Here is a 72,089-nt window from a genome sequence, read left to right as displayed (position 1 = left end):
TTTGGGGAATTGTGAACAAGTTCAAATCTCCAGTTCATACTAAGTTTTTGCGTAGGAAAAAGAGATTTTCTTGGGATGCGCATCAGTGGGTGTCGTACCCGCGAAGTGCCATAGCATATTGGGAGCACAACTGCCAAGGTAAGTCACCATGTGTGATAGCAAAACCTATAGAAAATAATATATTGCATGGGCAGGCCTGTGACGGCAGCGAAACAACAATTTCTACATGTAAAACTGCGTTGCGGGAAGATGGCGAGTTGGATTCGCTGAGGAGTTGAAGACTCTCATTTTCCTGGCACATTATCCACAAGACGGGCTACTGCATTCTCTCTTTGCGCATGCCAAAATCTGTGGATGCAGCGCCGATGAGCAACCACACAACACCAAACCAAGTTTTGCCGACTTGTTGTGAAGGCAAAAGCAAAACCAACACGCACTCTGAGGTTTCTGAACCCATGACGGAATGGTTGCTATGAAGTTGCCATGCGTTGCACAACCATTTCGTAGATCGGGCGTTCAACTGCAGAGTTCACGCTCGCAGTTACTCGTAAGTGAGATATTGATGTTTAATATTCAAAAAATATAAACTATTTCTTTGATTACTAGGAGACAATTCCCATACTATTGATGTGAAGTTCGTCAATGATAAAAGAATTTGCGTATGAAAGTGGTCAATGGAAGATGCTCGAAAAACCTTACGCCCGGGTAAATTTCCGGTGCAAAAACACAATTTCAGGATATTTGAATGCACATATTACATATTTGGAGAGCATTATTGATGTTAAATGACGGCATGGGGAAAAAATCCAAGCCACCTTGTATTTTTTGTGGAGAATGTGACCATAATTGGGAAAAATGTTCTCGAGAACCGTCAATGCAATGTGATCATGAGTCATAAAAAGAAGCATTGCTCATTAGTACTTTTGAAGAAGTACTATACTCTCGAGCATGAAATTGTACAAAATTGTTTGCATAAACCCAAGGCATGGGTGACCGATTTTGTTGGTGCAATAGAGAAAGCATATGTATGGTTTCACAAGCATAGAGGGAGGAGCGGGAGCACACACAATGTGTATCTGCACTTGGATCTCATTAAAGAGTTGCACCAGAATACTCAAAATTTGCATGAGTTGCTTCATCAACAAAAATTTCTTTAAAAGGTGTTGAGAGCATGGCATATTGTAGCAGATGAGGGGGTATTTGATGATGATGATGACCATGATGAACATGGGAATGGTAGGAATGGGATGGAGATTGGAGTGAAGAGAGAGGACCCTATAAGCAAAACAAGCCAAGGAGAGTCCCCGAGTAGCTCTATACTCACATCTTGCACCATCAACCAAAGCATTGTGGGTCAAATTCCATCAATTTTTTATGGAGAATTGCACAATTTTGAGGTTTTAGATGATGATGACAACATGGATTTGTTTGCTGAGTACCATGAGATGGCTCAAGAAATTAATTTTTGCAACTCTAAAAATGAATGCTTTGCTAAACTTTGTGATGAACCATTGAAGAAAAATCAAGATGAAAATGATATCTCATTTCGTGTTGATGACGAAAATGATGTCATCGATGCTTTTGTGAATTCTCTCACATTGGAAGAAGATTTTGGTGGCTTACATGATGTTGAAATGGTGACTAACCAAAATGATGTTTTTGTTGATGAAATTTTCAAACATGAACAACAAAGTTTGGTGTGCATGAACCAACCTATTTCACAAACTGAAGGTATGCTAAATGATTGTTTGCTTGAGGCAATGTTGTGTGATGGGATATGTGTATTGATCCACACAATTAGTACCTATATAAAGCATGATGGGGCATGTATGCTTATCCATGCTAGGAAATGTGATGATGATGTGATTTTAAGCAAACTAATGCTTATTTTTGTGCATGATGATGCAATAATCTTATGGCTTTTTCTCATTGTAAGCCTCGAAGGAGATCATGTTTGGTGTCTTGAAGTCCAAATTTCATCAAGGAATGAAGTTTCTCTTTGCAAAAATAACATGGAGCTAATGTTTTTTGGATTTCAATGTGCTTGTTGAAAGCATAGCTTTACAAATTGCCACCAAAGCTCACAATCTTTTTGAAGAAGTGTTTGTCAAAGCAAAGGATTTTTTGTTGAAGAATTTTGATCCTTGTTTGCAAAACAATGAAGCTTATTTTGAATGATTGGCTCAAAGATGGAATCCACTCAATGGAGTGGAAATTTTCTCATTACTTTATGGTTCTACAAGTTTGTTTTGTATGAGCTCTCATGGATGTTGATTTATAAATGGGTTCCCAGCCCTGGCATGTTGCCAATAAATGGTGCACTTGTATTCACATTTTTGGTAAGAAGACACGCTATACCTGGTCTGGTGATTGTAATGCAATATATAGCTTTAGGAAGTGTATTTGTGCATCTTGGATGAAGTTCCAGGCACTATGCTTTGCATTTTCTAAATGCTTGGGGGGAAAAAGGACGGTGTTTCATGGTTTATTGTGGTGTATATGTGTACCTTGGATTAGACTCCAAGCACTGCACTTTGCATCATGGTATTCTATGAGCACTGAGTTTTTGGAACAAGGGATTTGTGGGTATCGAGTCAAAAGTTTTTGACTTTGAAAAAAACTTTTCACCACCGGCCTGTGCCAGGTGTTAAACCCTAATGTACAGTGCACTATTCCCTAGGCTTTAGACTAAGGTCTATGGAAGGAATGAAGAGGCGCCTTGAGGAAAGTGCCAAGGGGCATGGGAAAGTTATAAAAGAGTGTCCTTATGTTGCAATCAATGAATCATTTGAATGAATGGAATGAGAAAGTTGAGTCTATTCTTATCTCGTGTATCTCTCTCTCTCTCTCTCTCTAACCGCTAACCGCCATCTCTTTCCATCTCCCCCTTTTACACCACTGCTTGCAGATCATCTCTTTGGGCCTTGCTATCCCTTTTTCCAGTAATGATCTTCCATAGGATCTCCCCCACATTCTTAAAAATGTGCATTGGGTCGGATAAGTAAGTCACTCCATTATGGAAGGTCATGAAAAATAAAGAGTCTTTTTATCTTAGGTGGCATAAAATCTCCTGATTCTTGCCACATGTTCTTCCAATCACTCGCCTTCAATGGGTGCATGTCGTGTTTGCATATGTTTGGTCCACGCAACTCATGTCCTTCTGGCAAAAATCGTCCATGCTCCTCGTACATTGTCTTGTCCAAATAATTAGAGCGATGGAAGACAAGTTAAGGACCACATACCGGACATGCATGGTTACCCGAGTAGCTCAAACATTGAAACCAGAAAGAAGAAACGAGAAAGGAGCAAGCATTGAACAAGCATCACCTACATAATGCATATAGGTATGGGTTTCAAAGTACTTACTTGAACACTTGTTAACCCTTATGTACACCCTATCACCTTTAACGAACGCCTTATTACTTATTTGAGTCATGGACCGGGCTTGTCTGTCCAGTAGGTGTGTAGGTGATCGCGATGAGAGGTGCATCACTTATCCCATTTTTACATGATTTTTACTATGACCGACCATTGTGGGCGCCCATGTATGAATGGGTCAAACTCTTATATTGACCGAAAATCCTCATTCTTGGAGGTGCATGCTAACAAGTTCTCTTGCTCTACCTCTATCTCCTTCTCCTTCGTGTGCGCACGGGTGTGTGTGTGTGTGTGTGTGTATGCTTGAGAGAGAGAGAGAGAGAAAGAGAGAGAGAGAGAGAGAGAGTGTGTGTGTGTGTGTGTGTGTGTGTGTGTGTGTGTGTGATTGAGCATTGCGGCGGTGGTGAGGCTATTGAGCACGATGATGGTGGTGGCGGCTCCTTCTTCTTCGCGCCACAGGATCCTTCACGATGGAAGCATTGAGCGGTGAGTGACACACCATTGCCCCTTTGAGCTTGCTAGGCCTGTCTAGTTGTGTGCTTACAACCATTCGTGGCTCGCACATGGTGTTTTGGAAGTTCCTAGCATCTGACACATGCGAAAAAGCGCACATTTTTGGCGCCATTTCCGAGATCTACCTTGTACCAAGCTTGAGGAGCACTCAGTCCTACCTCTAGAAGTCTTTCTTTCATCTGTTTTCAGCTTTTGTTTGAGTTTGTGTAGATTTATTAGTGGCTGTAATGTGCAAGTTTAGCAGGCTTTGTTAGAATCTGTTAAGTATTGCAATGTGAAATTTTTTGTTAGATCTACTAAGTGTTGCAATGTGCAGATGTTAGCAGACATGTTAGTTAGTGTAGATCTGTAATGTGCAGTTGGACAGTGAGCAGTAGGCACTGTGAAGGTTGACTGTTCTGTCAGTGTGTAGTTTATTGTGTTAGGTAGTGTGTAAATGGATATAATTAGTGTTAATTAGCTCTATTAATTGTAGACAAGTTAGGCACAACTGCCAAGGACAGTTGTGTACGTGCGTGAGCTCGACGCCCATGCACAACATTATCCACAAAAAAGTTTTTTTCAAAAAAAAAACGCTCGAAAAATCTGAGACCAAAAATAATATTCAAAAACAAAAGCTTTAGCCTGACCTTGAGTGGAAAGGCTAGGGATTGGTATAGAACCCTAAGGGTGGAAGAAAAAACGATTTACCCTACTCTTAGGAGAGTGTTCTTGAAAGAGTACATACGAGAGGGAGTACTTTGGGGTGTGGCATCTCAGCTCCAGAAAGCCCAACGAGAGGAAGGGGAGTTCTTGAAAGACTTTATTAGTCGCTTGCATTAGAATTCTCGTTGTAATCCAAATGAGCACTTCAATAATAAACAATTGCTTGATAGATTCATTAGGGGACTACGACATGAGGATATCTACAATGGCCTAGTCACTAGAGGTATCACCACTTGGGAAGCAGTCACCACCAATGCGATCCAATTGGAGGATAATTTAATGATTCAAGGAGAAAGAGTGTATATTGAGCCTAAATCTACTAGCTCGCAAGCATCGAGGCATGAGCCAATGACCATAAAGCCTATTGCTAAAGAGCCAAAGATATCTGAGATGACTTTAGCTGATCTCACCAAGGCCATTCAAGAAAGTCTTAGAGACGATTGTGCTCCACAACATAATCATATGTATCCAAGAAGGGAGCAACAATGGTGCTCAATTTGCTATGGTCCACATAGTACCAATGAATGCCCTACGTTTAGAGTAAAATTTAATGGGAATTGCAATGCATGTGGGAGGCATGGTCATCAAGCCAAGGATTGCATAGTATCACCTCTTGGACAACAGTCACAACACATGGTCCCTAGGGACCAACATGTTGTTCAAACAACACCCTTACCACCTCCAGTGCTAGGACCGCAACCACCACATCCGAGAATTGCTTCTTTGAATCAAGTGGGTTGTGAGTCATCTATTGCATGTTTGGAAGGCTGTGAGGAAGATATAGACCCTAATATTGCCTATGGGATTGATGAACTTGAAGAAAGTGCACAATACTACATGGAGGACTATTGGGGACAAGTCAAACCTATCTATCAAGTAGTTGCTCTTGCATCAAGAGGCCAAAATATTACTTTCACTGCCAAGAGACCACCTCTTCAATGCTACGAGTGTGGGGGTCCACATCGTGTAGCCGAGTGTCCTATTAGATTACAAAAGAATGCCACACTAATGCAAACCAATCAAGCGAGCACATCTACAATTTTCATACTCATGTGTAATTGATGTGGCATAGATCATTTGATTGCCCAATGGCCTAATAATCCAAATGCGCCAAAGATCACACCATTAAACTTAATTGAGGTTACCGAGGAGCCATCACAAAATACGCATGTGGTACCAGTAATACTCACACGATCGATGCTCCAAAGCCAAAATTATATTCTTAAAGAAAGAGACACAGCATCAATTGCACAATCTCAGAAGAAGAAAACACGGAGGAAGAGATCACAAAAAGCAGTGAGACCAGCCCAGTTCAAAGACAAACATAGGGACTAGTGATGACCCTGTATATATGAATGACGTTGAAGAGGATTCTAATTTAGGTGAAACCATGGAGACTAAAACGACCATTAGGAAAGAAACAAACAAGGAAGATCTTCATGAGCCACAATGGCAAAGACCCAAGAAAAAGATAGGAGCTTACCTAAACCCTACAAAGGAGATCGAGCGAGCCAAGCAATGAATGAGTTTGGTAGAAGAGACCCAAAGGGATCTAGAGCCAGCACCTAGGCAAATCCAGATTACAGACACAGTATTCCCTACGCAAAAGCAACCTCACAAAGACCATAAACCACTAGCCATACCTAGTGTTATCCAAGAAGAAAGCCCAAGGGATTCACTATTAGTAATGGGGGGATGTCACCTGCATGCATCAAGATTAGAGAAACCCCCCTATGGACGGTATCTTACTTGCTAACCTACCTCCCTACATACGGACAAGATACGGACGTTCTCGCAATGAGCCATCCCCACTCATACGGATTTCGTACGGAATGTAATGACCCATTATTTTATGTATACTAGTAACATAACAATTTTAGAAGCACATGGTTCTGCAAAAATACATGTTGAAGTGCAAATGGACAGAAGTGTACATTGTAGTGTGTTTTCATTTGCAATAGATGTTAAGAGAACAAACCATGAAAAGCAACAAATATAATGAATACTAAATTACAATAAACCAATCATTTCAATGTAATTTGTCAAAAAACAAATAGCATTTGCCTTGTAAACTGATACAAATCTCAATCTCAAAACATATGATACCAGCCACCTACTTAGTAGGCTTCCCACATGGGATTTAAGGCACACATCTGAAATGGATTGTTCTCTAAATAACAAATAATGCATACTCTTAAACAACCATGAAAAACTTCACTCATCAAATCAAAACACATTACAAAACAACCCATTAAAAGATTAATCTTTTTGAACAAAAACAATTATATATGATATGAATGCACGTCTATGCTTAAGCAAAATATAACTTTTAAAAAAGCACCATCTGTATTTAATTTTGAGTTTGTACATAAAATATAAATCTTAAAAATTTTGGCAGAGTCTCCTTTGTACGGAGACCTCTTTTTCAAAAAAAATCAATATACCCTTTTCTTGGGCTCCCACATGGGATTTTCATCACATAATTTCTTTTTCCAAACAAACCGCCCACCTCATCTTGGTGTCCCACTTGGGATTTAAGGATTATTTTACACATTAAAATCAAACACATTTTCAATAGAGTCAAAGTAATCTAACTTCAAAGTGGTGGTATGACACATAGACCCAAGGTATGCTTGACGTGTCTTGGCAAGAAACTATAGCTCAAGATAAAACACTCGGTCAAGCCATATTACCATGTGGGAAATTGAGACTATAGAATTTGTAACTACATGTAAAAGAAACTAACGATCTTAAAATCTTTAACGCTTTTTATCGTAAAAAGAGACAACTACACATTTGGTAAGAATGGATAGCTCAAGAGACCCGGTCAAGCCATATGGATAGCTAGAAGAACTGAAGGTAAAAATCGAAGGTCAAGATGGCATACCGGATCAAGCCATATGACCATGTGACAAATTGAAACTATATTTGTAATTATATACAAAAGAAATACATTGTGTATGTGTGACACATAGACCCAAGATATGCTAGACGTGTCTATATTTGTAATTATATACAAAATAAAAACATTGTGTATGTGTGACACATAGACCCAAGGTATGTTAGACGTGTCTTGACAAGAAACTATAGCTCAAGATAACACACCCGGTCAAGCCATACGACCATGTGGGAAATTGAGACTATAGAATTTGTAACTACATGTAAAAGAAACTAACGATCTTAAAATCTTTAACACTATGATGTCACACATCCAGTTTGAGATTAAGTACATTCTTTATTGATACAACATTACCACCCAAAATTGTGAGTATCACTAACTGGCAAAATCTAGGCTAGATTTCGAGCTTGCCTTGAAAAAATTTGACAAAATGTGACAAGATTTAGTGTAACTACTGATAGATGCTTCAAACTATGATCTAAAAGCCGATTTAGTGCATCAAACAAGCAACGAGAGGCTCAGGGAGTCAACAGCATTGGCGGCTGCAGTGGAAGAAGTCGAGACTCGGACGCCAGCTCCAACAGGTCGAGACGTCAAGACTAAGCGTCATTGATCAACAGGTCAGGACTCGGACGCCATAGCTAAAGCCTAAGGACATTGAGCAGGCGAAAACGATTCACGACTAAAGTGAACTGAGAACTCACCCGGCGTTTGGCAATCGCTTCACTTGCAAGGTGTTGGCCTCCCATCATGAGCGTCAGCACAAACTCCTCCTCGCATCGTCATCATCCTTGCCGAAGAAGTCTGAAAAGAGGAAGCTTAATAAGATGAGGCCCAAGGAAGCCGTTGAGAACGCAAACTTGCTGCGGGAATGTCACGTGACACATCCAACCCTATGTGTTCATGGACAAGCTACAACACGACAAGGGTTCAGTCAGTCCAGTCAGTCTAGATTTAGAAGTGATTTGGCACTTTTTGTGAGTCTATTCGTAGACCGTGCATGCCCAGTCACTTAGTGTAGATGCATATCCTCTGATTGCCCACAGCATGCTCATAAGCATTCATAAGCATTCCCATCAGAATCCATTAGAATCAGTTAGGGAAATTTTCCAATGATTTTAGCCTATTTTCCCTATTTTTGACATTTTTCACTTATTAATTTAAGTGACTTCCCAAAAAAAGTAGGTAGGGCAATTTAGGTAAGAAAATATATAAGCAAACCAAAGCTAGCACTCTTGGGTAGATGAGCAAGGAGCACAACAGGCCTTTGGCAGCAGGTACTCCCTCTCTCTCAGCAAGAACTCCTCAAGCACCCCATCAGCCCTAGCGTTTTTTATCATCGCCAACCCCCCATCTAGCTTGGCGTTTTCAGCCATTGCTTGACCTCGGTAGCCTTTGCATCTAGCATTTCCTATCGCCAACAGAACCACCAAATCAGCAACAGTTCCCTTAGCATTTTCAGCCCTAGCGACAACAGTCAAAACAGCGTTTTTGCAGAAGTGAACACAACGTTTTTGCAACAAGAAAAACAGCGTTTTTCAAGCCCTAACATCCCTGCAGATAGTCAGCGTTTTTCAGCCTGAAAACAGCAGACCAAATCAGCGTTTTCAGCCCTCAAAAACAGCAGGCAAATCAGCGTTTTCAACAGCCCGAATCAGCCCCAGATTTTCAGCAGATTGCGTTTGTGGACCGCAGTTAGAAGGTTGCAAATTTCAGCCTTAGGTCGTCGTCATCGTCATCGACACGGTTCCAAGTTGCATCAGTTTCCATGCATCATCATTGTACCACTTTGTGCAATCAATAGTAGACCACTCTCGTCGACGAGAGGGGGCCTTCGGAGGAGGGTTTTACAATGTCTCTGGTGTCGTATCTCTCTTCTCTCTCTATCTCTCAGTCTCATACACTTGCAAGCACAATGTCTATTCACTTTGTTTGTGATCATAGTTAAGAACGGAAGGCTCTACCTTCCATAAGAACAAAAGGAACCTTGAGCATAGTTCAGAGCACTCATCTTGAGCAAAGCGCAAACATTCATTCCGTTGCACCTAATAGGGAAGCAGAGCACAAAACTACAAAACAACTACAAAACAAAGGCCTCAAAGCAAGTAGTCATAGATTTAACTGATCAGTAGAGAAAAGCTAGCTTTTTTATGAGATGTAGCTATAGCAGAAAGAAAAAGACCGATGTTCTAGGTATACAAGACACCATCAACCAGTTCGGTAGGATTAATGACACAATGTTGAAGACACTGCCACTACAGAAGCTTGCATCATAGTGTATAGACAAACATCTGAAGCATAGAAACAGTATGCAATTTACAGATCAACATTAATTGAAGAAAGAGTTTGTGGCAAAGCCTTGCTAACTTGAAACAAATTTGGAATCCAGCACTGGCTGGGAATGGTGAGCGTAGATCTAAAGCCAATGTCTACCAAGTGAGGGGGGATACTAGGAAGCTAGAGAAGTTAGAATAGCAGCGGTGTAAATTTCACTTTAAGAAATCTGACAACCTTCACTGAGGATAGATCTGAACATTGTTTTCAAACAAGACGATTGCACATGCTAACTACATTGTCAAATATAAGCAAAACTGACAACAAAATCATTATACCAGACATAAATGGAAATGTAACATCGGAGAAATGGCAAAGAAGGCATGACGAAACAGCATTTCATAGAATAAGATAGAATAAAGAACGATAGAATGAGATCTTAAAGGCGCTCACCTTGAAGGCAGTCACAGTTTTCAGCCTCTTTGCGGAAAAGGTCAAGGACAGAATCAATGAGCTCCGCGCCTTCGGTGTAGTGATCCTTGGCCCAGTTGTTGCCAGCTCCGAACTCGCCAAAGACGAAGTTATCAGGGCGGAAGATCTGCCCATAGGGGCCTGTTCGAACATTGTCCATAGTACCTGGCTCCAGATCCATGAGCACGGTGCGAGGCACATAGCACCTGCAACTTGCCTCGTAGTACACATTCACTCTCTCCAGCTGCACGTTAGCATCGCCGCTGTATGACCCCGTGGGATCAATGCCGTGCTCTATGCATACCACCTCCCAAAACTTGGCGTCCATTTGGTTGCCTTTTGCACATGTTTGTGCATTCACAACTTCTATGACGAGGAGGTATCCACCTCATAAACTTAGTCCAAGCAATCAGCCAACTGAAGTCGCTCGGTTGCAATCCCCACATTGTAGAGCGACTCTTCGTCCCACTGCCTTGTTGGTCGCTATACGAATATTGTTCATCTGCTGCCCGATGTCTAGTAATTCCATCTTAGCCAGCACCGGCTAATAATTAGGAACATGTGCATAATCACTCACCAATCAAAGCAACTCGAATGAAACGCAGGCTGGTGCTCACCGGAGCCCGCCCTCTTGCAATGTGCTGCGTGTATCACATTCGCCATCTCTTCCTTCCATGCCTTCTTGAGCGCCACCATAGCTGGTTTGCATCGCCCTGTCGTAGTGATCTGGTCTCTACTACCCTGGCTATTCTCATGTGCACTCATGTTGCGCTCCCACTCGGTGGACATCTCGCTTTGTCGAGGGGGAACCCATCGGCCATCCATAGCCTGTCCCAACATGCTGTTCCACTCATGCCGACATATCTCACCACATGTCGTAGTTGTTCACTGGCCCCCCGGCTCAGCCCGATATACCATGATTGTTGTACATCCCCGACCATTTGATCGTGTTCCTAGCTGCCTGGTATGGTATCGAGTACACTTTACCCGCCTCGCATCCTCTTGTAATCTGCCTCGTCGAGGGGGGATCCAACGGACATCTGAGGCCTACATTCGAACCAACCCCTGTTGATCCATCTCTTCCTTTGCAATTGCTACCTCAGTGGCCCACTTATCCTGCATCATAGCCACCTCCTCAAAAAGCAAGGTTATCCCCTGCTCTTGCCGACGGAGCTCGTCCTCCAACATTGCTTTCTTTCCTTCAAGTTCCTTCCTTGTTCTCTTACTTTCCAACCGCATCGAATCTACATCCCTGTGGTAAATCTCCATAGTCCTCGAGCGAGTTTGAGTCAAAGCATGCATAGAATCTTGCACCGCATCGCAGTCATATTCCGATTCTTCTCTGCTCCATCCATCATAACATTCAACTAAACGGTGCATCGCCCTTTCAAAGCATACGGATGCAACTTCCACATTGAACCAAGCCTTTAATGAGGCCATCTCCACAAGCTCTGATACCAAATGTTAGGATGCAAGTGCATACATAGCATAAGAGGGTGCAATACATTGAACACGGGCTCAACAAGAGCCCAAGAGCAAACTAGGGCCAAGTCTATAGTGGCCGGCAACACCTGTGGATCCAAAAACAATAATCAGGTAGCGAGTGAGGGACTGACTCTCCTCGACTTGATAAGCCGAGAGCCCAAGAGCAAACTAGGGCCAGGTCTATAGTGGTCGGCAACACTCATGGATCCAAAAACAATAATCAAGTAGCAAGTGAGGGACTAACTCTCCTCAACTCGATAAGCCAACACGGCTTTACAATACAAATGATGGGGTGCAATACACTAAACACGGGCTCAACAAGAGCCCAAGAGCAAACTAGGGCCAGGTCTATAGTGGCCGGCAACACCCGTGGATCCAAAAACAATAATCAAGTAGCGAGTGAGGGACTAACTCTCCTCGACTCGATAAGCAGAGAGCCCAAGAGCAAACTAGGGCCAGGTCTATAGTGGCCGGCAACACTCGCGGATCCAAAAACAATAATCAGGTAGCGAGTGAGGGACTGACTCTCCTCAACTCGATAAGCCAACACGGCTTTACAATACGAATGATGGGGGTTCGGAGCACTATGGCTCACCCTTCAACTGGCATACAAAACGTGGGCTCGAGACCCACTCAAGTGACCTACTGAGTTAAGAATGCAGACATGGGACTTAGAATGCAGAGTGTTAAGAATGCATACATGGGACTTAGACCTATGTAAGCTTTACAAAACTGCCTTGGGCAAGTTGATATTCAGAGGACTCCATGATACCCACACCTGGAAAACTTTGTCTTGACAATGCATTTCGTGTTAACTGATGCAACTATGTAGTAGAGGATAGCAAGGGCAATAATGCAAGTGAAAAACCTCCATTTTTGGACTAACTCTAGTGATTATTGGAGCTGAGCATTGGCTGCTGCTACATTGCCGACCAGCGCCCCCTCTTTCACACTCCCACACCCCCAAAATCATCTTCAAAAGTGCAAGGAATCATCAACATATTTATAATTCTTTACCAGTTCACATTGACTGACATAATACAAACTCGTAAATAATACAAACTCGTATCTTATGCAGGTGAGATGTGCTTTACTACTTCTTGCACATCATGAATTCTGGCTTCTAGTAAGCATACCTTAACTCTCTGAGAAAGAACTTCTGCTTCTTTATTCTGAGAAGACAACAGCTAGAACAATCATTATGTAAATAGAATCAAGACAAACATGGTGAAAAGACTTACCTGCAATCTAAAAGCTCCGTTAGCCAGCCATTACCTTTCTTGCTACTGCCATGCCAACATTCTCCTGATCATTTTCTGAATGTATGCTCTGTTTAAAATGTTGCTTGAGCTCATGGATAGCAGTCAAAGCCTGGTTAACTCGTCCAGCCTTCAAAACACACACACAATGCTCATACAAGTTTCTAGTAGAAAGTTTTGTTAGAAAGGAGGTCAAATGCTTGCTACCTTCCGTGCAAATGTGGCAAAATCCAAAAGCGATGTGGATGGTATCAAGCAATGTGTTAGGTGTCAGAAGAGCGCTCTCCAATTCCTCGAGGGAAAATTCAACCTTAATGTTCAGCACTGATCGAAAGACCTACAGTATCGGTATTAATTCAAAGTATGTGTGCATTTTACCATGTAACAGTGTTCCAATCTCTGGGACTTAGCTTCAAGCCTCCCTTGCAAACACAGTGCAAGAGAGCACAAAAAGTGTGTGTGTGTGTGTGTGCGCCTGAAGTGATCACGAGAGAGAAAGAGATTTATGCAAACTGTTTAGGGTTGAGTATGTCATCCTCGATGCGTCTCCCGTTCATGTTTTCTCTCTCTCTCTCTCTCTCTCTCTCTCTCTCTCTCTCTCTCTTTCTTTGACTAGTACTTACATTGAAGAAGTCGATGATGGATGCGAGCTCCCACATGTTGCACAGGAAGGGGGGTGCTCTCCATAGAAGGGGCAGCTAGCAGCCAATCAAGAGGGTGTCCGCCCTGTGCAAGCCCTTGGGGGTCTATGCGAACTCTGTCTCGCTGGTTGATGTTGCGATCGGCCGCTTGCAGAGGATGGCAGGTCCGTCATCACACCTCCGTTCGATGTTCCCATGTAAGGGAGAAAAGAGTTAGCCCAACTAGACGTGCCCACCCCCACGACAGAAAATTGAGAACACCCACCATACGCAGAGAAGAAGAGACAAGAAGACGATAGCAACCCGAGAGAGAGAGAGAGAGAGAGAGAGAGAAGCAGAAGCAGCAGGAAGGGCTGATCTGGGGCGCGAAACGGGGAAAAATCGCTAAAGCTTCCCACTTCACAGGTACAAAATTTAATTGCGAGGGAAAAAGGAGAAACCCTGCCCCGAAAAAGAGAAAAATAGTGTGAAACTCCAAAAAATAAACCTAATTTTTAAAATTTTCCCCTTGCCAAATTCAAGGAAAGAAATTTTATATGTTTGAAAAAATGATTTTTCCCGAGCACTGGTAGGGCTGCATGTCCAAGAAGTTGAACCATCTGTACCTATAGCCCGACCCTCTAAAGCTTCAACTTTTGTTATTGAAACAAAACCTGAGACACACAAGACTCAGTGTGATATAACAAAGAAAACATACAAATGGGTCCCTAAAGCTTCTTTAGCGACCATTTTTGATGCTAAAAAATAGGAGCCTTCTAAGAGACGCCCTACTCGCTCCAAGAAATGTAAGAAAACGTTGTGTTGGATTCCTAAACAAATATTGGAAGCCCAAAGCTACTATGAAGGAAATGATCAAATCTGGGTGCCTAAATGTAGATTGTGTTCTTACATGTCACCTATAGACCCATGTGAGTCAATCCTGTAACGATAAAGCCGATTGAAGATCGTAGGAAGGGAAAGATCACAGAACACTATACACCTCATCCGGAGCTAGTTTGGGTACCCAAGCGAGAAAGGCTTGTTTCATTCATCTCAATCATAGGAAAAACAAATGAAGCTTCTTGCTCTTCATGTAGTTCTTCAACAGAAATACAAGCTTCAACAAAAGTTCCGCCTACCATTGTAAATATCCATAAAAACAAGAAAGAATTTGCACCTCCAGTTGTAAGTTCACCACCTACAACAACGTTGCAAGTAAAATCATGGGAGAGTACCTTATCACCCTTGCAACTAGATGAAACGCCTAGGGCAGTCGAAAGCTATTGGTCAAAGTCTTCACCCATAACAACTTGGAACGATTGGTTTTAGAAGGTGACGACATCGTTCCAAAAGGTATGATCTACCCAAGGAAGGGGGGAGTGTTTACTGACATCCATCATTCACTTTCTCCCCTCTTAACCTTCCTCCCTGACCTCTCAATCTCCCAATCTTAGGGAATGTATATAATAGCCCTATACTCAAGAAATAAAAAATAAAAAAGTAAAAGAGTAAGAGCCACCAAACAAAAATCTAGAAATCTACAAATTCTGGTACAGGACCCAAAAATCATAAAAACACGTTATGCACAAGGACACGACCTTTTGACAAGACCCTTATAATATTTGCACACTAACCAAAATCTATCTGTGTGTACAGATATAGCTAGTACGCTAGTCATCCACTCCTACCTTGGGTGAGAGGTACTCTTATTACTTTTCACAAGTGTTTCACATAGTCTACCCGATGCTTGCCTATGAATGGGATTTGGTAGATATGCTAGCGTGTGAGAAGAATTTCGAGGAATTAGAATGGTTGATACGTCTTTTGACCACAATTGATCCATACTTAGTAGAGAGCGTCTCTCCGATTGCACAAGCCTACCCTTTTGACCAAGATGACTATAGACGCCTAGTGACATTCTTAGTGAATATTTGTGCCTCTAATGATAAGGAACATTTACATGATTACGCGGATGACACGTATGGTCTCACGGATAATGACTTTGTTTTGCTCGACGATGACGAGGATAGGGGCTTAGACCTAGGGCTACCTGTCCATCTATTCAATATCCCATTTCCTTGACTCGCTAGAGGGGTTCAAAACATTAGGTTAGGGTTACTTATGTTGTTTTGATTGTGTTCAATAAACATTGGTGCCTCTTTCCACGGATGTGCCTCCTAGAGGTATTCCTTGTGTTTTTAGTGTGTGCAGGAACGCATTGTAGTTGTTGGGATTTTGAATCTTTCTCTAGTTCACCCTTCGAATCGAGCGCGATCATCAGCCCGAACAGGTGTTTCTTGTCCATTATCATTGCATCCTGCTTTTTTTTAGCATCAATGTTTGTCTGCTTTAACTGTGATTGGTAGCATAATATTTAGCACATTTGGTTAGTATAAAACATTAGATTCAGTATAATTTTCTGTCATAATTGTTGGAATTAGGGTTGCAGAGAAACACACAGCTTGGAGAAGACGAAGGAAGCTCAAGGCACACAATAGAGAGTGTATAACTTGGTGTGCAATGGAAAGATGGATAGCCCTAGAGTGATGGGCGTATATACAATGCACGGGGGAAAAAACCTCCTAAAGAGGGAAAAAATGCCCCGGCGGTCCTAGTGTGTTCACACACATCACTACCACATGTATATGGTAACAAATCCCCCCTGGAGTGATGCGGTGAACGAGAGCTGGCACATGAGTAAAGGGAAGTGCCACGCCCTGAGGACAGGATCAGTCCACAAAGGGGAGTAAGCCCAAAGCTTTGTGGAAAGCTTCAAGCTTCTCACGAGACAATGCCTTTGTGAAAAGATCTACAAGGTTGTCCTGTGTTGGCACATAAGCCAAGCTGATCTCTCCTACTGAGAGCCTCTCCCTGACATAGTGATAATGCACCTCTCATTTTTTCTTGAAACATTTAGCTCATTGGGCATCTGCAGTAGCCAAGGAATGGAGCGCTCAGACTATCAAGCAAAAGCATTGGATTTTAAAAAATACACGGCATGGAGGTGGGAGAAAAAAGAGCAACACCCTACACGAAATGTTCAATTAGTTCTACGGAGTTGTAGCGGGGAGAGAGAGAAAGAAGACCAAAGTTCAAAGAAGCTTGAAATGCAGAATAGAAAAAGTGGTTAGTGTGAAGCAATCACAATCATATCATGCTTCTAGTGCAAAAGATCAATTCCGACAATGGTTGGCGACAAGGCGCCAAAATGGCAGGCGTTGGGTGAAAAACCAATAAATTTTTGACACTAACCACTTCTATATTAAACATACATTGTAATGCCACATGATTTGTTGATGCCCCAATCAGTGGTTCTATGTAACAAGCTTCTCTTTTAGTAATTCTTCAAACACGATCCACTAACTCCTATTATCAAACAGTAACAATTTATCAATGTGCTTTGTGCGAGCATGAAAAACTGGGTTCCTCGCAACTGCCAATGCGCTCTGATTGTCAGTGTAGATAGTGTTGGCAGTGTCCTGTGCAACACCCAAATCAGCCATAAGGCGTCTGAGCCATACACACTCAACCGTAGCTGTGAAGACTGCCCTGTACTCAGCCTCACAACTCGAAGTGGCCACAGTAGGTTGCTTCTTGCTCAACCATGATATACATGAACTGCCAAGCATGAAACAAAAACCACTTGTGGACACTCGCGTGTCAAAACAACCAGCCCAATCTAGTCCGAAAAAGCATGTAAGTCTGGCGGCAATGATCCCCCCTTGGGATAAAACAAGCCAAGATGTAAAGTGCCACTAAGGTAGCGAAAAATCCTCTTGACAGCCTGCCAATGCTTAGACCTTGGGCTATGCATAAATCTGCTGACCTGTGAGACTGCAAACTGAATATCCGGCCTCGTGTTGCATACATAAATGAGGCAGCCAACAGCAGTTTGGTAAAGAGTGACATCAGCAGCATCACCAGCATCATGTAGACTCAACTTCAAACCTGTTTCCATGGGAGTGGCAATAGGTTTGCAATCCTCAAGTCCAAACTTACATAGCAACGTCTCTATGTAACTTTTCTAACACAAGCCAATACCACCATCACACTGCTTAAACTGTATACCCAAATAATGATGCAACAGCCCCAAATCTTTCATCTTGAAAGTAGCATTCAAATCAGCCTTAAATTCATCAATATGTCTCTCATTTGGTCCAGTGATCAGAAAATCATCAACATAAAGAACCACAATGAGAAGTACATCACCCTCACGCTTTGCATACAATGTGCTTTCTGTTGGACTATTACGAAAGCCTTGTTTGACCAAATGAGTGTCAGCTTTCTCATACCAAGCACGAGGAGATTGCTTCAACCCATACAAAGCCTTGTTACATTTGCACACTTTGTCCTCTTGTCCTTTTATGACAAAACCGCGAGGCTGCGTTACATAAACTTCCTCAAATATGTCACCATTCAAGAAAGCAGTAACAATGTCTGATTGATGTACATCCCAACCAAAATGAGCTGCCAATGCACATAGAAAACGCACAGTAGTCATACGACAAGTGGGAGCAAAAGTCTCTTCATAATCTATGCCTTTTTGCTATGCATAACCCTTTGCAACAAGTCGAGCCTTATGGCGATCGATCTCACCATCCGGCTTACGTTTCAACTTGTAAACCCACTTCGTACCAATGGCCTTTTTGCCAGGATGCAAATCACATAAAGTCCATGTGTCATTTTCTATAAGTGCATCATATTCTGATTGCATGGCAGCCATCCAATTTTCTGAATTTTGTGCTTCATCAAAAGTCAGAGGCTCCTCAACATCATGTAAGCTAGACACAGCCAAAGCATAACAATCTGATGCATAAGATGCATGGCGAGAGCCTGAACGAGTACGACTAGACAAGGTGCATCCAATTTACTGTCACGCAAAGTGTGCACCAGCCATTTTGGCATACCTCTAGCCTGCTCATTTTCAGCCCTTTACTCATCAAGTACATCATGTACATCTACATCAGTAATAGGCTGATCTAGAACATTTTCAGAAACCCCCATAGGCTGTACATTTGCCTCATTGGAACTTACATTCGTATTTCCACCACTGAAAAGAGGCAACAAAGTGTCATAAATGTCATGTGAGCTTACATTACTGTCTCTAGTACATGACAGCAAGGGCTGGACAGAATCTTCCACAAACATTACATCCCGAGAAACCAGAATACGTTTTGTTTGCGGATGATACAACCTGTAACCTTTGCTTTCAGCACTATAACCAACAAAAATACATTTGACAGCCTTATCATCCAATTTTCTGTGCTGCACTTGTGGCACAAAGCATATGCCAAACAGCCAAAAACACGCATGTGCTCAATAGAAGGTTTTCTATCATGCCATGCTTCATATGGAGTAATAGACTGCAAAGCTTTCGTAGGACACCTGTTAAGTACATAAGTGGCACACATAATGGCCTCAAGCCAAAAAGAATGCGGCAAAGCTTGACTTTTGACCATACATCGTGTCATTTCCATCAGTGACCTGTTTTTCCTCTCAGCAACACCATTTTGCTAAGGTGTATAAGGCACTGTACATTGGTGTTTTATCCCACGACTAGCCAGAAATGCATTAAATTCATGAGACATATACTCCCCCCCTCGATCGGAACGGAGGGTGCCCATAGTACATTTCGAGACATTTTCAGCCATAGCCAGAAATTGTTTGAAGCACATAAAAACTTCGGACTTCGCTTTAAGCGGAAATACCCATGCATGCGTGGAGTAATCATCTATGAAAGTCACGAAGTACAGGTAATTGCCCAAGGACGGAGTTTGCATGGGCCCACAAACATCACTATGTACAAGTTGCAACCTGCATGTGGCCCGAACTAAACCATCCTTTGGAAATTTAGAACGTTGCATCTTACCCAAAATACAGCCTTCACAAACATGTTTGATAGGTGCTTCAAGAGGCGGCAAAGAAGCAACCATATTAGATTTCTGCAAACGCAGCAAACTGGCAAAATTCAGATGACCAAAACGTGCATGCCAAAGTTTTGCATCTGAAATAGCCCTTGAATCTGCAACAGCATTTGCAAAATTTTGTCCACACTTGTCATACAAAGTGAGCTTATACAGCCCACGGCACAAAAGGCCAGATGCAACAATTTCATCACCAAAACTGAGATCATGAACTGTACATCTGTCATCCACAAATTTGACTACAAGTCCAAGTCTAGCAAGTGCGGATACAGACAAGAGATTCTTCTTGATCCCAGGTACATAAAGTGCATCAACAAGTGTAAAGGAACTGCCATTAGCAGCAGTGAGCACAATCTTTCCAACTCCCTGAACTGGATAAGAGGCATTGTTGGCACAAGTGACTGAATTCCCATGAGGGACAGACTCGAGAGAGGTAAACAATTCACGATGTGAGGTAATGTGCTTTGTAGCACCACTGTCGAAATACCACACATGTGAATCTGCAGCAACTGACAAGCATGCATCATGGACAGCAGATTGTAAGTGCACTCTGCGCTAAACGCCCATTCTGCATCAACATCAGCAACACAGTCTCCTTTCACAGAAGACTCAACAATGGCTGCATTTGTAGTGGAACCAAATAATGGCATCGCATCTTCTTTTTGCCCTTATCACCAGAATTGCCAGACGAAGTGCTGCCAGCAAAAACATTAGGAACAGAATTTTTGCCACTCGCAGCAGAACCATAAGAAGTGGCTGCATTACTGTTACCACCCTTTCTTTGAGAAGCAATAAAAGCCTGTTCAACTGCATGCTGCCTAGTCCTGTTTTTTCTGGAAAGTGACTCTTGCAACAACAATGTGCATAATGCATCAAACTTGACAACTTCAGGATTTCCTTGGGTCATAAGTCTCCAAGTACTAGCAAAAGTCTGGTAGGAATCTGGTAAGGCATCAAGAACAGTCTGCACAAGGGAACTATCTGAAATGACTTCACCTGCAGAAATAAGCTGCTCATTGATATCCTTGACATTAGCAAGGAAAGTGTCCATATCATCTTCCTTATGCATAATCTTCGACTCCAGCTCTTTACGCAGCAAAGCAATTTTAGCCTCATTGCGGCTTGCATAAAGACCTGCTAGAATATCCCAAGCCTGTTTTGCAGATTTTGCTGAACGGATGTGAGGAACAATGGTGCGCTTCACAGACAACACAATCAATGCATGAGCCTGCGCATCCTTAACATCCCAACGAGCTTGTTCTGCCGTAGGCAAAACAACTCTAACAGCTGCAATCCTTGCAGCAAGACCTGCAACATCCTCAACATCGCCTACATCCTTAGAACCAGGACGTACATCAATGCCCTGCACAATGTTCTAGACACCCTTTGACACAAGAACATGTTGCATCATATAAGCCCACATATGGTAGTTGTCCCCATCCAACCTGTCCTCAGTAGCAAACATCTTGAACACATCTGTGTTGTTGTTGTCAGCCATGGTAAATGCTGCACCTGATGTGAAAACTGTCCGAAAATAGGAGAAACGGAGCGGGAACAACCAGTTCTATATAGCACAAATTGTAGAAGACTATAAGGCACTTGTTAGGCAAAAAACGGCACTGACAGAAATTCTGCACAAAATGACGAAATAGCTTGTGCAGTACTGCCTGTAGTGGAAACGGAGGCCGAAATGAGCCCAAATCAAAATTTTGAGCAGACCGAGCTATTCGAGCTCTCCCAAAATTTTTGTCGACCTGCGAACGCTCACCAAAGCTCGCTAAAATCGGAGAAAGTGAGCAAGCGTGTGCTGGAGCAGCTGGCGACTAAGCCCGGGAGGACGTGACCTGCTCTGATACCAATTGTTGGAATTAGGGTTGCAGAGAAACACACACAGCTTGGAGAAGACGAAGGAAGCTCAAGGCACACAATAGAGAGTGTATAACTTGGTGTGCAATGGAAATATGGATAGCCCTAGAGTGATGGGCGTATATACAATGCACGGGGGCAAAAACCTCCTAAAGAGGGAAAAAATGCCCCGGCGGTCCTAGTGTGTTTACACACATCACTACCACATGTATATGGTAACAATAATCCCTAATTTGACTACGCTAGTTTGACCAAGATAGGCTTAGAGATCTCCTCTTAATACCATGGGAAATGCCTTCCTAATTGCCAGTGGTTGCTTTAGGTTCTTAATCCTATTTAGGCAACATTGTGTGCAAACGTGCTAGTGATTTCTAGTGGGCTTAATCCCTCTTGACCTTTGGTTTAACTATTACAAAGGGAGTGTACTATTGTGATAAGCCTGGGGAGGGTAACAGTGTCAATATGACCCCCAAAGTTACAAAATTAAAAAGCAATGAAAAAAAAAAAAACAAAACAAAAGTGCCAACAATATAAAATCTTAATTTGGTACTGCACTCACATGTATTGCCTATGGTAATAGAGCCCTAGAGGTTCCCAGTGTGGGTGCGGTGCTTTTCCTTGAAAAGAAAAAGCCCAAGGCATACAAAATAAGCACACACATCAAAAATTGAATCAATATGAAAAAAATTTGGGGGGTCAAAGAAAAGGGTATAATTCGGGTGATTATTTCATAAGCAATTCCTTTTATCCTGGCTTAACTAGAAGGTCTTCAGGTATAGCCTCTAGTCAACCCTCGAACATGAAATAATTTGTGTTATGGAATTGACATTTTACTATTTATTGCAGCTGACAGGTGGAAAAGGCTTGACCGAGCTAGGGTATTGCAAAAGGATATTATATTTTATGTACATGTTATTATTCAAAAAGTGCTCTTTAATGAGCTTTGGCCATTTATGACCGGCCGGCCAGTTTGTACGCACAATTGACCATTTAAGAAATCTATAAATCAAATACGTGCAAGAGGGAAATGGTCACTCTTGCACGGGGGGAGATTGTACCCAATGCTTGTGTCTTCTTCTCTCCTCTCCTCTCCTCTCTTCTCTCTCGCCGTGCCGGCGTAGTACTCCATTCTAGGAGGTGCGCCTGCACGAGCCATATTACTCTCTCTCGCTCTCTGTCTCTCTTTGTTCGTGTATCTCGCGATTATGTGGCTATGTGGTTGCGAGGTATGTCGATTAGTTTGTTTATGGTTTGTAGTATGCTATTTCGGATGTTTTGCAGGGAACTCCACGCCTCCGGTTGTAGCAATGGTATCAGAGCCAGCAAAACATTCTTGGTGATATGGACATCACCTCCACAAAAAGAATCTTGATAACAATCATGAGAGAGAGAGAGAGAGAGAGAGAGAGAGAGAGAGAGAGAGAGAGAGAGAGAGGACTGCAAAGGATGATGGCGCCCTGACGGCTTCTATTGTGTGTGTGTGTGTGTGTGTGTGTGTGTGTGTGTGTGTGTGTGTGTGGCCACCAGTAGGCCAGAGAGAAAAACTGGTGGATTATCTGCAGTGGTGGGAGGCTACGACGGTGCATGATGAAAAAAAAAGTTGTGGTTATGAGCCGTTGATTGGTAGCTGCCGCCGTCGCAGGGCAACAGTATGAAGTTAGGAAGAGGAAGAGAGGCAGTGCAGGCGGTGGACGCGCACTACAATGGCACAGGATCAAGTAGTCTCTCTGTGTGTGTAGATGCCATGCAAGAGTGTTCATGCAACTGAATGTGAGAAGAGTGGTAGTTGATGGCGGCGTGTTTGTGGGCGTCAGCTTCTCATGGAAAGTGGTTACAGACGAGGGGTCGATAGCTGAGGGATTGTGGCGGCTGAGGGTTTGCAAGCGGAGGCAGAGAGAAAGAGAGTGGGATGACGGCAAAAAAGTGAGAGAGGGAGATGCAGTTCTGGTAGTTGACGTAGTGGTAGAAAGGTAGGGTCCAACAGCCGCATGCAAGATGTGGGGGGGCGATTGGTTGCATGGTAAGGCACACACAGTTGAGCTACGTACTGCGGCATCACTTGAGAAAGAGAGGTGCATGTTCGACCGTGTCAGGCAATCCGCATGATTGCATCCGTCAATCAGGGCCACCACAGAGAATATGGTCGAGAGTTGATCTACAAGATAACGATAACACTCAGTGAGGGGCATTGGCCAGCATGGTTGAACGTCCGTAGTAGAGAGAGAATGGGAGAGCGGCAGTTTGAGATGAGAGATAGAGGGGAAAAAAAGGGAGGCACATTGTGTGCGCATTGCTCACTAATGAATATCGTGTGTGTCTGTGTGTTTGAGTAAATTCATGCAGCTCTTTTGGCCGAAAAGATGAGCAGCTATAATGCTCACTCGCGTTGTTCCGCTCCTTATTCTATTCACCATGCAGCCCATCACAAGCGAACTCGCCCCTAGTCGAGGGTAACATCATTGAAGGAAGCCTCGACCTTTGCATGCCCCATTCCAGTGGTACCGATTTAGCAGCTACCTTCCTTAATTATTCATGATCTGCCACAATCCATTGGTGTATGGGATTGATTCCCATGGACAATTCACATGGTATGCAGCAAAGCGTTGGAACTAAGCACTTATTCGAACTGAAAGTAAAGCTGAAAGATTCATCATTTTTTTTTAGTCTTCTATACTCTATTAATTAATATCCCTTGCCTTAGGGCAATAAAAAGGAATTTCATGCAATTCCTTCTTTGTCATCTTTGGCTTCTTACCCCTTATATGTACATGGTTCTACTAGTTTAAAATTCTCTTAATAACTATACATAATCTTCTACCTTTAAATTTCTCTTATTCCATCACGTTAGAGGCAATTGGTTGCATGCATTACATCTGGTAAATCATGATGCTCTTACTAACTATAATTAGGATCGTAATTAAACTATCCTTCATAAAATCTAGTCAAGCCATTGATAAACGTGGTCTTGCTTAACTAAGCCACAAAACTACCAAATTAAGAAAGAAAAATAAACAATCAATTTGATAAACGAAATTGTTGCTAGCAAAAGTGCAAAAATGAATAAACTTAGCTCTAGGGTATGATCGTTATCAAGATTCTCTTTGTGGAGGTGATGTCCATATCGCCAAGAATGTTTTGCTGGCTCTGATACCACTGCTACAACCGGAGGCGTGGAGTTCCCTGCAAAACATCTGAAATAGCATACTACAAACCATAAATAGACTAATCGACATACCTGGCAACCACATAGCCGCATAATCGCGAGATACACGAACAAAGAGAGACAGAGAGCAAGAGAGAGTAATACGGCTCAAGCAGGCGCACCTCCTAGAATGGAGTACTACGCTGACACGGCGAGAGAGAAGAGAGGAGAGGAGAGAAGAAGACACAAGCACTGGGTACAATCTCCCCCCGTGAAAGAGTGACCATTTCCCTCTTACATATATTTGATTTATAGATTTCTTAAATGGTCAATTATGAGTACAAACTGGCCGGCCGGTCATAAATGGCCAAAGCTCATAAAAGAGCACTTGAATAATAACATGTACATAAAATATAATATCCTTTTGCAATACCCTAGCTCGGTCAAGCCTTTTCCACCTGTTAGCTGCAATAAATAGTAAAATGTCAATTCCATAACAATTTGCTCTCGCGATTAAACATTTTAATTGACTAGAGAGAATTGAGAAGCTTGCCCATGGTATTAATAGTTGACCTCTAGTGTCTCTCGATCGCTAAATTAGCGACCCTAGACTTGTTTATTTTATGACCTTTACAAGTGCTTATGCATTTGATTATATTACAGTTTAATGTTTATTGCTGACAAATTGTATAATATTCTATTACCAATCAATTTGCGTGTCTATTCACTGCATATGCTTTTTAATTGTATATGAGAATGCAATCAATGTGTCAATTTTGGTTGATTTTGTAGTGTTTGAGGGGCTAAGGACATTCAAATTCAGATGCTCTTTCACCTCGACGAACGGCATCCGAGGACGGAATCGACATCGGGAAGGGGGCATGTTAACCCTTACGTACACCCTATCACCTTCGACGTACGCCTTATTACTTATTTGAGTCATGGACCGGGCTTGTCGGTCCAATAGGTGTGTATGTGATCGTCGATGAGAGGCGCACCACTTATCCCATTTTTACATGATTTTTACTATGATCGACCACTATGGGCGCCCATGTGTGAATGGGTCAAACTCTTATAAAAGGTCCATTTTGACCTAAAATCCTCATTCTTGGAGGTGCATGCTAAGAAGTGCTCTTGCTCTACCTCTATCTCCTTCTCCTTCGTGTGCTCACGAATGTGTGTGTGCGTGTGCGCGCGCGCTTGAGATTGAGTGAGTGAGAGAGAGAGAGAGAGAGAGAGAGAGAGAGAGAGATTGAGCATTGCGGCGGCATCAACGACGACTCCTTCTTCTTTGCAGCACAGGATCATTCATGACGGAAGCGTTGAGCTGTGAGTGACACACCATTGCCCCTTTGAGCTTGCTAGGATTGTCTAGTTGTGTGCTTGCAGCCATTCATGGCTCGCACATGGTGTTTTGGTTCCCAACCTCCGACACGTGCAGCAAAGCGCACAACACTCGCCAAATCCTGCCCAATTGTGCATGGTCCACATGAGAATGCCTTGCACATGTCATCGACCGACCGATTGGGACATGTCAACCACATGAATCCCTATCCACAAGATTTGAAGCTCTTCTATAAGTGGTGCTAGATAAATATCCATGTCCTTTACCTTGTACTTCCTTGGAACAATCAATGACAATGGTAGATGGCCCTTCTTGATAGCCAACCACGATGGAAGATTATAGTTCAACAAGCAAATAGGCCATGTGCTCCATGAGGAACTCCGAATTCCAAATGGGTTTACTCCATCCATTGCTAAACCAAAACGGACACAATGAGGTTCTTCTTTAAATGCAGGCCATGGTTCCTCTATGTGCTTCCATGCAAGCAAATCAGCAGGCACCCGCATGACATCATCTGTGGATCTAGTGTTTTGATACCATGTCATCAAAGCTGCTATAGACTTGCACCTGAGTATGCTCTTTATTCTTGGAATGATTGGAAAGTGTTGTAGAATCTTTGCAGGGATAAATTTCCCTTGTGTGTTCTCTCTATACCTATTTGATCCACATTTGGGACATTGTTCCAAATATTCATACTCATTTTGAAAGAGTACACGATTATTAGGACATGCATATATTTTATTATAATCCATCCTCGAGTTTGTAAGGAGCTGTTTGGTGGTAGGTCGAGTAGGGAACATGTGATTGCCTTCTGGCAAAATTGGCTCGTTGAGCAATCTGTCAAAACCATTTAAACAATTTAAAGAAGAACTTTGGCTTTTGGGGTAAATTAGTATGACAAGCTCTATAACACTCATGTCAGACCATCCATAAATAGATTGTAGGTTAAGCATTGCCAAAGCTATACGAAGAACAAATTTTTTGGCACCGTTGTAAAGCGGCACGCAAGCAAGCGTTCACATCATCTCTCCTTCCTCTTTGTTATTCTCATGTCGTCATTGTGGACAGGATGATTGAAGTTGAGAGGTAGTGTTGCCTTGAATGCTAACGCTTTCTCCACCTTGGATTTCAATGATGGGGTCCTTGTCAAAGAAGACATCCAACATCTGTTCCATCTCAACTTCTTAAAATTTGGTATTGAGTGTTGATGGGGTAGACTCCACTGGTGGTGTTTCATTTGATATTCGCCTCCTCTGTTGAGTCCGTGTTAAAATTGGAACAATATCTAAGAGTTGACCTATTCTCTCATGACCATGAGATTGATAATGCAGATCTTGTAGTTGCTCTACGGAAAAAAGGCCGTTGTTACATAGCATACAAGGGCATGCCATCCTATCGTTCATAATTAATCTAAAGATTGCAAAACAAATTAACAAGTAATAGTGAGTGCACACGGCTAGACTGTTATTAGAGCGTATAACATGAGTTAACACATAAATTTGAACAAACGGCTAGGTAGCCCTAGGCGAACCATCGGTCAACCATAAACGTCTTCGCATGGCTAACCCTAATGACCATACCAAAAGTCGCTAGCCTTAATCAGCCAAACCATAAGCATCTTCGCACGGCTAACCCTAATCGACCAGACCATTTTTTGCTAGTCCTAATCGGCCAAACCATAAGCGTTTTCGCACGACCAACCCTAATTAGCAAAACCAAAAGAAGATAACAATGTAAACTACCTCACATTCTCTAGCCATGCTCGATCTCCGCACACCTCGGTCTAGAGGTACACGGAGATCATGACCCCCGGGTAATACTTTTGTCTTTATTGATCAATGCTTATATTCATGGGTGCGACATAAGCATACACCCACAGCTACATGACAATGGATGTAGATCGATGACAAACCTTAAAATCGTAATAGTCTAACTTAAAACTCTTACCGGCCAAACTAAATCACTAACCCTTAACTAAAACCTAAGTGGCCAAACAAGGCTCAAGCTCAGTCTCAATCTCAATAGATAGAGTCTAGAGAGAGTGTCTCCTTTGCTTCCCAAAGCTTCCACGAACTTGCAAACCAATATGATCCACACTACAACTCGAAAGATAAAAAATATATCGCAGCTTGTGTGTAATGTACGCCCGTCCATCCCCAAAAGTGAAGGCCAGGCATGTATGTGTATCCAGCCTAAGCATGACTAGTCGGAAGTACATTCTTTGTATCTAGAACGCGAGGTTGCTTGTAACGCGCGCGCGCGCACAGACAGACAGAGAGAGAGAGAGAGAGAGAGAGAGAGAGAGAGATATGGCTACAGAAGGAGGTGTGTTGGGTGTCATCAGAGCTGCACGGCCTCAATTCCGCTCGGCTCACGATCGCATTGCCTTTGCCGTGCATGCAGCTTTCCAATCAGCAGGCTATTCCCTCATTGCCGTGGGCTCTCGGGTTCCACCTGACCTTCCAGGTGATTCTTTCTGTGTGTGTGTGTGAGAGAGAGAGAGAGAGAGAGAGAGAGAGAGAGAGAGAGAGTCCGCTTAGTTCTGCAGTTACATTGATTATGACATGCCCTCACCATTTGGAGAGCCATTTTCACCACTTCCATCTTCCAAAGTTGAGGGAAGTGGCTTTTCAGTTGATGGTTCTATATTTGATGCCTTCGTGGTTCGCCTATTGGGAACTGTGGGTAGGTAGTTCTTTGTGAATCAACTTCAACCGGCTTGATTTTAAGGTGGAAAGAGAGGAAGCACTAGTCTAAGACACATCAAGACATAGAAAAAATTGCAATTTTCTGTTGTGACTGGGGATGTAAAGGAATGTATGTTTGCAATGCGGTTTTATGCTTCTGGTGGATTTTTTAATCCCATGTTCTTGTATTTATATAATTGGGAGTGAATCAATGTATTTCAAGGGCTGGTCTGCATGTGGACTCCATGTCATCCTCATCTTATGCTAGGTGCTTGCAGCTTTTCATTTTTGCACCTCCTTTTCAAAGTGAGGTACTGCTACCGAACTGTATGGCATCGAGGGAGATCGCCAGAAGGGTCTGGAATCCTGGAAAGGACTCTTTGTCGACCCACTTTGATGTGTGGGTCGTGTGATACTTGAACTTCATAAAGGTCTGCAAGCTTGCTTTGTTGGGCCGTGCCGAAAGCGACACAAAGTCATCTGTGGCTCCTTCGATGCTTCAACTTCGTCTAATAGTCCTGCGTCTACCTTCTTCAAGAATCTCCGAGGTTGAAAATTCTTGAACCACTTCCAACACAAAAACATGAACATACCCATTCCATGTAAAGTGACTGGAAAAATTCTAGTCTTCTTTAAAGACTGTGCATGCAATGTAGATGAACATAGAGATGGAGTGCCAAACCGTTCATCAAACATACGTAAACAATGGAATCGAAACTTATCTTTTTGATCTAAATCAATCAACTGTGGCAAATCACAATGGAAATGCTGTTGCTTGATGCTTAATCCTTCTTGTGCTCTTTCTGATACCGTGCCATGCCAAGGAAGAGACATGGACTGTGAATTCCTTGGGTGCAAACATTTCATCTTTTCATGAGTAATCCGCATACATCCGTGCTCATTCATGAGTGAATCATGTTCATCGTACAATATGTCATGCCTATGAAAAGGGATCACATAAGGATGGTGACTAAAATTTAGGAAAGCATCACGAATGAAACACTCGAACAATGCGTGGTGACTTATCATTTGAACACATAATACTTCTTGTGGGGGTTCTTGGGACCTATGCTCGAGAGCCAAGATCGGTTCTTCCTGAGGGGGTTCTTTCTGAGGGGTGTCTTTGGACCTCGACTCGAGAGCCAAGATCGGTTCTTCGTGATTGATCGAATCTGCAATGAGGTTAGCTTCACTAGAGAAAGTATCAATTAACACATCATCCTTGTGAACAATCACATCATCTTCATGCAACTCATCATGCTTGTCATTATCATGCAATTCATCATGCTTGTCATTATCATTCAAATCATCATGCTTATCATTGTCATTCAAATCATGTGTGTCATGCTTGGGAGAAGAAGAGACGGAGAGAGTCTCCTTTTCCCGAATCTCTTGCATCTGTGCCTGCACTTGAGAAAAGAGTCGCAACATCTCTTTCATGTGTCGGTGGTTCATTGCTTTGCTTGCTTTGTTCTCGCGATCAAATGTTGCTTCTCTCACTTCGCGCTCACGATCCAATTCGGCTTGTCTTGCTTTGGCTTCCAAGCGTGCTTGCGCGCTCTCACGCGCTCTGGCTACCATTCTTTCTTGGTACTTACGATCAATTTCTGCCATTCTTTCTGTTGTTCGTGCTTCGCGTTCTAACTTCCTGTCCATCATCATCTTGTGGAAAGCCTCCATAGGAGTTGGTGCAATCCTTGGCGTAGATGGGGAAGGGGGAGGGTCAGAAAAACCTCCTGGTGGGGAAAATTCTTCTTCGCCACTCCCATGCTCACCACTTCATGCGAAGTATCCATTCCGCTTGGGGTGATGACCATTCACTGAAGACTTGGGTTCTTAAGTTCACGAGGAACTTGGGTTCTTGTGGGTCTTGGGTTCTTGGGTTCTTGAGGTGTCACGTGACACATCCGCCCCTATGTGTCCGTGGACAAGCTACAACATGATTAGGGTTCCGTCAGTCCAGTCAATCTAGATTTAGAAGTGATTTGGCACTTTTGTGAGTCTATTCGTAGACCGTGCATGCCCAGTCACTTAGCATAGATGCATATCCTCTGGTTGCACACAACATGATCATTAGGATTCCCATCAGAATCCATTAGAATCAGTTAGGGGAATTTTCTAGTGATTTTAGCCTATTTTAATTCAAGTGACTTTCCAACAAAAGTAGGTAGGGCAATTTTGCTAAGTTTGTATATAAGCAAACTAGAGCTAGCACTAAATGGCAGAAGAGGCAGCAAGAGCTCCCCGCTCAACAGGCATCTTCTCAGCAAGAACCCGCAGTAACCCCAAAGCTTGGCATTTTTGGTCTTCCCATCCTCGCCTACACTCAGCCCTAGCGTTTTTACATATCGCTAGCACCTCCCACCTGACCCAGGCGTTTTTCCATTGCAGTCATCGCCAGCACTTCCCAATTGGCCTAGCGTTTTTGCTAGCGTTTCCAGGAGCAGATCAGCGTTTTCATTTTCAGCCTCACATGCAGCAGATGGTCAGCGTTTTCAGCCTTCTTGGACAGCAACATATTCAACCCTAGATGCATGTAGAAGACCCCCATTTTCAGCCCTCGAAAACGCAGCCAAAACAGTCATTTTTCAGCCACCAAAACAGCCCCGAAATTCAGCAGATAGAAGGCTGTAGATTTCAGCCCTAAAGTCGTCGTCGTCACCGGCATAGTCCCAGGTTGCAGGGTGGTCTCGTACGGTCACGTACGTTTTGTCCACGTACGAAGACGTACGGTACTCATCGAACTAGAAAATTTTATGTCGTACGACATGGTTACGTACGTTCAAAAATAAAAACATGCAATTCTTAACCCTAGATTTTAGACTTGGGACAATTAGACAATTGATTATCACATTGGACAAGAAGGCAACTTGCAAGTGCCAAGTGCCGACACTCAAGAGTTGAGAATCAAGACAATGAGACACAATGGGCAATGATACAATCAAGCAATGAGAGAGAGGGAGAGGGAGAGAGAGGAGTCTAATGGAATCCAGAGCAATGTGTGCGTGTGTGTATGTGTGTGAGAGAGAGAGAGAGAGAGAGGAGGCTCAAGGCATGTGGGAGGTGGGGGGGGGGGGGGGGGGATCTTAGGCTAGGTGGGAGGGATTTTATGCCAAAAGGTAACCCAAAAACCTCCAAAAAAAAAGCGCAGTCAATGGATTAAAAAACCGGTCAAACGTACTAAAAAACCACCGGACGCAACGGACGCCTTTACCGGACGGGACGCCACCGTACTCCTCGTTCCGTCTGACGGATGAGAACAACCCCGAGTCCATTGCATCGTCATTGTACCACTTTGTGCAATCAATAAGTAGACCATTCTCGCCAACGAGAGTGGGGCCTTCGGAGGAGGGTTTTACAACGTCTCTGGTGTCGTATCTCTCTTCTCTCTCTATCTCTCAGTCTCATACACTCGCACGCACAGTGTCCATTCACTTTGTTTGTGACCATAGCACTTTCCATTAAGAACAGAAGGCTCTCCCTTCCATAAGAACTAAAAGGAACCTTGAGCACGGTTCGGAGCACTCATCTTGAGCAAAGTGCAAACAATCATTCCGCTGCACCTAACATTGGTATCAGAGCTTTGGCAGTGTTCTGTATCACTCAAGGAAAGAACCACAAGAATCACAAGAATTTTTTTTGCTTGTTAAGGTCGCACGAACCCAAGTTCACTTTGGCGTGTCGATTCCTAATCGTGTTTTTGAAGAGTGATAGGAATCCCAGGAAAGAAGGGCTTGTCCAGCCTCCCCTTGTGCCTCTTTTCACTCATTGAGAGCGGACTGTGCACTTAGCGGCCGGCCAATCGACGTGAGGTGGGAAAAAGCAACCTTGGTTTGAGCGCAAGGCCGCAAAGGGGTGCGCCTGCAGAAAGGAGTAGAACTCGGGTGAAGAGAAGATCCTTCTCAAACACGGTTTGCAAGCGAAAGAAAACCTCAAGAACCTCAAGAACTCAAGAACCTCAAGACCCCCAAGACTCTCAAGAACCCAAGTTCCTCGTGAACTTAAGAACCCAAGACCACAAGAACCCACAAGTACCCACGACTTCATAACGATCATCACTCGAAGCGGAATGGATACTTCGCTTGGAGGTGATGAGCATGAGAGAGGCGAAGAAGAATTTTCCCCACCAGGAGGTTTTTCTGACCCTTCCCCATCTACGACAAAGATTGCACTAACTCCAATGGAGGACTTGGAGCTGTTGTTTATGGAACATAATTTACAACGCGAAGGAAGAAATGCAGCAAGAATGGCAGCCATAGCGCGTGAGCGCGAGCAAGCACGCTTGGAAGCCAAAGAACGACAAGCCAAATGGGATCGTGAGCGCGTAGAAAGACAAGCAGAGAACTGTTAGGTGCAGCGGAATGAATGTTGTATTTTCTCAAGATTAGTGATCCTTATTGCTCAAGGTTCCTTTTAGTTCTTTAAGGAAAGAGAGAGCTTTCCGTCTTGTAGAGTGTTGTGGTCACCAACAAAGTGAGTGGATGTTGTGCGTGCAAATGAATGAGATTGAGAGAAGGAGAGAGAAGAGATACGACACCAAGAGGTTGTAAAACCCTCCTCCGAAGGCCCCACTCTCGTCGGCGAGAGTGGTCTACTTGATTGCACAAATGCGTACAATGCAGATGCAATGGACAGATGCAATGGGACTATGCCGATGACGACGACGGTGATGACGACGGCGACTTGGGCTGAAATCTGAGATCTTCTAGATGCTGAATTTCTGGGACTGTTTCAAGGCTGAAAATGGACTGTTTTTGGCTGCGTTTGTCGAGGCTAAACTTGGGGTGTGTCGAGGGTCATGCTGAAGACCAAAACGCTGATGCTAAGTCTCTTTCCTGCTGCATTTTGCTGCTCTTGCTGAAGGCTGGAAACTGTGGCAATGCTTTTATGATGAAAAACGCTGAAAAGGCAGGTTTCTCCTAGCGTTAGTAATTGCTGAAAAAAACGCTGAGTTGCCTGATGTCTTGCTGCGTTTTTGAGGCTGAAACGCTGAGGCCAAAAGGCTATGGCTGCTGATGATGCAATCCCAAAAACGCTAGCCCTTGAGGCTGCCTGAAAGGGGAACAAGCGCCAGGGAGGAAACTTGTAGGCGATGGATCTGCTGTGAGGGGAAAACGCCAAGGTATGGGTGAGGGTCTAATGCGGGTATTCTGCTAAGAAGTTGCCTGTTGAGCGGGAAGCTCCTGTTGCCTCTTCTGCCAGAAAGTGCTAACTTGTGTTTGCTTATATATTAACTTAGCAAAATTGCCCTACCTACTTTTGTAGGAAAGTCACTTAAAAATAATAAGTGAAAATCCCAATAAATAGGAAAATAGGCTGAATGCACTGGAAAATTCCCCTAACTGATGCTAATGGATTCTGATGGGAATTTCGATGATCATGCTGTGTGCAACCAGAGGATATGCATCTATGCTAAGTGATTGGGCATGCACGGTCTACGAATAGACTCACAAAAGTGCCAGATCACTGCTAATCTAGACTTGATTGAACTGACTGAACCCTGCTGTGGTGTAGCTTGTCCACGGACACATAGGGTTGGGATGTGTCACGTGACAAGAACAAAGCAAGACAAGCATAATTTGATCGCGAGATTAAAGCAAGAAGTGAAGAGTTCTTGCGACTCTTTTCTCAAGCTCAGGCACAGATGCAAGAGATTCAGGAAAAGGAGACTCTCAGTCTCTTCTTCTCCAACGCATGATACACAGGATTTGCATGATTGTGTGAAGCATGATGATGATTTGATGGACAATGATTTGCATGCTGATTTGAATGATGATGATAAGCATGATCATTAGAATGATGATGATAAGCATGATGATTTGAATGATATTGATAAGCATGATGATTTGCATGAGCAAGATGTGATTTCACACGAGCATGATGAGTTGCATGAAGATGATGTGATTGTTAACAAGGATGATGTGTTAGTGGATGCTTTTTATAGTGAAGCTAACCTCGTTGTAGATTCGATCAATCACGAAGAACCGATCTTGGCTTTCGAGTCGAGGTCCAAAGAACCCCCACAGGACGATTCGATCATTCAGGAAGGATCGATCTTGGCTCTCGAGCCTAGGTCCAAAGAACTCTCACAGGAAGTATTATGTGTTCGCATGATTGATACGCACGCATTGTTCGAGTGTTCCGTTCATGATCGTTTCCTGTATTTTAGTCAGCGTCTTTATGTGATCCCTTTTACTAGGCATGACATTTTGTACGTTGAGCATGTTTCTCTCATGGATGAGCACGAATGTATCATGAAAAGTTGAAAAGTATGTATGTAAGGAAGTCACATTCCATGTCTCTTCCTTGGCATGACACAGTTTCCGCACGAGCACATGAAAGTATGAGCACCAAGCATGGGCATTTCCGTTGTGAATTGCCACAGTTGATTGATTTAGATCAGAAAGAAAAGATTCATTCTCATAGTTTGCACGTGTTTGATGAACGGGTTGTCACTCCGTCTCTATGTTCATCTACATTGCATGCACAGTCTTTGAGGAAGACAAGATTTTTTCCATTCACTTTACATGGAATGGGTATGTTTATGTTTTTGTGTTGGAAGTGGTTTCATGAATTTTCAGCCATGGAGATTCTTGAAGAAGAAAGAAGCATGACTCTAGACGAAGTTGAAGCATCGAAGGAGTCACAGAAGACTGTCGCTTTCGACGCGGCCCAAAGAAGCAAGCGTTGTAGACCTTTATGAAGTTCAAGTACCGCACGACCCTCACATCAGAGTGGGCCGGCGAAGAGTCCCTTCCAAGATTCCGGATGCTATTGGCGATCTCCCTCGACGCCATACAGTTCGGTACCAGTACCTCACTTTGAAAAGGAGGGGATGTCACGTGACACATCCGCCCCTATGTGTCCGTGGACAAGCTACAACATGATCAGGGTTCCGTCAGTCCAGTTAGTCTAGATTTAGAAGTGATCTGGCACTTTTGTGAGTCTATTTGTAGACCGTGCATGCCCGGTCACTTAGCATAGATGCATATCCTCTGGTTGCACACAACATGATCATCAATATTCCCATCAGAATCCATTAGAATCAGTTAGGGGAATTAACCAGTGATTTTAACCTATTTTACCCATTTTTGGCATTTTTCACTTCTTAATTTAAGTGACTTTCCAACAAAAGTAGGTAGGGCAATTTTGCTAAGTTTGTATATAAGCAAACTAGAGCTAGCACTAAATGGCAAAAGAGGCAGCAGGAGCTCCCCGCTCAACAGGCATCTTCTCAGCAAGAACGCGCAGTAACCCCCAAGCCTGGCGTTTTTGGTCTTCCCATCCTCGCCTAAACTCAGCCCTAGCGTTTTTACATATCGCTAGCACCTCCCACCTGACCCTGGCGTTTTTCCATTGCAGTCATCGCAAGCACTTCCCAATTGGCCTAGCGTTTCCAGGAGCAGATCAGCATTTTCATTTTCAGCCTCACATGCAGCAGATGGTCAGCGTTTTCAGCCTTCTTGGACAGCAACAGATTCAGCCCTAGATGCATGTAGAAGACCCCCATTTTCAGCCCTCGAAAACGCAGCCAAAACAGTCATTTTTCAGCCACCGTAACAGCCCCGAAATTCCGCAGATAGAAGACCGCAGATTTTAGCCCTAAAGTCGTCATCGTCATCACTGTCGTCGTCACCGGCATAGTCCCAGGTTGCATAAGTCCATTGCATCGTCATTGTACCACTTTGTGCAATCAATAAGTAGACCATTCTCGCCAACAAGAGTGGGGCTTTCGGAGGAGGGTTTTACAAAGTCTCTGGTGTCGTATCTCTCCTCTCTCTATCTCTCAGTCTCATACACTCGCAAGCACAGTGTCCATTCACTTTGTTTGTGACCATAGCACTTTCCATTAAGAACGGAAGGCTCTGTCTTCCATAAGAACTAAAAGGAACCTTGAGCACAGTTCGGAGCACTCATCTTGAGCAAAGTGCAAACAATCATTCCGCTGCACCTAACATGAGGGTCTTGAGTCTTGAGGTTCTTGAGATTCTTCTTTCGCTTGCAATCTGTGTTAGTGTAAGGTGCAGCGGAAGTGAATGTTGAACTTTGCTCAAGATGATAGGTCTATGGACTGTAAAAATGCTTCTGATGGGTTTTGATGGAAATCTGATGATCATGCTGTGTGCAATCAGAGGATATGCATCTACTCGAAGTGTCTGGACATGCACGGTCTGCGAACAGACTCACAAAGGTGCCAGATCACTTGTTAGGTGCAGCGGAATGAATGTTTGAACTTTGCTCAAGATGAGTGCTCCGAACTGTGCTCAAGGTTCCTTTTACTTACGAAAGGGAGAGCCTTCCGTTCCTTTAGTGAGAGAGTGCAATGGACACAAACAAAGTAAATGGACACAGTGAATGGAAGTGCATGAGATTGAGAGATAGAGAAGAGAATACGACATTAGAGACGTTGTAAAACCCTCCTCCGAAGGCCCCACTCTCTATGGCGAGAGCGGTCTACTTATGATTGTACAAATCTCTACAATGCTTGGACTTGCCGACGATGAGGAGGAGGACGACGACAAGACGGCTGAAATCTGAAAATGCTAATGGCTGAACTCTGCTTATCTGCTGAATTTTGACTCTATCTCGGTGACGATGTTGATGATGACGATGCAACGACGACGTGTTGAAAACGCAGATGTTGGAATCTGCGTTTTTCGGGCTGAAACTGCAAACTTCGTGGAATCTGACCGTGCAGTGAGGAACTGCTGCGAGAAGGTGAGATCTGCAAGGTTCGGGGGTTGTACTGCGGGTACTGATTGCTGAAAACTGAAAACGCTGATGTTCCTTGATGTTCGGTCACGGTGAATCTGCAAAACACTGAAGTGTGATGCTGATGCAAAAACGTTAGGGCTGAAAATGGTCTTGCTGTGGAGAATCTGCTAACGCTTGGGCTTCTGTCGCCAGGGATCTGCAAGAGCAAAAACGCTGGTTGATCCGGTCCAAAAATGCTAGCTTTATGCTGTGAAGCAAAAACGCTAGGGCATTCGGGGTTCTGCTGAGAAGTTGCCTGTTGAGCGAGTGCTCGTGCTCGTGCTGCCTCTTCTGCCAATTAGTGCTAGTCTAGGTTTGCTTATATACAAGCTTACTCAATTTGCCCTACCTACTTTTCAACAAAAGTCATTAAAAAATAATAAGTGAAAAATGTGAAAAATAGGTAAAATAGGTAAAATAGGCTAAATGCACTGGAAAATTCCCCTGAAGGATTCTGATGGGAATGCTTATGATTATGCTGTGTGCAACCAGAAGATATGCATCTACACTAAGTGTCTGGACATGCACGGTTTGCGAACAGACTCACAAAAGTGCCAGATCACTTCTAAATCTAGACTTACTGGACTGACTGAACCCTTGTCGTCCTGTAGCTCGTCCACGGACACATAGGGTTGGATGTGTTTCGTGACATCCCCTCCTTTTCAAAGTGAGGTACTGGTATCGAATTGTATGGCGTCGAGGGAGATCGCCAATAACATCCGCAATCCTGGAAGGGACTCTTCACCGGCCCACTCTGATGTGTGGGTCGTGCGGTACTTGAACTTAATAAAGGTCTGCAACGCTTGCTTCTTTGGGCCGCGTCGAAAGTTACACAAAGTCTTTTGTGGCTCCTTCGATGCTTCAACTTCGTCTAGAGTCCTGCTTCTTCCTTCTTCAAGAATCTCCCTGGTTGAAAATTCCTGAAACCACTTCCAACACAAAAACATGAACATACCCATTCCATGTAAAGTGAGTGGAAAAAATCTTGTCTTCCTCAAAGAGTGTGCATGCAATGTAGATGAACAAAGAGACGGAGTGCTAAACCGTTCACCACACACACGGAAACAATGAGATCGAATCTTTCTCTTTTGATCTATAAAGCAATCAACTGTGGCAAATCACAACGGAAATGCCCATGCTTGGTGCTCATACTTTCATGTGCTCTTTCTACGATGTGTCGTGCCAAGGAAGAGACATGGAATGTGACTTCCTTGAATGCATACTTTTCAGCTTTTCACGAGAAATCTGCATATATCCGTGCTCATTCATGAGTGAAACGTGCTCAACGTACAATATGTCATGCCTAGGAAAAGGGATCACATAAAGACGTTGACTAAAATACAGGAAATGATCACGAATAAAACGCTGGAACAATGCGTACTGACGAATCATTCGAACACATAGTACTTCCTGTGAGGGTGCTTTGGACCTAGGCTCGAGAGCCAAGATCGGTTCTTCCTGAGGGGGCTCTTTGGACCTCGACTCGAAAGCCCAGATTGATTCTTCGTGATTGATCGAATCTGCAACGAGATTAGCTTCGCTAGAAAAGCATCAACTAAACCATCATCCTTGTGAACAATCACGTCTTGATCATACAAATCATCATGCTCATGAGAAATCACATCTTGATCATGCAAATCATCATGCTTGTCATTGTCATCCAAATCATCATGCTTGTCATTGTGATGCAATTCTTCATGCTTATCATCATGCAAATCCTGTGTGTCATGCTTTGGAGAAGAAGAGACGGAGAGAGAGTCTCTTTCTCCTGATTATGTTCAAACTGCGCTTGCACAATAGAAAAGAGTCGCAAGAACTCTTTCATGTGTTGGTCGCTCTTTTCTTTCTTGCTTTGTTCTTGCGATCAAATTCTGCTTGTCTTGCGTTGTTCTTGCGATCAGATTTGGCTTGTCTTTCTTTGGCTTCCAAGTCGTACTTACGCTCTATGGCTTCCATTCTTGCGTCGTATTCACGATCTATGGCTGCCCTTCTTTCTTCGTAGTCACGATCTATTGCTGCCCTTCTTTCTTCGTAGTCACGATCTATGGCTGCCCTTCTTTCTTCGTGTTCTAACTTCCTGTCCATAAACAACTGCGGCAACTCCTTCATAGGAGTTAGTGCAATCCTTGGCGTAGATGGGGAAGGGGGAGGGTCGGAAAAACCTCTTGGTGGGAAAAATTCTTCTTCGCCTCTCTCATGCTCATCACCTCCAATCGCTTCGAGTGATGACTATCGATTGAAGTCGTGGGTTCTTGTGGGTTCTTGTGGTCTTGGGTTCTTAAGTTCACGAGGAACTTGGGTGCTTGGGGGTCTTGGTTCTTGAGATTCTTGCGGGTCTTGAGGGTCTTGAGGTTCTTCTTTCGCTTGCAATCTGTGTTAGAGAAGGATCTTCTCTTCACCCGAGTTCTGCTCTTTTCTGCGGGCGCACTCCTTGGCGGCCTTGCGCTCACACCAAGGTTGCTTTTTCCCCTCTCACGTCGATTGGCCGGCCGCTAAGTGCACGGTCCGCTCTCAATGAGTGAAAAGAGACACAAGGGGAGGCTGGACAAGCTCTTCTTTCTTGGGTTTCCTGTCACTTTTCAAAAACACGATTAGGAATCGACACGCCCAAGAGGACTTGGGTTATGTGTGACCTCAACAAGCAAAAAAAAATAATTATGTGGTTCTTGTGGTTCTTTCCTTGAGTGATACAGAACTCTGCAAAGCTTTGATACCAATGTTAGGTGCAACGCAATGAATGTTTGAACTTTGCTCAAGATGAGTGCTCCGAACTGTGCTCAAGGTTCCTTTTACTTACGGAAGGGAGAGCCTTCCGCTCCTTTAGTGAGAGAGTGCAATGGACACAAACAAAGTGAATGGAAGTGCATGAGACTAAGAGATAGAGAAGAGAATACGACACCGGAGACGTTGTAAAACCCTCCTCCGAAGGCCCCACTCTCTATGGTGAGAGCTATGATTGCACAAATCTCTACAATGCTTGGACTTGCCGACGATGTCGACGACGATGAGGACGACGACGACGACGAGACGGTTGAAATCTTAAATGCTAATGGCCGAAATCTGCGAATCTTTATTTGCTGAATTTTGACTCTATGTCGGTGACGATGTCGATGATGACGATGCAACGACGACGCGCTGAAAACGCAGATGCTGAAATCTGCGTTTTCCGGGCTGAAATTGCAAACTTCGCGGAATTTGACCGTGCGGCGAGGAACAGCTGCGGGAAGGTGAGATCTGCGAGGTTCGGGGGTTCTATTGCGGGTACTGATTGCTGAAAACTGAAAACACTGATGTTCCTTGATGTTCCGTCACAGTGAATCTGCAAAACACTAAAGTGTGATGCTGATGCAAAAACGCTAGGGCTGAAGATGGTCTTGTTGCGGAGAATCTGCTAACGCTTGGGCTTCTGTTTGGTCTTCTGTAGCTAGGGACCTGCAAGAGCAAAAACGCTGGTTGATCTGGTCCAAAAACGCTAGCTTTATGCTGTGAAGCAAAAACTCTAGGGCATCTGGGGTTCTGCTGAGAAGTTGCCAGTTGAGCGAGTGCTCCTGTTGCCTCTTCTGCCAATTAGTGCTAGTCTAGGTTTGCTTATATACAAACTTACTCAATTTGCCCTACCTACTTTTCAACAAAAGTCACTTAAAAATTATAAGTGAAAAATGTCAAAAAATGGGTAAAATAGGCTAAATGCACTGGAAAATTCCCTTGAAGGATTCTGATGGGAATGCTTATGATCATGCTGTGTGTAACCAAAGGATATGCATCTACACTAAGTGTCTGGACATGCACGGTCTGCGAACAGACTCACAAAAGTGCCAGATAACTTCTAAATCTAGACGGACTGGACTGATTGAACCCTTGTCGTGCTGTAGCTTGTCCACGGATACACAGGGTTGGATGTGTCACGTGACATCACTTCCTAATCTAGGCTGATTGAACTGAACTGAACCCTTGCTATGAAGTAGCTTGTCCACGTACACATAGGGTATGTGCACGTGACATCCCCTCCTTTTCAAAGTGAGGTATTGGTACCAAACTGTACGGCGTCGAGGGAGATCGCCAACAAGGTCTGGAATCCTGGGAAGGCTTCTTCGCCGGCCCACTCTGATGCGTGGGTCATGCGATACTTGAACTTCATAAAGGTCTGCAATGCTTGCTTCTTTGGGCCTCGCCGAAAGCGACACAAAGTTATCTGTGGCTCCTTCAATGCTTCAACTTCGTTTATAGTCATGCGTCTACCTTCTTCAAGGATCTCCGAGGATGAAAATTCCCGAAACCACTTCTAACACAAAAACATGAACATACCCATTCCATGTAAAGTGACTAGAAAAATACTATTCCTTTGAAAAAACTGTGCATGCAATGCAAATAAACAAAGTGACGGAGTGTCAAACCTTTCATCAAACACACGCAAACAATGGAATCGAAACTTGTCTTTTTGATCTAAATCAATCAACTGTGGCAAATCACAATGGAAATGCCTATGCTTGATGCTCAATCCCTCTTGTGCTCTTTCAGATACTGTGTCATGCCAAGGAAGAGACATGGAAGGTGAATTCCTTGAATGAAAACATGTCATCGTTTCATGAGTAATCCGTATACATCCGTTCTCATTCATGAGTGAATCGTGTTCATCGTGCAATATGTCATGCCTAAGAAAAGGGATCACATAAGGACGGTGATTAAAATACAAGAAAGCATTACGAATGAAACACTCGAACAATGCGTGCTGACTAATCATTCGAACACAGAATATTTCCTGTGTGGGTTCTTTGGACCTCGACTCGAGAGCCAAGATCGGTTTTTCGTGATTGATCGAATCTTTCTGTGTGGGTTCTGTGGACCTCGACTCGAAAGCCAAGATCGGTTCTTCATGATTGATTGAATTTGCAATGAGGTTAGCTTCGCTAGAAAAAGCATCAACTAAATCATCATCGTTGTGAACAATCACATCGTGATCATACAAATCATCATGCTCGTGAGAAATCACATCTTGATGCAAATCATCATGCTTATCATTATCATGCAAATCATGTGTGTCATGCTTTGAAGAAGATGAGACAGAGAGAGTCTCCTTCTCCTGATCTTGTTCAAACTGTGCCTGCACAAAAGAAAAGAGTCATAAGAACTCTTTCATGTGTTGATCGCTCTTCTCTTTTCTTGCTTTGTTCTCACGATTAAATTCTGCTTCTCTTTCTTTGTTCTCGCGATCCAATTGTGATTGTCTTTCTTCCCGCTCACGATCCAATTTGGCTTGTCTTACTTTGCCTTCCAAGTGTGCTTGCTCATGCTTACGTGATATGGCTACCAATCTCTCTTCGCATTCACGTGCTATGGCTGCCATTCGTTCGTCGTATTGACGCTCTATGGCTGCCATTCTTTCGTCGCTTTCTAGCTTCTTGTCCATCGTCATCTTATTGAAAACCTCTATAGGAGTTAGTGCAATCCTTTACGTAGATGGGGAAGGAGGAGAGTCATAAAAACTGTTTGGTGGGGAAAATTCTTCTTCACCTTCTTCATGCTCATCACCTTCATGCAAAGTATCCATTCCGCTTTGGGTGATGACCATCCACTGAAGTCTTGGGTTCTTAAGTTCAGGAGGAACTTGGGTTCTTGTGGGTCTCGGGTTCTTGGGTTCTTGAGGTTCTTGAGTTCTTGAGGGTCTTGAGGTTCTTCTTTCACTTACAATCTGTGTTAGAGAAGGATCTTCTCTTCACCCGAGTTCTTCTCTTTCTTGCGGGCGCACCCCTTGGCGCCCTGCGCTCACACCAAGGTAGCTTTTTCCCACCTCATGTCGATTGGCGGCCGCTAAGTGCACGGTCCGCTCTCAATGAGTGAAAAGAGGCACAAGGGGAGGTTGAACAAGCCCTTCTTTCTTGGGTTTCTTGTCACTCTTTAAAAACACGATTAGGAATTGACACGCCCAAGAGGACTTGGGTTATGTGCGATCGCAACAAGCAAAAAAAATTATGTGGTTCTTTCCTTGAGTGATACAGAACACTGCCAAAGCTCTGATACCAATGTAAGGTGCAGCGGAAGTGAATGTTGAACTTTGCTCAAGATGAGTGCTCCGAATTGTGCTCAAGGGTTCCTTTTACTTAGGGAAGGTAGAGCCTTCCATTCCTTTAGTGAGAGAGTGCAATGGACACAAACAAAGTGGTGAACAATGTGAATGAAGGTACTGAGACTGAGAGATAGAGAGAGAAGAATACGACACCAGAATGTTGTCAAACCCTCCTCCGAAGGCCCCACTCTCTATGGCGAGAGCAGTCTACTATTGATTGCACAAATCTCTACAATGCTTGAAACTTGCCGACGATGTCGATGACGATGAGGAGGACGACGAGACAGGCTGAAATCTGAAAACTCTAATGGCTGAAATCTGCAAATCTTTATCTGCTGAATTCTGACTCTATGTCGGTGACGATGTCGATGGCGAGGATGCGACGACGACGCTCTGAAAATGCAGATGCTGAAATCTGCGTTTTTCGGGCTGAAACTGCAAACTACGTGGGATCTGACCGTGCGGCGAGGATCTAATGCAGGAAGGTGAGGTCTGCGAGGTTTGCAGGTTCTTCTGCGATGTCTGATTGCTGAAAACTGAAAACGCTGGTGCTTGTGATGAATCTGTTGCGATAGAATTGCAAAACGCCGAGGCTGATCTGCAAACCAAAAACGCTAGGATGAATTCTATCTGCTGTGGGTAATCTGTGAACGCTAAGGCTAATCTGCTGTATCCTGCTGTCGGTTTGGATCTGCAATGCAAAAACGCTGGAGGTTCTGCTGCAAGTGAAAACGATGGCTGATCTTTGGTCCTTGGCTGAAAGCGCTAGGTTTACTGCCGGTGGGGGGTCTTGTTGAGAAGATGTCTGTTGAACAAGTTGTTCCTGCTGCCTCTTCTGCCAGAATTGCTAGCGCTAGGTTTCTTTAAATACTTGCTTGGTAAATTTGACCTACTAGTTCCCAACAAAAGTCACTTAAAAATCATAAGTGAAAAATGGCTAAAATAGGGAAAATGGATCTATGCACTGTGAAAATGCTTCTGATGGAAATCTGATGATTATGCTACGTGCAACCAAAGGATATGCATCTACTCTAAGTGTCTGGACATGCACGGTCTGCGAATAGACTCGCAAGGGTGCCATAGCACTTTCTAATCTAGGTTGAGTGAACTGAACTGAACCCTTGCCATGAAGTAGCTTGTCCACGTACACATAGGGTTAGATGTGTACGTGACAGTTAGAGAAGGATCTTCTCTTCACCCGAGCTATACTCTTCCCTGCGAGCGCACCCCTTAGCGGCCTTGCGCTCACACCAAGGTTGTTTTTTCCCACCTCACGTGGATTGGCCGGCCGCTAAGTGCACTGTTCGCTCTCAATGAGTGAAAAGAGGCACAAGGGGAGGTTGGGCAAGCCCTTCTTTCTTGGGTTTTTTGTCACTCTTCAAAAACACGATTAGGAATTGAGACTCCCAAGTGGACTTGGGTTACGTGTGACTGCAACAAGCAAAAATATTTTCTGTAGTTCTTTCCTTGAGTGATACAGAACACTGTCAAAAGCTCTGATACCAATGTAAGGTGCGGCGGAAGTGAATGTTGAACTTTGCTCAAGATGAGTGCTCCGAACTGTTTTCAAGGTTCCTTTTACTTATGGAAGGGAGAGCCTTCCGTTCCTGAGTGCAATGGACACAAACAAAGTGATGAACACTGTGAATGTACATAGAGATAGAGAGAGAAGAATACGACACCAGAATGTTGTCAAACCCTCCTCCGAAGGCCCCACTCTCTATGGCGAGAGCGGTCTACTATTGATTGCACAAATCTCTACAATGCTTGGACTTGTCGACGATGAGGATGACGACGAGACGGGCTGAAATCTGAAAATGCTAAGGGCTGAAATTTGCAAATCTTTATTTGCTGAATTTTGACTCTATGCTGGTGATGATGTCGATGACGACGATGCGACGACGACGCGCTGAAAACGCAGATGCTGAAATTTACATTTTCCGGGCTGAATCTGCAAACTACACTGGATCTGATCGTGCGGCGAGGATCTGCTGCGGGAAGGTGAGATCTGCGAGGTTTGGGGGTTCTACTGTGGAAACTGACTGCTGAAAACTGAAAACGCTGAGTCTAGGGCTGATTCTGTCGCGAAGATTTGCAAAAACATTGAGGTTGATCTGCAAATCAAAAATGCTAGGGGCTGAATTCTTGTCCTTGTTGCAAAAACGCTAGGGATCTGGTGTCCTGCTGTTGCCGGGCTGCTCTGCAATGCAAAAACGCAAGGGCTGATCTGGTTACTGCTGTCGCCAGGAAACTACACTTTCAAAAACGCTGGCTGATCTGATGCAAAAACGCTAGGTTCTCAGATGGCTGAAAATGCTAGGTCTATTGCGGGTGTTGGTCTTGCTGAGAAGTTACCTATTGTTTGAGCAAGGTGCTCCTGTTGCCTCTTCTGCCAGAAAGTGCTAGCGCTAGGTTTCTATTTATACAACTTAGCAAAATTGCCCTACCTACTTTCCAACAAAAGTCACTTAAAAATAATAAGTGAAAAATGTCAAAAATAGGGAAAATAGGTTGTGTGCACTGGAAAATGCTCTTGATGGATTCTGATGGTAATGCTGATGATCATGCTGTGTGCAACCAGAGGATATGCATCTACTCTAAGTGCCTGGACATGCACGATCTGCGAACAGACTCACAAAAGTGCCATATCACTTCCTATTCTAGGCTGACTTGACTGAACTGAACCGTGGTCATGCTGTAGCTTGTCTACGGACACATAGGGTTGGATGTGTCACGTGACACAGATCAACCAGCGTTTGCATTGCAGATCCAACACGGCAACAACAGGATATAGCAGAAGCCTAGCGTTTTGTTGCAGAACTCAAATTCAGTCTAGTGTTTTTGCCTCAAATTCTCAGCCTAGCCTTTTTGTAGAATTCCGGCGTGAAGTTATCGTTTGCATCAGCGTCTTCAGTTTTCAGCATCTAGACTCCGCACCGCAAGTCCCAAACCTCGCAGATCTCACCTTCCCGTAGCAGATCCTTGCCGCACGGTCAGATCCATCGAAGGTTGCAGTTCCAGGCCGGAAAATGCAGATTTTAGCATCTGCGTTTTCAGCGCGTCGTTGTCCTCCTCGTCGTCGTCACCGTCGTCACCGACATAGAGTCAGAATTCAGCAGATAAAGATTTGCAGATTTCAGCCATTAGCGTTTTCAGATTTCAGTCCGTCTCGTCATCGTCCTCATCGTCAGCAAGTCCAAGCATTGTAGAGATTTGTGCAAATCAATAGTAGACCGCTCTTGCCATAGAGAGTGGGGCTTTCGGAGGAGGGTTTTGACAACATTCTGGTGTCGTATTCTTCTCTCTCTATCTCTTAGTCTGAGCACCTTCATTCACAATGTTCACCACTTTGTTTGTGTTCATTGCACTCTCTCACTAAAGGAACGGAAGGCTCTCCCTTCCGTAAGTAAAAGGAACCCTTGAGCACAGTTTGGAGCACTCATTTTGAGCAAAGTTCATCATTCACATCCGCTGCACCTTACATAGATAGGCTCCAAGTATCAGGCAAGCCCTCACACTTGGCACGGTTAAACATAACTGCTAGGAGCTCTGCTAGTAGAGCTCTGGCATGCATGAAGTCCTCAGCCACAAAGCCATCATGATCATATGCTCTCCCAGTCCTCATCCTATCAATGGCCTTCCTCACCATCTCAACGGTGAAAAAAGCACACGTAGCGGCATGGATCGGGAGGGTCGGGAAGGGGCGGTTGTCGAGGAACTGTGTACAGAGATGACGCGTACTGGCCCCAAGCCTCTGTAGAGGTAATGACGGGGGGGGGGGGGGGGGGGGGTGCTCATGAAGGAGCCACCATGCCTCACGTGAGTCCTGACTCAAGAATAACTGGTATAGATCTTGCTCTAGGCGAGCCAAAAATGCCCTCTTCTTTCGCCGCACTAGGCGTCGGAAGTCAATCTGTGACTGTTTGTGAGTGATGTTCCCCGAAAGCACCTCCCTTTTGAAGTCTAGCTCTGGTCTCGCGGCATTCCTCATCATACCAGCTGTTCTGGGATATGCTCCCAGAACGGCGTCTCTGCTCAGGTTGTGTGTGTGGGTATGCCTCTGCTGCTGCATCATGTAACGTCTGTGTCAGTATAGTAGTAAGCTCCTCCAAAGGTCGCCCTGGCTCTTCTGTACACAAGCGTCTGTAGATCCCATCTATGTATACAGAGTCCGTCTCCCGCGTGAAGGTGTAGCGAGTAGGGGCTGCTGTGGCTTGTGCTACACTAAACTGGAAAGAGATGGTTAGCGACACAAGAGCATGATCCACTGCCACACCAACAGGTCTGGGTCCAACCATGAGGTCCTGGATACTAGAGATGAGACTCGGCTGTGCCATGACATAATCCACTGTGCTAGCTCCATGTCTGTGTGGAAAGTATGTAAAATGAAACCGGCCTGTTCAATCCAAAAAGGGCGGTAGACTTTACTTTAAACCTTGATTTAGCTTTCACCCATTATTAGTCGTCTATTTTACCTGTACTTTCAAGACACAACAAAGGGGAGAGGGATACAGGCTGCTAGATTGCACCTGTATGAGTAGACGGACACCAGATTGGCCCCTAACTTAGGCGCCCCTTTCGGTATTTTTTTATTGTTCAAAAGAGGGAATAAACGCTGAGGTTCCCTACAAGCTGCCCCGCACAAACTCGGCTGAATTTCCACTGTTCCAGCCCGATTTCGGCAGCATAATTGTACTAGAACCCTTCACGGTCAATATTCCCACGCATTGGCTGACTTTCCCGACGCATACGGGCACTTTGCAAAACCTGGCGAGAATCTGCAGCACGCTGAATTCTCTGTTTTCAGCTCTGAAAATGCGCCAGATCACCTGTACAGCGGTCCCCTTGCGTCCCCGAACCTCCTGGGGGTATTAGGGTCCGTTTAGGGCCAAAACCCTAAACCTACAAAAATACACAGCAGGCTGTAATTTACTGTTTCGGGCTCCGTTTCGCGTGCCGGTCGCATCCGTAGCAAGTCCTCGAGCTCCCGCACCTGTAGGGCTACTTGCCCTTTGAATCGGACGAGCTTTCTGGCGTGAAACCTCTCCGAATTCACCTGTACCTGCGGGGGGATTAGCCGCTAGCTAATCCAGTACCTGTGCAAGAGGCTCTTGCCTCGGCAATCGCGCATGAACCCACACAACTGTACATTGGTCAAATGAAGAGCCCACTAGAGGGGCATAACATACTGCCAAAGGGGAGAGAGAGGGCAGTGCGTAGCGTGCAGGGCATCACTCCTGGCACCGCACTGTGCATAAGCGGGAAAGCAAGCACTCCATAGCTCTTAACCTGTGACAAATCTGAAAATGAGGCTCTACCCCCTCCTAAATTCAGCGCCACTTCTTGTTGCATGAGGCAAGTGCACCAGAAGGTGCCACTTGGCACATTTATAAGCATTTTCTCGTTTCGGGATTGCCATCTAAAAATATCCCAACCGGTTGCCCAGTTGACTTCACGGCAGAGTAAGAAAATGTTCCCCTTGTGATTCCGGAGGTAATGACGCCAACACATTTTCAGGTCCCAAAATAGCAGTTCCCTAAATTTTAGGAGATGCTGCCATTGTATCTTTCTAGGTCATCCGACCCTCTTTGTACACTGCGGCCACATCCAGAACTGAAATGTAGCCTCTGTAGCAAAGGATTCCACTTTGGCTAGTCAATGACCCCACTTGGCTAACCATAGTCCTTGTCCAACCTTAGTGCTCTCTTGCCCTCAGGCCTGGACTCCCTCTGGACAGTTCCACACTAGCTATGCAATGCAGGGCAGTTAGATTTCCCGAGGGGTGTTTCCAAAAAGTGAAAGTAAATAGATAATAAGAAAGAAATCAACAAAAAGGATAGATAGTAGTCACACGCTGGTGACATACCCCCCTCTTGAAATCTCAAACATCCTCGTTTGCATCTATGTCGTTCATGCTCCTAGTCAACACTGATGTATTCAACACCTGTCGACACATGTTCGACACATACATGCTCATTGTCAACCCTGGTGTATTCAACACCTCGTCGACTCATGTATTGCTTGCGTGTGAACCCTGTCCCAATGACATAGTGGTAGCTTCGCACTCTGCCATTGCTTTGAGTCACTAACTTTCTAATGACAAAATGGTAGCTGCACATTTTGCCACTGTCTTATAGTACACGTTGGATCCCGTAACACTTTCGAGCATACCCAAACCGACAGTTTAAGAATGCAGTTACACATGTACTCTTCAATAGAAGCAATCACTGTATTCTTGACAAACTGACAAGAAATACTCACTTCTATAGCACTAACCAAACTTTTGGACATTCCATAAGAGCAATTGCCAAACTGACAATCTGTACAGCTCTAACATTCATGTAACATGTATTTCATTTGAGCTCACTTTAAATACCATGTACATCATTTGTTTCAGAAGCCATTGTCACACTGACAATCCATTTAGCTTTGAAACTCAAGGGGTCAAGGTAGGTTGCAAATCGAAGGCTTCCAGGTAAAGTGATAACACAGCTGGTGACTCTGCAAGTCATCTTCTTCCATCCACTTAGCATCCATTGGTGGATAGTTTCTGAACTTTACCAAGTAATGCCTAGCAACCTTGCCTTTCACTTTCCTTTCTTTGTGTGCCAAAATCTGTTCCGGGACCAAGATCTCGTCAAGTTCCTCGACTTCCGGCTGATCTTCAGCTGGCATATCTTCTGGCACATCACCCACATAGGGTCTGAGAAGACTCACATGAAACGCATTGTGAATCTTCCAACTGTCAGGCAATTTCAGCCTATATGCAACATCACTGATTATGTCGCATACTTGAAAAGGCCCATAGTAACGCATGCTGAGCTTTGGAAACAGTCTTTCCTTGCCCTTCATCTTCTTTAACCTTGCCTTTTCAAAGCGTAAAAGCACCCAATCACCAAGTGAATATACCACTTCACGACGGTGACGATCAGCTGCTTTCTTTTGTTTTGCCTGAGTCCTTTCTAAGGCCACTTTGACCTTCTTGTACATTTCATCCATTTCTGAACATACTTATCTGCTTCAAATATCTTGTCCTTTGTATGCAGTATGGGAGGAACTTTCTTGCCACCTTCAACTATCTCAAAGGGTGCCTTGCCAATTGATGAATGCACTGTATTATTGTATGCATACTCCACCAATGGCAAATACTGCTCCCACTTTCCTTTATGCTCTGACACATGGCACTTCAGCAGATCTAGGACAGTAGAATTTGCCTCTTCTGACTGCCCATCTGTTTGAGGATGAAATGACGAAGAGAATTTGAGCGTTGTGCCCATATTCTCAAACAAGCCTCTCCAGAACAAACTTGTCATGCGTGGATCACGGTCTCTAACAATCGACTGTGGCATGCCATGATACTTGAAAATATTGCTCATAAACAAGCGTGCCATCTGATCTGGCTTTATCTTCTTCCTGACAGGAATAAAATGAGCCTGTTTGCTGAATCTGCAAATAATGGTCCAAATACCATCGTTTCCTGTCTGCGTTCTCGGAAGATCAAAGATAAAATCCATAGCAATACTTTCCCATGGTTTATCTGGAATAGGTAGTGGTTGCAATAACCTTGGTGCCTTTTGCCTATCAAACTTGACCTTTTGGCATATTAGGCATTCTCGCACAAAGGCATCCACATCCCTTCTCAATGTAGGCCAATAGAAGAATGTCTCAACCGCTTTAACTGTAGCATCGATACCACGATGCCCTGCATACGGTGGGACATGACTCTCTTCCATAACTTTGAGTCGCAATGGCTTTGTGACACACAATCTGCCATGCATCATCATGAACCCGTCTTTAAGAAGATAGTGTTCATGACGTTGTCCATCCATTAGTTGCTCGAAGACCCTTGCAAAATCTTCATCATTTGCATACTGTTCTCTCATATCATCAAGTTCATGATGATAAGGAATCGACACAGTTGAAATTTGTGGCTTCCTTGACAAGGCATCAGCCACAACGTTCTTCTTGCCTTCCACATGCACAATCTGAAAATGGAACATGGACAAGATATTTGCCCATCGCATATGCTTCTCAGATAACTTTGTTTGTGTCAAGAAGTATCGCAAGGTCTGATGGTCCGTTTGGACAACGAAATCTGCACCTAGCAGGTAGTGTTTCCAACTTAAGAGCGCATGAATCACAGCCAGTAACTCTTTCTCATAGACCTGTATGGTCATCTCTGGCCCTTGCAAAATTCTGCTCTCATAGGCTACTACCCTGCCATCTTGCATTAGCACTGCACCAATGCTACTACCGCAGGCATCACACTGGACCACAAATGACTTCCTAAGATCTGGCAACACAATGACTGGATCTGAAGTCATCTTTTCCTTTAAGAGATTAGAAGCTGAAATCTCTTTCTGTGTCCATCTAAAAGTGACTGCCTTCTTTTGAAGAGCATGTAAAGGTGAAGCAATCTCAGCGAAATTTCGGATAAACCTTCTGTAATAGGAGCATAGTCCCAAAAAGCTTCGGACATCATGCACCGTCTTCAAATTTGGCCATGACTTGATCGCTTCAACTTTTGCAGGATCCATTCTGACACCATCCTTTGAGACAATGTGTCCCAGAAAGTGAATCTCTTCCAGAAAAAACTCACTTTTCTTTGCATTGATGAGCAACCTATGACTGCGTAGCTCTTTGAACACAATGGCCAAGTGATGCCTATGCTCCTCTTCATTCTTTGAATAGACTATCATGTCATCAAAGAATGTACCAACAAACTGCTGGTGTGGACGGAAAATTCTGTACATCATCCTATTGAACGTAGCAGGAGCATTTGTGAGACCAAAGGGCATCACTAAAAATTCGTAAAGGCCAAACGTTGTTCTAAAAGCAGTCTTGTGCACATCCTCTGATCTAATGCGGATCTGATGGTACCCACTCTTTAGATCTATCCTGCTAAACATAGCTGCTCCTTCTAATTTGTCCATAATATCATCAATTCTAGGTATAGGGAACCTATTCTTGATGGTATTCTTGTTCAGTGCACGGTAGTCGATGCACATACGCCATGAGCCATCCTTTTTCTGCACCAACAACACTGGAGAACAGAATGGAGATGAACTGGGCTGAATCAGCCCCTTTTCTAACAACTTCTGTACTTGGCCCATTATCTCTTTCTGCTGAGCCGCACTAACCCTGTATGGAGGCTTATTTGGTGGGCTACTGCCTGGCACCAAATCTATCACATGGTCCTCGGGTCTCTCTGGCGGTAATTGAGACGGTAATGAATCGGAAAAACAGTCACTATACTGTTGTAAAAACATTGACCTTTCTTTATCTAACACAGATAAATTTGATTCATCACAATCTGACACTTCACGTGCAAAAACCAAGTACGCAGAAAGATGCTTTTTCATTACAGAAGTAATAGCAGAAGCTGATACAGTAGGAATAGACTCCCCTTTAAGCTTTACATCCAGAATGTGAGTCTTTCCCCTGCTCTGTACAGTGATCTTTTTGTTGTAGGCATCCAGGATTCCCTGTACACGAAACAACCAAGGAATACCTAACAACACATCACATCCATCCAGTGGCATGATGTAAAATTCTTCAGCATCTACATAGGACTGGATATGTAGACGCAACTTTCCAATGATGGGTGTCACAGCCTCTGTATGGCCAGGACATGCCAAACCTGCCTCTGCTGTATACCCCATCTCTTCACGTCTGATTCCCAACTTTGAATCCAATTCTGGGGAAATGAAGTTGGCTTTGGCACCTGGATCAAAGAAGATAAGCATTGTTTGATCCCTGACCTTTCCCCATGCTCTGCAAAGCTCACTTGCATCTGAATTTGGCTTGTCGCCCACCATATCTGGCACTAGACTAGCCATGGGCTTCTTTCCTTTCTTGTCTTCGTTGTCATCAGAATCAGCTGGCCTTTTCTTTGTAGGACAGTTGTAGGCAATGTGGCCAGGCTGCTCACATATAAAGCATTTGTTCTCTGTCCTAAGGACCTTCTTTTGCTCTTTTGACTTGCGAGGAAAACGTCTTTTCCATTTCTTTGCTGGTCCTTTTTCTGATTCAGCCATAGCTTTGTCTTTCCTTGCGTTGGCTGACTCCTGAGTCCCTTTAGGAGCCTCATTGGGAACATGCTTCTTGGCTGAATTTTTCTTGCCTGATCCTGCCTTGACGCGAGTGTTAAATTCACAATCTTCTCCCTTGAGCAAACCATTGCCAGTGTTTGCTACCTCGATGAGCTGCGTCAAAGTAGTGACTTTTGTCTTCGTACAGTACTTTCTCAATCCTTTGGGTAGGCCACAACAGTATTTTTCAATCTGTTCTGTCAATGGCACAAACCTATAGGAAGTTACTGGAAGTAGAGCTTTTCAAAACTTCCGATTGTAATCATCCAGATTTCTGCAAGTGGCAGCATTTAGCTGGTGCCATTCTGTCATGACATCTGCTTCAAAGTCATCAGATAACCATGCTGCTGCAAAAATCTGCTTGAAGTAAATCCATGTGGATGGAGCTTGCCCTTGAAGCAATAAAGTTGTCCACCATTGTCCCGCATTCCCTGTCAAGAAAGTGGCTGCCTTGCGGACCTTTGAAGCCTCTGCAAAATTTCCCCCTGCATAGGCCTTGTCAAACTGCTGGAGGAATGAGAGAGCCTTCTTCCTGTCATCAAACCCTGTAAAGGTCGTGAATGACACACCTTTGCCACCTTCTTTGTACGGAGTTGGCCTCTCCAGCGGCGTTAAATTGTCATATGGAAGTGACTGAAACATGGGAACACTATTAGGGTTCATCTGTGTTCCTTGGCCGCTATTAACTTGACTTGGAAATGCCATATTTGGCTGCTGATTTGTAATTCCAGTCATACCAAAATTTGCCTGTGGCATCCCAAATTGGCCCTGAGTGCTCTGAAACCCTGGTTGCATACCCATGACACTGTACATGGGGTTAGGCATCATCGTTTGAGCACCCCCAAACATTGTTCCTGGCGTATAAAACTGATTTCCAGGTGCATGACCAGCCATGCTCTGGAATACCGATCCACCTCCAAAATAGCCAGGGTGTACTGAAGGTGGTGGGAAGACCTGTTGCATAGCCTGTAGGTTGCTTCCCTGCACATTAGAACCAGCTATAGGCTGCTGAAAGGTGGCGGGCTGAACTGGTACAGCCTGAAAGACTGGCATCTCAGCCACCTGTTCTTGCACCTTAGGCATAGGTTGTGGAGACTGCATGTTCTCCGTCAAGTGTACAGGTGTTTCCATTGACTGTGCGGTATGAATCACCTATGCTCGAGCCTTAACAGGCTTTTGAATATGATCCAGTGACCCAACTTACTGAGACGGAACAGGAGGTTGCAGAAAGGCTAAAAACCTCGGATTTTGCATTACTTGTGTGAACATAGCCACAGCAGTAGCCAACTGGGTCCTGAATATATCATCATCTGTCTGTGGTGGTCTTGAGGACTCACCCACTTCATGTGTCTGTTGACCCTGTGAAGAGGAAACCTCTTCAGTCACATCATCTGGTCTGTCAGCCATAATTGCAATTCCCTGTGTCTGGTCTATGATCCCCTGTGTCTTCAAACCCAAAACTGACCAAGGCTCACTTCTATGGGAAAAAGTGATTTAATCCCATCGATGGAACCATGAAACCGGCCTGTTCAATCCAAAAAGGGCGGTAGACTTTACTTTAAACCTTGATTTAGCTTTCACCCATTATTAGTCGTCTATTTTACCTGTACTTTCAAGACACAACAAAGGGGAGAGGGATACAGGTTGCTAGATTGCACCTGTATGAGTAGACGGACACCAGATTGGCCCCTAACTTAGGCACCCCTTTCGGTATTTTTTTATTGTTCAAAAGAGGGAATAAACGCTGAGGTTCCCTACAAGCTGCCCCGCACAAACTCGGCTGAATTTCCACTGTTCCAGCCCGATTTCGGCAGCATAATTGTACTAGAACCCTTCACGGTCAATATTCCCACGCATTGGCTGACTTTCCTGACGCATACGGGCACTTTGCAAAACCTGGCGAGAATCTGCAGCACGCTGAATTCTCTGTTTTCAGCCTTGAAAATGCGCTAGATCACCTGTACAGCGGTCCCCTTGCGTCCCCGAACCTCCTGGGGGTATTAGGGTCCGTTTAGGGCCAAAACCCTAAACCTGCAAAAATACACAGCAGGCTGTAATTTACTGTTTCGGGCTCCGTTTCGCGTGCCGGTCGCATCCGTAGCAAGTCCTCGAGCTCCCGCACCTGTAGGGCTACTTGCCCTTTGAATCGGACGAGCTTTCTGGCGTGAAACCTCTCCGAATTCACCTGTACCTGCGGGGGGATTAGCCGCTAGCTAATCCAGTACCTGTGCAAGAGGCTCTTGCCTCGGCAATCGCGCATGAACCCACACAACTGTACATTGGTCAAATGAAGAGCCCACTAGAGGGGCATAACATACTGCCAAAGGGGAGAGAGAGGGCAGTGCGTAGCGTGCAGGCATCACTCCTGGCACCGCACTGTGCATAAGAGGGAAAGCAAGCACTCCATAGCTCTTAACCTATGACAAATCTGAAAATGAGGCTCTCCCTCTCCTAAATTCAGCGCCACTTCTTGTTGCATGAGGCAAGTGCACCAGAAAGTGCCACTTGGCACATTTATAAGCATTTTCCCGTTTCGGGGTTGCCGTCTAAAAATATCCCAACCGGTTGCCCAGTTGACTTCACGGCAGAGTAAGAAAATGTTCCCCTTGTGATTCCGGAGGTAATGACGCCAACACATTTTCAGGTCCCAAAATAGCAGTTCCCTAAATTTTAGGAGATGCTGCCATTGTATCTTTCTAGGTCATCCGACCCTCTTTGTACACTGCGGCCACATCCAGAATTGAAATGTAGCCTCTGCAGCAAAGGATTCCACTTTGGCTAGTCAATGACCCCACTTGGCTAACCATAGTCCTTGTCCAACCTTAGTGCTCTCTTGCCCTCAGGCCTGGACTCCCTCTGGACAGCTCCACACTAGCTATGCAATGCAGGGCAGTTAGATTTCCCGAGGGGTGTTTCCAAAAAGTGAAAGTAAATAGATAATAAGAAAGAAATCAACAAAAAGGATAGATAGTAGTCACACGCTGGTGACATAAAACCCTCCCGCAGTGGGAAATCTTTGTAGGCCATTCAAGATGACCAATCCATGTGCACTCCCCATGTCTATCAAGTGTCGTCCATACTCATTATGCTCCCCATTCTGTGATAGTCTGGATAGGCCCGTCTCTGCAACATCCAGCTCTTTGAGCATCTCCTATGAAGTATCATAAAAAACTGTCTGATGATGGGTAGTCCTAGCATTGATGATGTCACTATCTCTAGAGAACTCCCAGATGTCATCATCCAAAATAGAAAAGGGGGACTGTCCTCTGGGTGGTGCATACACTGACATACTCGGGGGAAAGTAGCAAATAACAATGTAAAGATATCTGCCTGTCTCTGCTCTCAATCTCACCCACATGTACCTAGCTTGCTCATCCCTGCGAGCTATATGTATCAATCGTTGCAACTCCTCCCTGAATAACACTGCCACTCGTCCCGAGCCTCGCACTCTGTGCTTTGATCGTGTCTCCTGTCTACATGCGGTCTCTCATCTGTATCCACTAATGTGAGGCGTAGACTGCCCAGGGGCCTGATGTGTCTCAGAGTAGAAGATGATATCTCTCCCACTAAAACTTTCCTCAAAAGCACCCACATCAAAACGCATAGATCCATTACAATTCCAGGTAGCAACTTTTAGTGTGGTCCCATAGGTCTCACACCGTCATCTGGAGCGTGGCTCCAATATCACCACTCTTCCATCTCGGTAAAAAGCAATCTTACCTTTTTCCCTTGCCGCTCTAATCTCTAGCATTAACTCCTGCATATGAGCTATCTGTGAGAGGGTAAGGTCATCCCCGAGAAAGATGCCCGTTTTCTTAAGAGTTGGTCTCTTCTTCAAAAAGTCCTTCGCTTCCATGGAGGGAAAACGAAGGATGAGTGCCCTTTCTTTCGAGGTTTCCCCCTTGCTCCCATTTTTCTTGTTGCCCACTCTCCAAGCTCTTGAGTGCATTGGCTCATGAATCCCCATCAAAGCCATGAGTTCTTTTACCTCTTCGTCCACATTATCTTTGTCTTTAAGGCCGCAAATCCTCACATGTAGAGAGCGCACACGCCTTCTTTGCTCCTCTTTTAGTGTCAGGTTAATTATGGTGGGTGTGGATGTAGTTGTTTCCTTGCTTTTCCCTTTCTTGGCAACCTCAATCCATTCCTTGGCCTCATCTGCCGTCCACCCAAGAGGTCGTCATTTCTTTGTGCCGCTCTTCCCCCTCTTTGATGGCTTGCACTTGCTCTTTGATCTTGTTTAGCTCTTTTATTACTGAAGGTTGCAATTCTCCCTCTTCAAGTGTATTTCGTGATCGTGCCTCTGCGAGCTCCCTCTTGAGTGACACAATCTCTTCGTCTTGGGCCGTCACACGATCTCTCAGTGTAGCTATCTTGCTTTCTTGGGCCAACACGCGTTCGTCGAGCATTTTTATTGTGCCCAATAAGTTGCAGTTGATCTTGTTAATTGTTTCGGTCATTTCTTCTTTGCACTTTGGAACTGCATCCTCTAAAGGGTCGAGCTTATCATTTTGTTTCCTCATGCTTGGTCGCCGCAAAAAACGAGAGGGAAATTTGCGATGGTAGTAGGAGACCGCACTACACGCACCACACTATGCATATATGTTCTCCCCACTTTAAGCATACATGGCATACATTTTGCCTTTCTTGCAATTTTTGCAAATCAAAACAACTTCCCGCTTTCTGCAACTGTCAATTCTGCAATTTTTGTAAATTCTGTAAATTTTTGGATTTTGCTTGCAATTACTGTTTTTCTGCAGGGCTGAGAAAGCCGTTTGAAACTTGTTTGGAAATAAACTTGTTTGGAAAAAACTTGCACTTGCTCGGGGGGGGGGGGGGGGGAGGCGCGTTGCGGGTTGCGTACTGTGGGAAAAGAGCTGCAGGTTACGCACGCGAAAACAGGGGGGGTGCGCTGCAGGTTATGCGAGGGGTGGGCTGCAGGTTACGCGCGCGACAGAGAGAGAAATGAAAATGAAATGAAATGATATATTAACGTCTACAAGAGGCCAAAATGACCTATGAGACCAACTGATTACAATGATGAGTCTAGTACCAAGTCTGGGTACAAACAAGAAAACTACAAACAAAGAACTGATAGGAGTGCTACCGACTCCTATGGGTGGCTGGTAGGCTGAGCAATGGTATCATGCCATAAAGGTACAAAGTGGGGATCAGTGTCACCATGATACAATATAGCAGTAGCATGAAGCCTATCCCGATCGACATTCTGGGTGTCGTGCTAGAATCCTGTGGATCCTCTGCCGCAATCTCCGCCGGTGCTGCGTGGCTCCCCTCCTTAGTCGCGGTCGTCTCGATCTCCCTAACTCTATAGCTCGATCAATGAGAGTACCGCTGATGTGTGTATGGGTGGGAACCGAGCTCTCTGGTGGTGGTGTCCCCTCTGACTCTGTGGTACTCAGACTGAAGAAATCTGAGATGCGTCTCTGGGACTGTCTCTGTCTTTGCCCATTCAATAGAGCGTCTCTATGTCTCTGAATCTCAAGTAGGAATAATCCGAGACATCTTTGATCCTGGTATCTCATGACTCTGTCTAACGAGTCAAAACCATCTCTGAATAGACAATGAAAGCGTCCCCGTATCTCATAGTAGACTGTGTATCGACATATGTAGTGAAACTCTGTCTCTGGCTCTGCATGGCATAACTGACATATCCTACTGTCTGCTGGTATGCCTCTGAATCTACCTGTCTCAATCCCAAGCTGGTGTGAAGATGTGCGAATCTGGCCAATAGCACATCGTAACCTATGAGATAGATGTGTGTCCATGTAACTGGGCCGTGTGACAAATCCGTCTGTCGTGAGTTGAAGAAGATGTTCTCTATAGAAAACCCTCTTCGTACCCAACTCCCGTGATGGTTCTATCCATGTCCTCTTGCTATCAAGCTGGATAAGATCCTGCCGAATGAGTCTAGTAGTCTCCATCCGTGTAAGAGCCAAGGATGGTGCATCAAGAGAATACTGGAAAGGGGGCAGCCTGTCCATGCTGAAACCATGCCTTTGAAACCATGTGCTCATCTGTGCATACCAACATGATGTATCTCCCTGTAATGCCAGCTGTCTGGATGACTCGAGAGCAAGCCTGGCATACCTGTCCTTGGTGGTGTCCCATAAGCTGTGTACAAATGATACTGACCTGGTGAGTGCCTCAACCTCCATAGGTGGGGCAGCCAGCTCCGCTCGTATGATGTCATGTGGGACTGAGGCCTTGGCTCTAATCAGCCTAGAAATCATAGATATCAGGGGTCTCTCCATATTAGTCCATCCAGCACTGTCAATAGACGGTCTCCAAACCTGAACCGCGTAGTGCATAACTGAAGCGACCAAAGTATCGAAAAGCCAGAGCTTTGTTCGAGGTTCCTAGAACTGAACTTGCGAACAAATCCTCTCTAAACCACCTAGGGCTGCATAGGCACGAGTCAATCTAGTGTCTGCTGCCACTTTCAGTGTGAACCTCGGTCCACTAAAGACCACCCCAAGATATGTGTATGCATCAGTGTACTCCATACTGTCCTTTCCATATGTGAAAGTAGGTGCTGATCTCCTAACCCACTGTGGCGTGGTATTAAATACCATGACCTTGGTTTTACCAAGGTTGACAGACAATCCACTATCCTCTGCAAAACTATGCAATGCGTCCAAATGTCTCTGCATACCCTCTGGCGATTCTGATATCAACACGATATCGTCAGCATACAATAAAAGAGGGATCCATGTCCCTGCAAGCTGAGCACCTCTATCTCCTCCTCTGTCAATATAATCAGAGACCCCATCAACATACATACCAAATAAAGTAGAGGACAGTGGGCATCCCTGTTTCACTCTGATGGTGGAGTGAACTATGTTGGATATCCCCTCTGATGTGCGTACATGACCCATCACTGAACTGTACAATGCCATGATCCCCCACATCTGCTCTGTGGGTACTCCCAATTCCATAAGCCGGTGCATCAATCTGGCCCTCGGCACTATGTCAAAGGCTTTGCGAAAATCCACAAAGCTGCAGTATATCCGTCTACCATGTGCTTGACCCTCCTCAATGATAGCTCTGAGTGTAAAGACATGATCTAGTGTGGAGAGACCCCTTCTGAAACCAGCCTGCCCAGGTGCTCGTATGCCCATAATCTCTGCCCAACTGCTCAGCCTATGCTCGAGGATGGATGCATATAACCGTGCCAATGTGTGTCCTACCATGATAGTACGGTAATTCCCCGGCACTGTGGGGTCACCTGTCTTGAAGATAGGTACAATAGTAGATAATCTCCAAGACTCAGGGAGACCCTCACACATGACACGGTTGAATAGCCGTGCAAGCATCTCTGCCAACAAATCCCCAGCATGTATAATGTGCTCTGCTACCAAACCCTCATGATCCTGTGCCCGTCTGGTCTTCATCCTGTCAATGGCCTCCTGTACCATCTTAGTGGTAAAGAAGGTGCTCGTAGCCGGACATGGCTGTGGTGGGTCTGGTAATGGTGGTTGTCCAGGTACAGTGTATAAAGATGTTGCATACTGCCCCCATATCTCTGTAGAAGTAATCACTGGTGGGGGAGACTTCTCATGGAATAGACGCCAAGCCTCTCCTGAATCTCTACTAAGGAAGAGATGATATAAATCTTGCTCCATCTGGACCAAGAAAGCTCGCTTCTTCCGCCGCACTAGTCGTCGTGTAGCAATGCGAGACTGTCTATAGGTGATCACTCCCAATGTCAGGTCCCGCTGTATCTGAGCTCTCCTCTGTCGACACTCCTCATCATACCAGTTGTTCTGAGGCATGTGCCCAGAACGACATCTCTGCCCAGGCTGAGTGTGTGGATATGCCTCTGTCGCTGCCCCATGTAATGTCACTGTCAGCATAGATGTGATCTCCTCCACTGTGTATACTGGCTCTGATGTGCATAAAAGCCTACGTATCTCCTCTACATAGACTGAGTCAGTCTCTGGTGTAAAAGTATAGCGTGTATGTCCACCACCCCGTGAGGCCTGAGATGTATTGTACTCAAAGGAGACTGATAATGTTAAAAGTGCATGATCTACTGCTATCCCAACTGGTCTGGGCCCCACTGTGAAATCCTGAATGTGAGAGATAAAGCTCGGATGTGTCAGAACATAGTCTACAGTGCTGGACCCATGTCTATGTGGAAAACAAGTAAAACCTGTGGACAATGGGAAAGTCGTTAAGCCATTCAGTATGGCTAAACTGTGAGTAGTCGTCATCTCTCTCAGGTATCTCCCATACTCTGTATGCTCTCTGTCGTGTGAGCATCTCTCAAGTCCCAACTCCTCTGGCTCTAGCTCTCTAAGCATCTCCTCTGATGTGTCATAGAAGACTGTCTGAGAGCTGCCTGTACGGGCATTGAAATCCCCCAGGAGTATGATGTCTCCATCTCTGGAGAACTCCCAGATATCATCATCAAGTACAGAGTAAGGAGACTGTCCTTTGGGTGAAGCATATACTGAAGTGCTGGGAGGAAAATAGCATATGGCGATGTACAAGAAACGTCCAGTCTCTGCCCTCAGCCTCACCCACAAGTATCTGGCCTGATCATCTCTCCGAACTATGTGCAATAGTGGTTGGAGCTCCTCTCTGAAAAGAACTGCTACACCTCCTGATCCTCTAGTCCCATGCGTAGTTCTGGTGCATGTCCTACAAGCTGTCTCCCATCTGTATCCTGATATGTGCGGCATCAACTGTCCTGGAGCCTGATGAGTCTCTGAGTAGAAAACAATGTCTCTGTCTCTGAAGCTATCCTCAAAGGCCCCCACATCAAGTCTATACGAACCATTACAGTTCCAAACTGCCATCCTGAGAGTGGTCCCATAGGTCTCGCACCGTCATGTAGAGCGGTGCTCTGTAATCACTACTCGTCCATTTCTGTAGAAAGCTAACTTCCCCTTCTCCCTTGCTGCTATAATCTCTGGCATGACCTCTCTCATATGTGCAAGCTGTGAGAGCGTAAGATCATCTCCTAAAAAGATACCTGTTTTCTTGAGGGTTGGCCTCTTCTTTAAAAAGTCTTTCTTTTCTTCCATGGAGGGAAAGCGCAAAATGAGAGCCCGTCCTTTTGAACTCTCCCCATTACCTTCACTCTTCTTGCCCACTCTCCAAGCTTGTGTGTGCGAGGGCTTCTCCACCCCCATCATGGACATGAGGCTCTTCACCTCTTGGTCCACCATATCTGAATCTTTTAGGCCGGTCACTCTCACGTGTAGAGCGCGTACCCTTCTTCGTTGTTCCTCTTCTAGTGTTTTGTTGATGATGTCGGGTGTAGTCGGAATTTCCTTGCCCTTTCCCTTCTTGACAACTTCAATCCATTTTTCAGCCTCGTCCATTTTCTTTTGCGTTTTGGAGAGAACCTCCACCCATGAGGTCTTCATTTCTCCTTCCTCCTTTATTCTTTGACTTGTGCTCGTATACTATTCAGCTCGTCAATCATTGATGGCTGAATTTCCCCATCTTCAAGGCGTCTTCCCTCTTTGGTTTCGTCGAGTTCCTCCCGAAGGGCTGAGATGCTACTTTTTAAAGCTTGAATTTCATCCCGGAACTCCTTGCGTTCTAGTTCCCTCGCCTGTTCCTCCCTCTTTTTCCATTCGAGAATTAAATACTTCTCTTTCTTCCACTCATCCATGTGGGCTTTGCATTCTTTCAACTCCTTTTCAATGGCTGTCATCCTCTTGCTTGTGACCATGTAGTGCGCCGCCATTTGTCTTGCCTTATTTGTTTCACTTTCTGAGAGAGAGGAGAGAGCAACCTATACGCACCGCATTATGCATACATATGTTTCCCCATTCAGCCTACATGGCATGTGTTTGCTTTCTGTATGTGTCAATTTGCAATTTCTGTGAGCTCTGCAGTTTCCAAATTCCTTGCAAATAAATCCCTGCAGGTCTGAAAGTACAGGATTTTGAGAATGCGAAAATTCGTAAAATCCAGAAAGGCCGAGATTGAAAGTTCCTGTGGGAATTCCTCCTGTGTTTTGAACTTTTGCAATTTTGCCGTATGTACCTGCGGGCTGAAAATCTACGGGCTCGCTGTCACAGCAGCAGATGGCGGGCTGAAAATCTACGGGCGCGCTGTCACAGCAGCAAATGGGCGGGAGGTGGGGGGAGTTTGTGCGCGCTGTCCCAGCAGCAGCGCGAGAGCAAGCAGAGCGGGCATAGCACAGAGAGAGAGAGAGAGAGAGAGAGAGAGAGAGAGAGAGAGAGAGAGAGAGAGAGAGAGAGAGAGAGAGAGAAAAGAAAGAAAGAAAGAAAGATTTTTAACGTCTGTGTCAGGCCGAAATCGGCCTATGAGACAAATCAAATGTACATGGTGTGTATGTCATCCGTCTATCGGAAAGACAAATGAAACAAAACTGAACTGAATGTAGGTAGTGGAGTATCTGAGGAGGGATGGAGCTCTATCTCTAGGGGTATATGCATGTCTATATGCTCAAGGTAGTACAATCATGAGAATGCATCAAGCTATCTAGCTCCATCCTGTACTAATGGAGAGAGAGAGAGAGAGAGAGAGAGAGAGAGAGAGAGAGAGAGAGAGAGAGAGAGAGAGAGAGAGAGAGAGAGAGAGAGAGAGATTATTCACTTTTATCAAGATATACTGAATGACTAAGACTATCATGTGAATGCAGCTGGTGATGAGGAAGTTGAGGAAGTTGGCATTGATGGTTGGAATGATATGGATGGTGCCTATGCTTTCCTTTATTCGGGTGCCGGGCAAGAGGGCCTATGTAAATTTGTTTTAGTGAAATGCGTGACTGTGGACGACAAGCTTATTGTGGCTGTGACCAATGAGAATGATAAAGAAGCTCTTCAGCTTGAAATCAGGTACTTTTTGCAGTCGTGCTGTAGTATGTCCTGCGGTATTCTTGGCAGATGAAAGTTTTAAGTTGCTGCCTTTCCTGTCCTCTTTCTGAGCACATGTTTGTGCACGTATGCACATGCATGCGTGTATGTTCAGGCACACATGCACACCTATGGAGTTTTTCCTCTTGATTACTGTTGAAAAGTTTCTGCACCTGCTAACCCATCCTTGAAGCTATTTTTTTCTTATTGTCAAATGTTGTCTTGTCTGGATCTAAAACAGAGTTACAGATTACGTCACTCCCTCAGAGGGGACAAACTATGGGCAGCTCTATAAGAGATTGAATGAGTTAGTTGAGCAAGTCAACTCTTCTTTGCTATCGAAACTATCGTGCCCTAAAGACAAACCTAGAATTTTCAGGTACTAAATTTCTGTCGTCGTGCCGTTTTAATTTTATTTCGTATCTTGGTTAGGACGTCAGAAAATTGAAAGTGTAGGTATTAATGCTTATGTTAATTTACGCTATCCAACTGGCTTAGAGGGCTCATCATGGCGGTTTAAGCTCCATACAGCAGTCCACAATGCAATGTTCTACAGTCTACAGACTTCAGTGTATTTTTTTTGGGGCAGACCCTAAGATTTTTGCTCAACTGTTTGGTGATAAATTATAAGTTTTGGAGAAAAATTGTCAATTTTTTTTGAAGGCTTATAATAGCAGTAGAAACAAAATTAGCTTCTCAAACACTATTTAAGTCAAAATGATTAATACGTTGTGGTATGATTTTCATTTATAAGAGGTAATTTTCTAAATCTTAGCAAATTGTTTCTAATTTACAATATGTTCTCTAGATAAAACATTACAAATTGGCTATAAAAGTTTATACATCTTACCTAATGCTCATATTTTTGGCGGTAATATATCAAAATTTTACTCCTAGTTATAGCCAAAACCTTGGGTTCAAATTGTGCTTTTAGCCAAATTAGCGATATTTAGCCCAAAAAAAAACAGTCTACAGTGGAATGCTCTGATGGCGAATATTGGTAATTTCCATGTACAGTCTGGAAAAATTCACATAGATGGAAACCATTTCTTCCTCAGGATGGTGTTGAGCCTAGTCAAGGCAGTGACATAAGGGAGCATTATAGAAGTGGGTTTTCTCTGTTTATGTGGAACACAAAAGTGTCGTAAGCACTTGAGGGTGAAAGTCACCATCTCCGGAGAACCTCTCAAGTCTCAAAGCACAAAGAAATTTGGTATCTCTACGATTTGATGTTGTATCCCAGCTATGTTTTTAGGCTTTACGCCATTTCAAGATAGCTAGGTAGGAAAACAATGGTATGCAAAAAAATTAAAGAACATGGTTTAAAAAGGTTCCTATCCACCACTACAATGAAAAGGACCATTACATTACAAGAAACCAAACTACCTTAGGGATAGAGATCCATAGTAAACATTTAGGCATGTGGCCACTAAGGAAGTAAATGGAAACTGTAATCTGCACATTGTGGCTATTGAAAGACACTTGAAAGGTCAAATTTGACAATCAAGAGTTAATTTTTTTTTAAAAAAAGAAATAAACTGTCGCAAGTTATTCCTTATTTGTAATTCTAGATCCTTTTGAAGTATTGCTTTCTCGCAACATAAGAACTACAAAAGAGGGCTCCATTTTGTAGCAACAAAATTGAAGTCCTAAGTCATATCACAGTGGAGACCCTTATGCTTTTCTTGGTTTTGACTACCCACGGTTGTCCATTAGAAATGCAAAGTTAGAAAACTCTCATAGTCCTCGACACGGGGATTCCTCTTAAAGACATACTTGGAAAGACTTTTTGCTAAGGGTTTGAGACGCAGACTCAAACAATGTTGTATGCAATAGCAAGATGCTAGAAAGAATCTGCAATGAAAAAGCTGGTGCAACTGAGATGAGCTGCTGTGTCAGTGAATCTTCCACATCATCATGGCGTGATGCTGTCACGTCAGCATTGGTATAACACTGCATGCCAGGAGGCGCACCACTTCTTCTGTTTGTTACATTATCATCTTGAGGAAACACAACAATCCTATTCACACACTGCAAGTTGCTGCTGTGACCAAAAATATTTTCACACCTAGTCATCGAGTATCTTGTGTGTTTCAATTGTGCTATACCTTGTATACCTAGGTAGGTAGAGCTATATATTGGACTCATGCTACTTGTTTGAAGCTAATGGATTAAAAATTAAGCCAGCTGATGTCGAGATTTTCGAACTGCATGTTGCTTTCTGATTGATCTTTCATGTTATGACCTTGGTCAGCTGAAAATTCTCCCTCTAATTTCTTAGTTTTGTGGCATGTTTTGCAGCAAAATGAGGGATACCAAAGAAGTTAGTATTGAGGAAGAGGTGAGGCAGCCAAGCATTTTGGTTGATGAACCAGCTCCATCTGTGCGTGGGTAAGAAACTACTAACAAACTGTTTGATCGCACATTGATTAACAAAAAAAGAAAGAATATTTATTCAGGAGAACAACAACAAACCTCCGGATGTTTGAGTCTGAATAAGCTCTGTTGTCCCTTAATTTATGAGGTGAAAATTTCGAAATGCATGTAGCGTTTGTAAAGGCAAGAACCTTGTTTCATACTGTCTGCTGAGAAAGAAAGGAAAGAAAGATATGTTGCCTCTTAACAATGGGTACATCCATCTCATTCTAATGTACAACCAACCAAGAAAGTAGGAGCAGACCTAAAATCAGATAGGAGACTGTTTATCAATCTGGCGAGAGTAAATACGGGGTTGTGGGATTGTGCTCAGCCTAAAACATCAATGCATAGAAAGCTACAGGTGTTGCTTGTGTGAGAGAATAGGGGCTCGCAGTAGGTGTTGATGAGGGTACATGTTAATAGCTTGGTTCTGGTGATGGTCATCACTTTTTTTTTCTTTTTTGGGGGGGGGGGGGGGTTGGGGGATTACATAGTTGCTCGAGTTGTGCCTCTTGAATGCCATATTATTCGAGGGTGTGATTAAGAGTTTCCACTTGGGAGACATATTAGATCTCTCCTAAGCAGGCATATGGCTTAAAGGTCTTTGATTATTTACTCTTTAGAGTATGGCTGGTTTGCAAGGTGAGAAAAATTCATGATTTTTGTTACTGACTTTAGTCTCTCTCTTTTTGAAGCTTGCCATGGCTTGGAAAAGCCACTTTTCATCATCCTATGCCATTATTTTTGTATCTGCATGGGTGTTTTTCCTTCAAACCAATTTATTAGCTTGTTCAATTTTGTGTCTCTCAATTTCAGCCGTCCCTCTTTATCTCAGATCCTGGGGATGCTCTCTCACCCGCCCATGTCTGCAATTGAAGACGTCCGTTGCAAAAGCTTGCTTGGAGATATCCACCATTTAATAAATTTTTATTGCAAAGACTCCCTACAATCGACTCTCTGTAGCATTTTTTTTGTCTCGTATGTTTTTGCGAAGATTGTATCTTGCTTGTTTGGAGACAATTTGGGAGCAGATAAAGAGACAGTGGACACTTGGAGAAGAGGAGAGAGAGAAGCAAAGAGCTTGGAGAATTGTCATTGACATTCAAATGTTTGCAATGCTGATTTCACTTGCACTGATTTGGAGTCTAGTCCCGTAATGCTCGTAATACTATGTACAAAATTCAAAATAAAGAAAAGTTTTGAGGGACGGGTCAGCGGGTCCGCTTATTACATGGCTTCGCTTGCTTCAGTTTTGTATTTGGATTTAATGTGTTTGTCTCCTTGTACTTGGCATGGTTTTACGTTCTTCAAGCGAGTATTAAAATTTTAACTCAGTATCTACTAACCCTTGATTTCTATGTCACCTGTTCTGTGAGGCTGGTGTGAGAGTTCAGACTTGAAATCTTGCACTTTAATTTCTGTTGCTTGCAATGACATTGGGACTGTAATGTTGTCTTTTACAGATTAAGATATCCTCCTGTTCCTGGGTATGGAAGTAGCGACTTGCTGCCAGGAGCTGGAGCAGGGGTATTTCCAAGCAGGTATGGCTAGTATTCTTTCTCTCGTGTGCCAACTTTAAAGTCATGTGAAAGCTCATTAATCTGTGTGTTGGCTTGTTCTTCATGTAGTTTTGATCCAGGAGTTGGTGGAATGCTTGTCGGTAAGTTTCTGAGCTTCACATCTTTGAGAGAGAATGTTGAGTCTGTTTGATGATCGGAGAACTTGTTTTTAGGGCCTAATGACCCACGATGGGGTAGCATGGGCTATGGAGAGATGCCTACTCTGCCTGATACTGACAGGCATGATGTTTTTGTTGTGAAGATTTTGTTCTTTATGTAAGATACGTGATTTGATTGATGATGTCATTCTGACTTGAGCCTACTTGCAGAGGAATTTTGCCACCGGGAGCACGATATGATCCGGTTGGACCTCCGGGCTTTCCCGGGTTTGAACCTGGGCGCTTTACAAGGTACTCAAAGGTTCTTATTTTGAAGTAGTCTTAGCCTTCAAGCTTGTAGATATTAATGTAAATAATTGCTTTGCAGGGGCAGGCATCCTCCCGGTGGAGGGCCAAATCCTGACTTGGAACACTTCAGCCCGTTTTAGTGTTTGTACTCGGTTCAGGGATAAGAGTACTGTCCGAGAGAAAATGTAAAAAGTATTGAGTTTTCAGGTAAATCATATTTTATTGACACTAATGAGAAAGATTTTATAAAAAGAAGGCGACATGCGTACCAGATCATGTATAGCAATTTTGTCCCATAGTTGTACTAAAAAAAGCGAGAGAAGCATGTTAAGGATGCACATCGATAGAAGATTCTGGTCGCACCTTGTAGATTTTTTTGCATCTTGTTCAAAAGCATCTCAAAAGGTGGTGTCTGAAAGATCGATACTCTTAAAATACGAAGTCAAGTGTCTGTATCATCTTTAAGTGTTTGTCACTTTCAAGGTGGTATTTGTGTGCTTGCTTGTGTACAATTTCCTGTTGTAACCTGTCTCTTCAGACATTCAAACCTACATGGCAGCTTGAGGCACTTTTCAAAACTCAGAACCTCATTATCTATATCTGTATAATGCTCTCAAGTGGAACTGAAGAAGACGTTATCAATGAGCTCCTATGACATGCACGTTTAGTTACCCAAATCATGTTTTCCCTCTCAAGTTAAGAGCGACTTTTTTTGGCTTCAAGAGTATATGCATATTTAAGGCCCATAAACTGTTGCCAGACTAACTATATATACATCCTTTATGTCCAAATGTTTTTCGAAGACCTAGAGGGTGCTTTTTAGATCATACTGTGGTATGTGTGCCCTGACCTTTGAGACCTGGCTTTCATATGAAACTCTCTCCTCATTTTGTCTTGAAACTTGCAATGATTTTTTACCATTATGTTTTAGTTTAGGAACCATTTGGTTGCCCAAAGAGCATAGCGGGGATCTGAGGGATCCACATGCCAGATGTTGATGTTAGGCGTTTGTCATTACAGACTTTCTTATGCGTACAGAAACAGTTCGGTGTTAAAGCTGATTGGGATATTGAAAGAATGTTTTTCTATACGAACAAACGGGTAAGCTGTAATAGTGGCCTTAATAGCAGTTACTTTTGATGTAGAAGTACTGAGATTCGTTTTTTCATGATACCATGCAGTGTAGTAGGTAGTACACAATTGTCAACATGTGTAATTTAACTTGTGCATGTAGCAATTCATGTGTTTTGGTGTGATTTGTTGGGTTCGGCAGTATAGGAGTGCACTTGCTAAGAGGGGGAGAAAGCTCAAGAACACATATCCAAGAAGATATGTTTGCATTGTGTGCTTCGACAAAGGTCTGTTTGTTGAAGTGATTGATGTATTGCATGGTTCGAAGACAAAAACCTTGTTGTATGGCCTTAAGTGTATTCACGAGCATCTCTGCCAGTGCATGCTCACAAATCTTCATTTAGGGCTCAAGAGTAGGATATCTTGCTTGCTTGTGATCGAAAAATTGTCGATGAAGAGATTGGTGGTAGCAGAGAGTTTTAAGTCACCTAAATCAGCCACAAGGTGTTGAAGCTAAAATATAGGCATAATTGTGAGCAAAGCCTTTTCCCAATTTCATGATTGGAAGTGACAGTCGTGGGATGCTCTAGCAAGAAACAAAAACTATGGTACATGTGTGTTGCTGTAGTCCATACTTCAATGTCCTTGTCATGAGCATAGAATCCTCTATTCGTTACAACCATCGATGTGCTGTGGCATAGAGATGGTAGAGACCTCAAGGCGTGTTAAGCATGGTTGTGAAGAGTCCCTTGTGCTCAGCCACATGGTTGAAGTGACCGCTATAGGTTGCTTGTTGCCAATACGTTTCATGGATTACCAAGCATGATTCAAAAAACTTGTGTTATAGCATTTAGACCACATTGAATCAGACAGGATGTAAGTAACACAGCAATGATCTCTTGGGTAATCTTATTGAAGATTTTGAGTGCCATTGTAGCACCATCGGCCCTTGTTTTGCATACCCACACACAAAAATAGAAAGGAAGAGGAAGAAATGGCTGTGTCAAAAGGGGACGAGAGGGATAATAGCAGGGAGGTATAAGTAATTCTGTCTTTAGCTTCGGGTCAGTTAAACTAGAGTGCTTCGTCAGCCTGTATAACCGGAAGTGGATAACAAACTGGTATACAGGTACAAGCCTTCAAGGCGATTGCAATTAGAGAGAGCAAGCACTGAACAAGAGTATAGATCCGTAAAGAAGATTGTTGAAATGAAAGGTGAGAGAGAGAGAGAGAGAGAGAGAGAGAGAGAGAGCACTTATTAATTGTTTTGCATAAATCTTCTTACGCCAAGTGATTGTAAGTGACTCAAACGATTTGGTGAAAATAGTATGCTAAAAAGTTGAGGAATTAAGAACGGAACTTTGAATGTATCATGCAATGATTTCTTTACAATGAAATGGACAAATCTTCTGTGGAGAAGAGGACTATATCGGTAAGATGCTCTTCAGAGTTGCGCGTGTGGGAAACTGGTTGACAGAAAAATAGCGCGAAACGAATTGTTTAGCTGACTGAAGGTGGTTGGGGATCACATTAGAGTAATTTAATTCTATAGTCTCGAGTAGGCCGAGCACGTCCGCAATCTGAACGAATAACATACAATGGTGTTTTGTGGAGCAAACAGCTAGCACGACGATGATGATGGTGATTTGTCGATCGAGTGTATTCGAAGTGATGTAATGTGGATGCCATGGGGTAGGTGGTTGAACTGGCCATGGAATGAACTCACTCCATTTGTGCATGTAGTGTCTGAGCACCCGCTCCTGCAAATGTGGGTAGAGACAGTATTGCAATATGTACATTGCAGTCTGAAATTCTGACCGTTGCTCAATCAGATCAACTGGAATCGGCCTACCCATTCTAAACTGAATAGAAAAAGCATTTCAATCAAAGAAGTTGATAAGTTGTCATGTCTGCCATAGTTTGAATGAAAAAAAAACATTGTTGTAGCCAATGACCAACGTTTTGTGACAAAGACAGTGGACAAAACAATGAAATGAAGATGGCAGAAGTTCACAGCTATACCTTTTTGTTTTTTTTCAAAAAATAATATTTTATGAACCTTGGTGGACGTCCAGAACAAACGTTATAACCTGATGCAGTTGTTGTCTTGTGTTGTTTACTATAGAAATGTTCTAAGTTTCTAGCTTTATGTATATTGGTACTGGTTTCTAAAGTGGTAATTTCAAAATTGTCCTCGAAAGGACTATGTGCTTGCATGTCTGCTTGCATTCTCCTCGGAGGATTGTGCTTGTGCTGGCCAACGCGTTTATGGACGTTATTTGTAACTCCGATATATCT

At 43.9% G+C, this 72,089-nt stretch overlaps 2 protein-coding genes across 2 annotated transcripts; one reads left to right on the top strand and one right to left on the bottom strand.

Annotated features, from left to right (window-relative positions):
* Positions 1–4,371: 4,371 nt before the first annotated feature.
* On the bottom strand, positions 4,372–14,063 carry LOC147443761 (uncharacterized). Its single transcript, XM_086526558.1, has 6 exons — positions 13,608–14,063; positions 13,192–13,321; positions 13,001–13,114; positions 11,292–12,897; positions 10,858–11,081; positions 4,372–10,627 (listed from the first exon to the last, which is right to left on the bottom strand). The coding sequence occupies exons 4-6, from the start codon at positions 11,678–11,680 to the stop codon at positions 10,209–10,211; spliced, it is 1,032 nt and encodes a 343-aa protein (XP_086382684.1). The 5' UTR covers positions 11,681–12,897; positions 13,001–13,114; positions 13,192–13,321; positions 13,608–14,063; the 3' UTR covers positions 4,372–10,208.
* A 13,995-nt stretch (positions 14,064–28,058) lies between these two features.
* On the top strand, positions 28,059–69,138 carry LOC147443760 (proteasome inhibitor-like protein). The gene is made up of 9 exons (XM_086526557.1): positions 28,059–28,347; positions 64,123–64,318; positions 64,578–64,715; positions 66,638–66,727; positions 68,218–68,295; positions 68,383–68,414; positions 68,487–68,553; positions 68,643–68,723; positions 68,800–69,138. The coding sequence occupies exons 1-9, from the start codon at positions 28,191–28,193 to the stop codon at positions 68,858–68,860; spliced, it is 900 nt and encodes a 299-aa protein (XP_086382683.1). The 5' UTR covers positions 28,059–28,190; the 3' UTR covers positions 68,861–69,138.
* The last annotated feature ends 2,951 nt before the right edge of the window (positions 69,139–72,089 follow it).

The sequence above is a fragment of the Adiantum capillus-veneris genome, chromosome 13, assembly GCF_014529385.1.
Source record: "Adiantum capillus-veneris isolate H3 chromosome 13, ASM1452938v2, whole genome shotgun sequence".
Lineage (NCBI taxonomy): Eukaryota > Viridiplantae > Streptophyta > Polypodiopsida > Polypodiales > Pteridaceae > Adiantum > Adiantum capillus-veneris.
This window is presented reverse-complemented; position numbering and strand designations above follow the sequence as displayed.

What these genes read in the sequence shown, in the direction of transcription:
- LOC147443761 (XM_086526558.1), bottom strand. Translation starts at nt 11,680, where the DNA reads ATGGCCTCATTAAAGGCTTGGTTCAATGTGGAAGTTGCATCCGTATGC. An exon ending in CAACAGGGGTTGGTTCGAAT is followed by an intron (nt 11,082 to 11,291) that starts GTAGGCCTCAGA and finishes TGAGTGGAACAG; the next exon opens with CATGTTGGGACAGGCTATGG. An exon ending in TTGCAAGAGGGCGGGCTCCG is followed by an intron (nt 10,628 to 10,857) that starts GTGAGCACCAGC and finishes TAAGTTTATGAG; the next exon opens with GTGGATACCTCCTCGTCATA.
- LOC147443760 (XM_086526557.1), top strand. Translation starts at nt 28,191, where the DNA reads ATGGCTACAGAAGGAGGTGTGTTGGGTGTCATCAGAGCTGCACGGCCT. An exon ending in GCAGGGGTATTTCCAAGCAG is followed by an intron (nt 68,296 to 68,382) that starts GTATGGCTAGTA and finishes TTCTTCATGTAG; the next exon opens with TTTTGATCCAGGAGTTGGTG. An exon ending in ACTCTGCCTGATACTGACAG is followed by an intron (nt 68,554 to 68,642) that starts GCATGATGTTTT and finishes GCCTACTTGCAG; the next exon opens with AGGAATTTTGCCACCGGGAG.